The sequence below is a fragment of the Scyliorhinus torazame genome, chromosome 11 (genome assembly GCF_047496885.1).
Source record: "Scyliorhinus torazame isolate Kashiwa2021f chromosome 11, sScyTor2.1, whole genome shotgun sequence".
NCBI lineage: Eukaryota > Metazoa > Chordata > Chondrichthyes > Carcharhiniformes > Scyliorhinidae > Scyliorhinus > Scyliorhinus torazame.
Window position 1 is genome coordinate 176,620,738 of NC_092717.1, and position 72,089 is coordinate 176,692,826.

The window sequence follows — 72,089 nt, forward strand, 5'->3', positions numbered from 1 at the left end:
TCTTATCCTATTCTACCTATATTCACCAGTGCATGGCCATGGAAATAATGCAGAGATTCTTTGACTTGCTGCTCTTTAATTTCCTCTCTAGCTCCTAAATCCCTGCTTGCAAGATCTCAAACGATTTTCCTTCCTATGTCATTAATTCCCACTTCGACCACAATTTCTGGATGTTCCCCTTCCTGTATATATAAATGATTTGGAGGAAAATGTAACTGGTCTGATTAGTAAGTTTGCAGACAACACAAAGGTTGGTGGAATTGCGGATAGCGATGGGGACTGTCGGAGGAGACAGCAGGATTTAGATCGTTTGGAGACTTGGGTGGAGAGATGGCAGATGCAGTTTAATCCGGACAAATGTGAGGTAATACATTTTGGAAGGTCTAATGCAGATAGGGAATATACAGTGAATGGTATAACCCTCAAAGAGTATTGACAGTGAGAGAGAACTAGGTGTACAGGTCCACAGGTCACTGAAAGGAGCAACACAGGTGGAGAAGGTAGTCAAGAAGGCATACGGCTTGCTTGTCTTCATTGGCCGGGGCATTGAGTATAAGAATTGACAAGTCATGCTGCAGCTGTATAGAACCTTAGTTAGGCCACACTTGGAATATAGTGTTCAATTCTGGTCGCTACACTACCAGAAGGATGTGGAGACTTTAGAGAGGGTGCAGAAGAGATTTACTAGGATGTTGCCCGGTATGGAGGGCATTAGCTATGAGGAGCGGTTGAATAAACTTGGTTTGTTCTCACTGGAACGACGGAGGTTGAGGGACCTGATAGAGGTCTACAAACGTATGAGGGGCATAGACAGAGTGGATAGTCAGAGGCTTTTCCCAGGTAGAGGGGTCAATTACTAGGGGGCATAGGTTTAAGGTGCAAGGTTTAGAGATGTATGAGGCAAGTTTTTTTTTTTTTTTTTTTTACGCAGAGGGTAGTGGGTGCCTGGAACTCGCTGCCGGAGGAGGTAGTGGAAGCAGGGACGATAGTGACATTTAAAGGGCATCTTGACAAACACATGAATAGGATGGGAATAGAGGGATACAGACCCAGGAAGTGTAGAAGATTTTAGTTTAGACAGGCAGGATGGTCGGCACAGGCTTGGAGGGACGAAGGACCTGTTCGTTTCTTTGTTCTTTGTTCTACCTCAAAACATTCAGCATCCTCTCGGGCATCATACGGAAGACCGTAGTTTCATATGGATCTCATAGATTTAGTGTTTTATACAATAAGTTTCTTCTACCCTTTATTTCTATTAAAAATTACAATAATCAAACTCATATTACTACATTTATTGACAAATGAAACATTTCCACAGTTAATACAAGAAAGCAATAACCAGTTATTAGAACTTAAAACAAAAAGCACATTCTGGTTACGTGAATGTCAAGATAACTAGAAAATACCCATTATTTTTTTAAAAACAATTTCACAGTGCAAACTGCACAAGTTAACCTTTTGGATTCACTAATAAATAGCTAGATACTAAATTAGTAAATAAAATTAACTAATTCTACAAGTCTATAAAGTTGACACACTTATTTGGCAAAGTGCTGTATTTATTCTGCAAATTGGATTATGATGCCAGTCATCTGAATGGCCATAAAGTCCCAAATGAGTTAAAGTATCTCCAGGCTTTATCTCGTCAATTATCTGGTGCAATTGATATAAAACTGTACAAAGTAACTCCACAAACAAGCTCCTTCCTGTGCATAGTTGTGTTGGTTTGTTATATTTACATCATCTGGCGCTTTCATATCATCTTCATATGCAACATAAAACAATGTTTTCACATAATGAATTTACACTGGAAGGCACATATATAACAAAACCAAACATGAATCCCTGTATGAAATATTCAGCAATCTAAGCAACAGCTTAGTATTTTTATATGTAACATACACTTTCTTACAGCAACATGTACAAGCTTTGTTCAACATTTTTACGGTTTTCTCCATTGTTTTAATCTCATCACAACCAACACAATCAACTCTCAAAGCAACAATGTACAAAGAAGTTTTTACATAAACACATTAAATCAGTCAAATGTAATCAACCTGTACAACATCAAAAACAAGTCAACAATAGTTTAGTTAGGATACACGTTAACCGTAAATGTCCAACCACACTCGGCCGCTATTAGTTTTCTGTACAGCATAAAACTTCTGCAAGCACTTCAAAGATCCAATTAGATTCGACGACAATGCTATCAGTGATAAACATCTAACAAAACATCTTGAAAAGAAAGATCCATCATCATCAGGTTTTCTTCACCAATGTTAAAAGTTTATGCAGTTTTACAAATCACTTGCAGAGATGGACTTGGTTATCAACTCTGTTTCCTAGACAACCCAATGAGGCCTTCTACAGGATTTGCTGGACAATATTATCTTGAAAGTTTCCTCTACCGGTCATGAAAATGGTGATGGGTGATAGGATTTGCAAATTTTACAAGAAATCCTGAGGCATAGTTGTAGAATTTGCTGATACAATGAAGATTTCTTTACATATATTTCTGGGTTTACTTATTGGATGCAAAATCTGTAAGTTTATTTAACTGAACCACAGCTATTTATTCTATCTTTCCATTTTTATATCTTTTAAGGTGCATCTACAAAGTAAAATATTGTTCTACAAACGCTTTCCTAAGTACGGAACATTATACAGACCGTTTTCATTTTACATGCTCTGCAGTAGTTAAAAATCAATCCAAGTAAGAAGTCTGAATTGGGAAATTGATGCCTCAGAGTCCACACCTGCTCAATAGTCTCAACGATTCTCCAAATGAGAATATATTTCACAAGAATGCCTTTGGAAAATTAGACTGAAATATACATTAAATTGAAACACTTTATATCTAAAGCAGGTTCACTGTTCTGTGAAACATCACAGCCAACATAGAATAGTAAGGGGGGGGGGGGGAGGGGGGAGAAGAGGAGAAGAATAAACAAAATCCATTCATTTAAACACAGAGCACCGAGGTATTATCCATCATCAAAACATCTCACAATTACAGCACATTTAGAAAGGGGAGAAATGGATAACCTAGAAAAACACTTTTAGACATATTCAAATTGCAACTGAGGGAAGTCACGTACATAGCCCCAAAGTTTGACTACTTATCAATCTCCTGGAGCAATCATAATGCCACCACCAATCCAAAAAGACTCATTTTTTAAAAATGAAATATATATTTACATAGGGCTTCCTTGCTGTCACATACAGATATTTAGAAAAATCATACGCTATTGTCCCTGAGAATCTGTGTTGTGAAATAAGATGAGTTTCACTTCACACAACAAATCACAGCTGAAAGAGGCTTTCCATCTCCCAGGCAATATATTTGTTAATGATTATGTTGACAGCATACACTTTTCATAACATAGCTAAATTTAGCAAATGGACGCACATACACAAATACACATGCACAGACAAAATAGATCTTCATACTGAGATGGGAAACCTAACAAGCAAACCCTATATATTAGAAAGATTGCAAGGAAATTTCTAGATTTGAGAGTAAAATCCTATCATTCAGAACAAGGCATTTGGTGATACTGAGTTTAAGATTTTAAAGCACCCAGAAAATAGAATAGAAACCCCAAAATACTCAATGAGATTAATGATTCCTAATTTTGTTAAATATGAAGTCCCATAAAAAGTTACATACACACTATTTTTACAAGAACATTGTTTTTAAAAAGTTGAAATTACAATGACCATTAATAATTATACTGGCGCTGGCAAGGTTGGTGTAGAATGTGTCCATTGTGCTTAGTTTGTCGAGAGTTGTACTCCCTCATAAGGTTTTGGCGGCGAATGTTGTTGCGGTTTATGAGGCGCTTTGCACCATGCTCCTTTCCACGTTGAACATGACGAAGCTGATTGGCTTGTTCTACGAAACTGGTATGGGCGGCTAGAGCAGCTGCATAGCAGCGAATATGGTGGCCGACCCCGTTAGGGGTTTCAGTTCTAGAATGAGAAGCAACATTTCAATTATATAACCTGTATTCAGCAAAGTTAAGGTGTCTATTTAATGTCAAATCAAATTTAAAGTTTGTCAATATAGTGCAGGTTTTTCTGTCAAATTTAGGTTCCATTTTAAACCACCTATCTTCCTACTGTATTCAATAGCACAAAATTCACCATTTGTTGTGGCACTTAAGGTGCGAATGGGCAGCCCCAAGTTTATTGGAAATTACTAAAATGAATGACGATAAGCACCAAGGCACAAATTAATTGTCTTTGACACCTGCCCCCGAACCCAACCACAAGCCCTCTTGCCACTGAAGCAATATAAATATTTAGGGCACTGGTAACACTCGCCATCTATTTGATTGCAATCTCAGTGCAGCTGTACACACCAGCCATTCAGTGTCCCAATGTGTGGGTTACATCAATAAAAATGTTGCCCATTGTATGGGACAGGATAGAAGCTTTAGAATGGTGACAAGTTACTGCTAATGGATGACAGGAAATAGGAGATCAGTTAAGGAAAGCATCGGCATAGCGAAGTCTGCAGGTGACAAAGGCATATTTAAGAATTTTAGGGGTGAGGGGCTGAGGGACAGGAGGAAGTGGGTGATGTTGCATTAGGTGCATTCGGCACCACATTGGATGTAAAGTTTGACGCTCAGCTCAGGATATAACAGGACCTCACGACTGCAAACCTTCTGGTTCAGCTTGAAAGAGGAATGGTGTTAGTGGCAGGAGAGAGGGATTGGCGGCAGGAACCAAAAATGATGGTTTTGATCTTGATGTGGAGTGGTAGGACGTCGGGACTCATCCATGACCTGATGGATGATAACCAGTCAAACAACGCACTAGTATGTAAGAAATTGAGATACGTGGTCAAGTGCTACAGCTGGTACACAGGTGGATACATATGTGGCTCCAGATGATGCGAATGAGGGTTTATGCTGGAAAGTACATCTATGATAGATAGTCAGGACTTCCGGTTGCGGCGATGCGGAGCTAAGCCGCACATTTCGGCAGTTCCCGCTATAATGGACTTTTAGGCTCCCCGGAGGAGCCCCAATGAAATTTTCTTTGGACTAAATCCCGTGTGGGAAGGTGAAGTAAGGTCCCCCTTCCGTCGTATGGAGGGGATTAGAAGTGGAGCGGCAGAAAAAAAGGCTTTGGAGCAGCGGCAGAAACGAGGGGGAAAAATCAAGATGGCGGAGGTTGGAGATCGAGCAGCATGGGGGCCGGACCAGCAGGAGTTCCTCAGGCGCTGCGTGGAGGAGCTTAAAAAGGAGGTGCTGGCGCCAATGCTGTTGGCGATTGAGGGGCTGAAGGAGACCCAGAAGGCCCAGGCGGTAGAGCTCCGAGAGGTGAAGGACAAAACTAACGAGAACGAGGACAAGACCTTGGGCCTGGCGGTGAAGATGGAGGAGCACGAGGTGCTGCACAAGAGGTGGGCCGAGAGACTCGAGGTCCTGGAGAACAGGTCGAGGAGGAAAAATCTCTGGATTCTGGGTCTCCCCGAAGGAGTGGAGGGGGCTGATGCCGGGGCGTATGTGAGCACAATGCTCCACTCGCTGATGGGTGCGGAGGCCTCTCCGAGCCCCCCGGGGCTCACCGGGTCCTGGCGAGGAGATCCAAGGCTGGCGAGCCGCCATGGGCGATAGTGGTGAGAACCCATCGCTTCGCGGACAGAGCGAGTGTCCTGAGATGGGCCAAGAAGGAGCAGAGCAGCAGATGGGAGAATGCGGTGATCCGAGTCTACCAGGATTGGAGCGCGGAGGTGGCAAAGAGGAGAGCTGGCTTCAACCGGGCCAAGGCGGTGCTGCATAAAAAAAGGGTGAGATTCGGAATGCTGCAGCCAGCGCGACTGTGGGTCACTTATCAGGACCGACACCACTATTTCGAATCGCCAGAAGAGGCTTGGACCTTTTATCCAAACGGAAAAATTGGACTCGAACTGAAGGACTGTGGATGTGGGGGAGATGTTGACTGTATACAGGGTTGTAAATATGGGTAAAGAATGTTTCACGGGTGAGACGATGGATGGAGATGGGGTATGAGTTCTTGATGGGGGGGGGGGGGGGGGGGGGGAGACGGGGACAGTGAGGAATGTGGGCGTCGGTGCTGGAGGGAGGTGAGACTCTGGGATGGGGGTTTTGGGATAAGGCCGCAACAGGAGCTGCGCCACAGGGGGCGGGGCTGGCTCAGGAAAGCGCGGGCTTTTTCCCACGTTAGGGAGGGGGGGGGGGATGGAGGAGCGCAAGGAGGAGGAGGGATTTCCACACGGGGGGGGTCAACGGGAAGGCGGAGGAAGCCGGGGTCAGCAGGAGTCAGCTGACTTACGGAAGTATTATGGGGGGAGCAAAAGAGCTAGATTCGGATCAAGCGGGGAGGGGGGGGGGGACAATAGGGTTGCTGCTGCATTGGCCGAGGGGGAACGGAAAGAGGTGGTCGGGGCGGGGGTTCCCCGTCTGGGGGACTGGAGGGGGCGGGAGACGCGGGCACGGGACTGGCCTAAGATAGGAGATGGCTAGTCGGCAGGGGTTGGGTTGGGGGGGGGGGGGGGGGAGCTCCCCAGTCCGGCTGATCACGTGGAATGAGAGAGGCTTAAATGGGCCGGTTAAGAGGGCCCAAGTGTTCGCGCACTTAAAGGAACTGAAAGCAGACGTGGCCATGCTTCAGGAGACGCATCTGAAGGTGGCACATCAGGTCAGGTTAAGGAAGGGATGGGTAGGACAGGTGTTCCATTCGGGGCTGGATGCGAAGAATAGAGGGGTGGCAATACTGGTGGGGAAGTGGGTGTCGTTTGAGGTCAAGAACATAGTAGCGGACAATGGAGGCCGATATGTGATGGTGAGCGGTAGGTTGCAGGGGACGGGGGTGGTATTGGTAAATGTATACACCCCAAATTGGGACGATGCTGGATTCATGAAACGGATGTTGGGGCGTATTCCAGACTTGGAGGTAGGAAGCTTGATAATGGGTGGGGATTTCAACACGGTGTCGGACCCAGCACTGGATCGCTCCAGATCTAGGACCGGAAAGAGGCCGGCTGCGGCCAAGGTGCTCAGGGGGTTTATGGATCAGATGGGAGGAGTAGATCCGTGGAGATTTGCCAGGCCTTTGGCCAGAGAATTTTATTTTTTCTCCCATGTACACAAGGCCTACTCCCGGATAGATTTTTTTTGTTCTGGGCAGGGCATTGATCCCGAAAGTGGAGGGAACGGAGTAATCGGCCATAGCCATTTCAGACCACGCCCCGCACTGGGTGGAACTGGAGCTGTGGGAGGAGAGGGACCAACGCCCGCTGTGGCAGTTGGATGTGGGACTGCTGGCAGATGAGGAAGTGTGCGGAAGGGTGCGGGGGTGCATCGAAAGGTATCTGGGGGCCAACGACAACGGGGAGGTGCAGGTGGGAGTAGTATGGGAGGCGCTGAAGGCGGTGGTCAGGGGAGAGTTCATCTCCATCAGGGCTCATAGGGAGAAGAGAGAGGGCAGGGAAAGGGAGAGGTTAGTGGGGGAGATCTTAAGAGTGGACAGGAGATATGCAGAGGCCCCTGATGAGGGACTACTCAGGGAGAGACAAAGTCTCCAGACGGAGTTCGACCTGTTGACCACATGGAAGGCAGAGGCACAGTGGAGGAAGGCACAGGGGGCGATGTATGAGTATGGGGAGAAGGCGAGCCGGATGCTCGCACATCAGCTCCGTAAGAAGATGGCAGCGAGGGAAATAGATGGAGTCAAGGATGGAAAGGGAACTGCGGTGCGGAGTGCGGTGAAAGTGAATGAGGCATTCAAGGCCTTCTACGAGGAGCTGTATAGGTCCCAGCCCCCAAGGGGAAAAGAGGGGATGCGACGATTCTTGGACCAGCAGCTGAGGTTCCCGAGGGTGGGGGAGCAGGTGGTGGCTGGTTTAGGGGCGCCAATTGGGGTGGAGGAGCTGGTTAAAGGACTGGGGAGCATGCAGGCAGGGAAGGCCCCGGGACCGGATGTGTTCCCGGTGGAGTTCTATAGGAAGTATGTAGACCTGTTAGCCCAGTTGTTGGCAAGAACCTTCAATGAGGCAAGGGAGGGGGGGGACCCTGCCCCCGACAATGTCGGAGGCGACGATCTCTTTGATCCTTAAGCGGGATAAGGACCCACTGCAATGCGGGTCGATTAGGCCGATCTCGCTCCTCAACGTAGATGCTAAGTTGCTGGCAAAAATGTTGGCTACGAGGATTGAGGTCTGCGTCTCGGGGGTGATTCACGAGGACCAGACGGGATTTGTAAAGGGCAGGCAGTTAAATACCAATGTGCGGAGGCTCCTAAACATCATAATGATGCCATCGGTGGAGGGAAAGGCGGAGATAGTGGCAGCTATGGACGCGGAGAAGGCCTTTGACCGAGTAGAGTGGGTGTATCTCTGGGAAGTGTTGCGAAGGTTTGGGTTTGGGGAGGGGTTTATCAGTTGGGTTAAGAGCCCCGGTGGTGAGTGTGGTTATGAATCGGCGGAGGTCGGAGTATTTCCGGCTGTATCGAGGGACGAGGCAGGGGTGCCCCCTGTCCCTTTGTTGTTTGCATTAGCAATTGAACCTTTGGCCATGGCATTAAGGGAGTCCAGGAAATGGAGGGGGGGTGGTTCGAGGGGGAGAGGAGCACAGTGTCGCTGTACGCAAACGACCTGTTGCTGTATGTGGTGGACCCAGTGGAGGGGATGGTGGAGGTCATGCAGATCCTAAGGGAGTTTGGGGACTTCTCGGGCTACAAGCTCAATGTAGGGAAGAGTGAGCTCTTTGTGGTGCATTCGGGGGATCAGGGAAGAGGGATGGATGACCTACCGTTGAGGAGGGCGGAAAGGAGCTTTCGATACTTGGGGATCCAGGTAGCTAGGAGCTGGGGGACGCTGCACAAACTTAATTTGACGCGGCTGGTGGAGCAGGACTTTAAACGGTGGGACATGTTGTCACTCTCGCTAGCGGGCAGGGTATAGTCGATTAAAATGGTGGTCCTCCAGAGGTTTCTTTTTGTATTCCAATGCCTTCCAATTGTGATCACCAAGGCCTTTTATAAGAGGGTCGGCAGGAGCATTATGGGTTTTGTGTGGGCGAGTAAGACCCCGAGGGTAAGGAGGGGGTTCCTGGAGCGTAGTAGAGATAGAGGAGGGCTGGCGTTGCCGAATCTGGGTGGCTACTACTGGGCAGCCAACGTGGCGATGATCCGTAAGTGGGTGATGGAGGGAGAGGGGGCAGCATGGAAGAGGTTGAAGATGGCGTCCTGCAAAGGAACGAGCCTGGGGGCGCTGGTGACGGCACCGCTGCCGCTCTCGCCGACAAGGTACACCACGAGTCTGGTGGTGGCGGCAACGCTAAAGATCTGGGGGCAGTGGAGATGGCACAGGGAGCCTCGGTGTGATCCCCGGTCAGAGATAACCATCGGTTTGTCCCAGGAAGGATGGACGGGGGTTTCAGAGCTGACATCGGGCAGGGATTAGAAGAATGGGGGACCTGTTCATCGATGGGACGTTTGCAAGCTTAGGGGCGCTGGAGGAGAAGTTTGGACTACCCCCGGGAAATGCTTTCAGGTACATGCAAGTGAGGGCGTTTGTGAGGCGGCAGATGAGGGAATTCCCGCTGCTCCCGGCACAGGGGATTCAAGACAGGGTGATTTTGGGCATATGGGTCGGAGAGGGCAAGGTGTTGGCGATATACCAGGAGATGAAAGAAGAGGGGGAGGCTTTAGTAGAGGAGCTGAAGGGTAAATGGGAAGAGGAGCTGGGGGAGGAGATTGAGGAGGGTCTGTGGGCTGAAGCCCTAAGTAAGGTTAATTCCTCTTCCTCGTGTGCCAGGCTTAGCCTGATACAATTTGAGGTTGTTCATAGAGCGCATATGACGGGGACGAGGCTGAGCAGGTTCTTTGGGGTGGAGGACAGATGTGAGAGGTGCTCAGGAAGCCCGGCGAACCACGTCCATATGTTCTGTTCGTGCCCGGCACTGGATGGGTTCTGGAGGGGAGTTGCGAGAACTATATCCAAGGTGGTGAAAGTCCAGGTCAAGCCAAGTTTGGGGCTGGCATTATTTGGAGTAGCGGACAAGCCGGGAGTGCAGGAGGCGAAAGAGGCCGGCATTCTGGCCTTTGCGTCCCTGGTAGCCCAGCGGAGGATCTTGTTAGTGTGGAAAGATGCGAAGCCCCCCAGTGTGGAAGCCTGGATAAATGACATGGCAGGGTTTAGCAAGTTGGAGAGGATAAAGTTTGCCTTGAAGGGGTCTGCGCAGGGGTTCTACAGGCGGTTCCTAGACTATCTCGCGGAGCGTTAGATGGAGTTCGGTCAGCAGCAGCAACCCAGGGGGGATTGGGGGGGGGGGGGGGGGTGGAAAGAGGGAGGGACGGGGAAGGGTTTTGTTTCTGGGGGGTATCTGAGCAAGAAAATACATAAATGATCCGGAAAACTGATATGTACGGGAGGAATCCAATGTACAAAGTTCTGTATCATATTGAATTGCCATGTTTATGTCTTGCTATGCGAGCTTTCTTTTCTTTTTGTTGGGGGGAGGGGGGGGGGGGGGGTTTGTTTGTATGGTTGAAAATTGTGTTCAAAAATTCTTAATAAACATATTTAACAAAAAAAAAAAAAAAGATAGTCAGTGATGCTTCCAAAAGTCAAATAACCTGCAGAAACTCACTGCCTGAACTTATACAGTACCAATGGTGGAAGACTGGCCTATGAATGCATCTCTGCATAATTATGTTCCATAATTATGTATAAAGGGTCAATGTGGAAGGAAATCTCGGTACACATGAATTACAAACAATAATTACTCAATATTAGGATCACAGCATTATTATTCTAGGGTATCCTTTAACTACTAATATTTTTTAATCTATCATATCGAATTCTACTCAGCTTCCCTGAAGTATTGCAACCGATCTTGCGGACTCACCTGATGTGTATTTTGAGCATGTTCTATATTTGTCTCATTTATTCACCATTTTCAGTTTAACTATGGGAAAGTAATGAAATACAGAAGTGGCTATTGGGGCGAATTTACACAAATGTCAAAAAATCTTGTACCAAATTTGGAATAAACAGATTAATGTCTCCTTGAACATTGCGGAAACAGGAATCTGGTACAAAAATGTTAAGCTTTTATATAACAGTACAGCTCGGTAGTAAATGCTTAAACAAAGGCTCAGACTGGATATTGAAACCCAACATTACTGGCCAAGTTTATTTGGTCAACAAGTCTGCCACGTTCCCCAGTATTTGATTGCCTCTGCTAATTAAAATACTTTATAAGAAACATTACATTTATACCAGTAGATAGCACCAGTAAATTAAATCATGCTCAATACAGCCATTGGATCACACATCTGTATATTGTAATTAATTCTGTTCCATAATTATGGGAAGCGACTGCAAAGGGGAGACAGCTAATTACGATCAATTTGTTTAATATTTGTGGAAGGAAACATTTTGGAGCTTTGAAGATGAAATTAATAACATCTAGATGAAGAGAAAACAATTAGAAGCCACCACTGATTTCAGAAAGGATACATTAAATAGGTGGCTGAAAGAAAAGGAATAAAGAAATACGAAAGATCAATACCAAACTAGTTTGGTCAAATGGATTTTATCCATATTATTTTTATGTTTATCTATGTCATTAATATGTTGAAACAAGAAACATATGCCTGCAATTTCCATCTTCTCTTCTGCTCTGATTTACTCAACAGTAATTTAAACAGATATTTAAATACTGAATATAGTTTGATTTCAGAAGTGCAAAGCTATTAAAATAAGGCTCAAGTAGCTCATCGAAATATTCCAGAAAAAGTGTCATTAAACAGCTAATTAAGAATTTGCGTCCATTTCCCCTTCAACTGTGGCCATCTTCCTGTACTTCCCTCCAGTCCGGTTTCTCTTCCAGCCCCTATCGTAATGTGTCGCAGAGTCCCCTTCCTGAAGACTGTATGCCTCTATGCAAGCGCTCTTGCTTATTCCCCGCTGTTACCAGACTCCTAAACGACCCTCTTATGGACTGACTTCATGAACACTACACCCCTGTATGCTTCACCCAATGCCGGTGTTATGTAGTTACATTGTGTACCTTGTGTTGCTCTATTATGTATTTTGTTTTATTTTCATGTACTTAATGACCTGTTGAGCTGCTCGCAGAAAAATATTCTTCACTGTACCTTGGTACATGTGACAATAAACAAAATCCAAATCCAAATCCAGAACTGAGCAAATACTAGTGGAAGGTGAGTCAAATTGGGCTTCCCTTTGACAGGGAACCAGTCTCTTATCTTTTACACTGTAGGAGGGTCTTGCATATCTTGCTGTGAGGCAGATAGCAGAAAGGAAATGAAGATGATTAAGGCATAGGTGATTGAGCAGATAGAAGGGCAAAAATGATGTGATTACATGTATAGAATATGCATGAAGGATGACTAGATACATTCAATATGTATAAGACCATCAAAAGTGGTATGAGAAAGAAGCACACAGAGGTGGATAAGATGTACAGAGTGCAGAGAAAAAATGAGTCAACATTACTATCACTTTCCCTCAATAAATGAATGAATGATTGATGAATTACTACCCCGATTACTCCAAGAGATGGTAAACTGCCAATATGAAATAGGGCACCATCTGTGAACCCTGGACATCGATTTGAAAAGTTAAAAACAGACTTTAATGTTCTCATATTATTTGAACTTTTTGAGCTCAAAGCAAGATGCCAATGTTGAGGAATGAAATATTTTCTTATTTTGTGATTGATCAGGCATTGTTCTTTTTCATTCACCATGTCAACTGACCCCAAAGAATGATTGTAGTTTAAAGGGCTAAGGGATGGAATAGTCTTAATGTATGACGAAGATGATGATGTATCACCGACATTAATCAGAGTCACAGGTTAGACTCGAAAGAGGTTGGAATCAAGCCAAGGTGTTTTGATGTAGTACTAATAAACAAATGTTGAACTGCTATCGAAGTATATCTACAGTTTGTTTTAAGAGCCAAGTTCCACACCGAGTACGAAATAGAAGAACTCCTCTCACATCATTGTGGCAGCCATGGAGTCATTGGTGTGAAATGGCACAAAGTAACCAGAGAGTGAAGAAGCCTTTGAAAGCAGCCCAAGAGATTTTGTCGGAAGGAAGTGACACACTGCAGAGAGATAACGTTGACCGTACCTATCGAGCAGTCCCTGTCCTTGCTCGCGAGGGCCCACCAAGAGGCCAGAAGTGGGAGATATGGAAACACCATTTTCTCCGGCAATGAGCACGAACAAAAAAGAGGCACAAATCTTCAAGTTAGTTCCTTTCTTTACGCAGTAAGTCCAACAGCAGACGATATTCTCGTAGGGCAGACAGGAGTCCATTGAGGACGTTGATTCCACTATTAAAGCCTTTGTCACCTATTCTTGCCTGAAGCAAAATGTAATAATTGAACGAGCACATTTTAACCAGTGCTCATTGACCTGGGAAATTATATTTAATTATTCCTAACAGAATAAAAATTGCCTTTCTGCAGACCAAAAGGTGATCTTCCTCAGATCAAACAGTCCAGTATACGAGGCAGGCTGAACTTCAAGCATTTAAATTGGGCTATAATTTGTGACAACTTCAAGGCTTCACATGACTCCATAGATTGGATAAGCACAAGGTTAGCTGCCCAACCCATATGAAAGCCTGCCAAACAAACTGAAAGGGTGGGAAACTCTGTGCCGACGATCATTTTTAGATGCTTGCTTTGTGGCACAAAAACCACAATAAATGCCAGGACTGACTAGCAGAGGCACGGAATGCTTCTAGTGTAACAAGAAGTCCAGCAATTTTAATGAAAGTCAAAGGCCAGAAAGTATTTATGAAATACGTTCCTTCTAGTAAAAGGAATGGCAAGAACTCGATGAATCTAAAGTTTCTTGGGGGAAGTAGGTAGTCTTCATCCAGACTACTGTTCAGTTATAGTCTAAGTTTGGGGATACTACTTTTAAAATGGATACTGGAGTTGCTGTTAACGGTTTAACAGATGACCTTGACTGGCTTCAGCTGATGAGCCTTTATCCATCAGACATCAAGTTACAAGATCCAAGTGGCATTAATCGTCAAATCAAAAGGTAGAATTATTACTGCTCTTAACTATAAGGCACAACAGATTGTTGATTCCCGCTTATGCTTTTCATAACCTGCACCTTTACAGGAGCAGCCCTTTGGATTTCGGCGGCAGCGGTGCGCAGGGGCCTTCTGGGAGGTGAGTACTTACTTTAAGAAGCCTTGCCTTTACAGGAGCAGCCCTTTGGATTTCGGCGGCAGCGGTGCGCAGGGGCCTTCTTGGAGGTGAGTAGTGTATTTAAAAGCCTTGCCTGGTCCCGTGTCTGTTCTTCTTTTCTGTTTTATTTGTTTTTATATAAGGCGGGAACCGGAAGTTCGACCCGCGGACCTCTGGCAAGTCCCCCCCCCCCCCCCCCCCCCCCCACCAATAAATTCTGGTGGAGAGGAAACCCGAGACACTACACGTGTAGTGTCTCCCACCCGCCCTCCTCCTCTAACCTAATAATAAGACCCATTGGTGTAAGGTAAGTGCCATATTATATTATTATTATTATATTATTAGCATTGTGCAGGTCAAGGTTCGGAGGTGGAGGAGCAGTCTCTGTCAGCGAGAGAACCTGAGAACATCTAAGACACTCAGAAGGTAAGTAAGTTATTTTTACTTTTATACCTTTTTTCAAATTGTGTGTGTCGGGGGGAAACTAAAGTGACATCACAGAAAAGCTGTGGCCAGAGTGGCTGGTTGGGATTCTAACCTAAATTTTAAAAAAATTTGAGTATCTGGGAACTAATTAAACATAATAACTTAATTATAATTTAGAGGATATCTAAGCCAGAGATCGGAGAGTATTATAGTTAGCTATCGCATTTCTATTAGAAATCTAGTGCTAGGAAACAGATAGTTGACAGTAACTTTGAAATTTTAAAAAAAGTATTAAAAAAAAAAAGACTAATTTTAATTAATTGACGCAATGTCAGTTAGAGGGGTGCTGTGCTCTGACTGTGAGATGTGGCAGGTCCGGGAGGCTTCCAGCGTCCCGGATGGCTTCATCTGCAGAAAGTGCACCCAACTGGAGCTCCTCACAGACCGCATGGTTCGGTTGGAGCAGCAATTGGATGCACTTAGGAGCATGCAGGTGGCGGAAAGCGTCATAGATCGCAGTTATGTAAATGTGGTCACACCCAAGGTGCAGGCAGAGAAATGGGTGACCACCAGAAAGGGCAGGCAGTCAGTGCAGGAATCCCCTGTGGTTGTCCCCCTCTCGAACAGATATACCCCTTTGGATACTGTCGGGGGAGATAGCCTATCAGGGGAAAACAGCAGCAGCCAGAGCAGTGGCACCACGGCTGGCTCTGATGTTCAGAAGGGAGGGTCAAAGCGCAGAAGAGTAATAGTAATAGGGGACTCTATAGTCAGGGGCACAGATAGGCGCTTCTGTGGACGTGAAAGAGACTCCAGGATGGTATGTTGCCTCCCTGGTGCCAGGGTCCAGGATGTCTCCGAACGGGTAGAGGGAATCCTGAAGGGGGAGGGCAAACAGGCAGAGGTCGTTGTACATATTGGTACTAACGACATAGGCAGGAAGGGGCATGAGGTCCTGCAGCAGGAGTTCAGGGAGCTAGGCAGAAAGTTAAAAGACAGGACCTCGAGGGTTGTAATCTCGGGATTACTCCCTGTGCCACGTGCCAGTGAGGCTAGAAATAGGAAGATAGAGCAGATAAACACGTGGCTAAACAGCTGGTGTAGGAGGGAGAGTTTCCATTATCTGGACCACTGGGAGCTCTTCCGGGGCAGGTGTGACCTGTATAAGAAGGACGGGTTGCATCTAAACCGGAGAGGCATAAATATCCTGGCCGCGAGGTTTGCTAGTGTCACACGGGAGGGTTTAAACTAGTATGGCAGGGGGGTGGGCACGGGAGCAATAGGTCAGAAGGTGAGAGCATTGAGGGAGAACTAGGGAATAGGGACAGTGTGGCTCTGAGGCAGAGCAGACGGGGAGAAGTTGCTGAACACAGCGGGTCTGGTGGCCTGAAGTGCATATGTTTTAATGCAAGGAGCATTACAGGTAAGGCAGATGAACTTAGAGCTTGGATTACTACTTGGAACTATGATGTTGTTGCCATTACAGAGACCTGGTTGAGGGAAGGGCAGGATTGGCAGCTAAACGTTCCAGGATTTAGATGTTTCAGGCGGGATAGAGGGGGATGTAAAAGGGGAGGTGGAGTTGCGCTACTTGTTCGGGAGAATATCACAGCTATACTGCGAGAGGACACCTCAGAGGGCAGTGAGGCTACATGGGTAGAGATCAGGAATAAGAAGGGTGCAGTCACAATGTTGGGGGTATACTACAGGCCTCCCAACAGCCAGCGGGAGATAGAGGAGCAGATAGGTAGACAGATTTTGGAAAAGAGTAAAAACAACAGGGTTGTGGTGATGGGAGACTTCAACTTCCCCAATATTGACTGGGACTCACTTAGTGCCAGGGGCTTAGACGGGGCGGAGTTTGTAAGGAGCATCCAGGAGGGCTTCTTAAAACAATATGTAAACAGTCCAACTAGGGAAGGGGCGGTACTGGACCTGGTATTGGGGAATGAGCCCGGCCAGGTGGTAGATGTTTCAGTAGGGGAGCATTTCGGTAACAGTGACCACAATTCAGTAAGTTTTAAAGTACTGGTGGACAAGGATAAGAGTGGTCCGAGGATGAATGTGCTAAATTGGGGGAAGGCTAATTATAACAATATTAGGCAGGAACTGAAGAACATAGATTGGGGGCGGATGTTTGAGGGCAAATCAACATCTGACATGTGGGAGGCTTTCAAGTGTAAGTTGAAAGGAATACAGGACCGTCATGTTCCTGTGAGGAAGAAAGATAAATACGGCAATTTTCGGGAACCTTGGATGACGAGTGATATTGTAGGCCTCGTCAAAAAGAAAAAGGAGGCATTTGTCAGGGCTAAGAGGCTGGGAACAGATGAAGCCTGTGTGGCATATAAGGAAAGTAGGAAGGAACTTAAGCAAGGAGTCAGGAGGGCTAGAAGGGGTCACGAAAAGTCATTAGCAAATAGGGTTAAGGAAAATCCCAAGGCTTTTTACACGTACATAAAAAGCAAGAGGGTAGCCAGGGAAAGGGTTGGCCCACTGAAGGATAGGCAAGGGAATCTATGTGTGGAGCCAGAGGAAATGGGCGAGGTACTAAATGAATACTTTGCATCAGTATTCACCAAAGAGAAGGAATTGGTAGATGTTGAGTCTGGAGAAGGGGGTGTAGATAGCCTGGGTCACATTGTGATCCAAAAAGACGAGGTGTTGGGTGTCTTAAAAAATATTAAGGTAGATAAGTCCCCAGGGCCTGATGGGATCTACCCCAGAATACTGAAGGAGGCTGGAGAGGAAATTGCTGAGGCCTTGACAGAAATCTTTGGATCCTCGCTGTCTTCAGGGGATGTCCCGGAGGACTGGAGAATAGCCAATGTTGTTCCTCTGTTTAAGAAGGGTAGCAAGGATAATCCCGGGAACTACAGGCCGGTGAGCCTTACTTCAGTGGTAGGGAAATTACTGGAGAGAATTCTTAGAGACAGGATCTACTCCCATTTGGAAGCAAATGGACGTATTAGTGAGAGGCAGCACGGTTTTGTGAAGGGGAGGTCGTGTCTCACTAACTTGATAGAGTTTTTCGAGGAGGTCACTAAGATGATTGATGCAGGTAGGGCAGTAGATGTTGTCTATATGGACTTCAGTAAGGCCTTTGACAAGGTCCCTCATGGTAGACTAGTACAAAAGGTGAAGTCACACGGGATCAGGGGTGAACTGGCAAGGTGGATACAGAACTGGCTAGGCCATAGAAGGCAGAGGGTAGCAATGGAGGGATGCTTTTCTAATTGGAGGGCTGTGACCAGTGGTGTTCCACAGGGATCAGTGCTGGGACCTTTGCTCTTTGTAGTATATATAAATGATTTGGAGGAAAATGTAACTGGTCTGATTAGTAAGTTTGCAGATGACACAAAGGTTGGTGGAATTGCGGATAGCGATGAGGACTGTCTGAGGATACAGCAGGATTTAGATTGTCTGGAGACTTGGGCGGAGAGATAGCAGATGGAGTTTAATCCGGACAAATGTGAGGTAATGCATTTTGGAAGGTCTAATGCAGGTAGGGAATATACAGTGAATGGTAGAACCCTCAAGAGTATTGAAAGTCAAAGAGATCTAGGAGTACAGGTCCACAGGTCATTGAAAGGGGCAACACAGGTGGAGAAGGTAGTCAAGAAGGCATACGGCATGCTTGCCTTCATTGGCCGGGGCATTGAGTATAAGAATTGGCAAGTCATGTTGCAGCTGTATAGAACTTTAGTTAGGCCACACTTGGAGTATAGTGTTCAATTCTGGTCGCCACACTACCAGAAGGACGTGGAGGCTTTAGAGAGGGTGCAGAAGAGATTTACCAGAATGTTGCCTGGTATGGAGGGCATAAGCTATGAGGAGCGATTGAATAAACTCGGTTTGTTTTCACTGGAACGAAGGAGGTTGAGGGGCGACCTGATAGAGGTATACAAAATTATGAGGGGCATAGACAGAGTGGATAGTCAGAGGCTTTTCCCCAGGGTAGAGGGGTCAATTACTAGGGGGCATAGGTTTAAGGTGAGAGGGGCAAGGTTTAGAGTAGATGTACGAGGCAAGTTTTTTACGCAGAGGGTAGTGGGTACCTGGAACTCGCTACCGGAGGAGGTAGTGGAAGCAGGGACGATAGGGACATTTAAGGGGCATCTTGACAAATATATGAATAGGATGGGAATAGAAGGATACGGACCCAGGAAGTGTAGAAGATTGTAGTTTAGTTGGGTAGTATGGTCGGCACGGGCTTGGAGGGCCGAAGGGCCTGTTCCTGTGCTGTACATTTCTTTGTTCTTTGTTCATACATCACGGTCGAGTGGTGAGGTTGCCATACTTCCAGGCAAAGCAGCTTCGGAGAATTCACCGTCTTTAATGCAACAATCTTCATCCTTTTATTTAGAAGCAATGGAAATTCAGCCTTCAGAAGCAGAGGGAGTTTCTACAATCAATAGTAAGTTCCACTTTTTTCCCTACAGCCACACCATCCACTAGACCCATGGATGTTATGAATCTCTGTTACTCACAAAGTGAGGTTTGGAGTGGAAGCTACAGAAGACACTGCAGCAGATGGAGACCATCCGCATGAAGACCTACTGAACTGGGATTAACTCTTCCTAGAGAGTAATGAGGAAAAATCCCTTTCAGTACGGGGTAATCTCTTGGTGAGGTTCTAGAGGCTGATCCAGCGACAGGATGTATGCACCAGGTGAAGTCTCTGTGGTCTTTTTAGAAGAAGCAGTTACACTTTTAGGGGCTCAACAGCATTCAGATGTGAAATGAAATGAAATGAAAATCACTTGTCACAAGTAGGCTTCAATGAAGTTACTGTGAAAAGCCACATTCCGGCGCCTGTTCGGGGAGGCTGTTACGGGAATTGAACTGAGCTGCTGGCCTGCCTTCAAAGCCAGCGATTTAGCCCTGTGTCCACTGAATCTACTGATGCATTGCCTACTTTATCTCCTATTGTTCATAAAGTCTTTCACAAAGGATGCTTTGCCAGTGTCCAGGTCAGAGTCCATGGAGGATCACAGTGTGAAAGAGCTGGTACCTTCCAAGGGTGAATGTCAATCGGTACCCAAATATTTTTTCCTTCACAGCTGGAGATCAGCACAGCAGCTGTGACAGAACCTTTGGCACTTCAGGAGCTGCAGAATGCTGTGCAGCAATCTAGTCCCAGAGTTATAATAATAATAATACTCTTTATTGTCACAGTTAGGCTTACATTAATACTGCAATGAAGTTACTGTGAAAAGCCCCTCATCGCCACACTCCGGCGCCTGTTTGGGTACACAGGGGAAGAATTCAGAATGTCCAAATTATCTAACAGCCCATCTTTTGGTACTTGTGGGAAGAAACTGGAGCACACGGAGGAACCCCACGCAGACACAGGGAGAACGTGCAGGCTCCACACAGACAGTGACCCAAGCCGGGAATCAAACCTGGGACCCTAGCGCTGTGAAGCAATGCTAACCACTGTGCTACCATGCTGAGTTGATTGTCTACAGGAAATTCTTCTCATTATAGATGGTGCTGTCTCGTCTTCATATTCTTAGCAGTTCTTCGCATTGCACATAGTAGAGAAACTTCATAGAATTAGAAGTGTGGCTCTCTTGCTACAAGTAGACAGTCCTCCCAAATTATTGGGAAATCATCTTTTTCTCTTCCTGACAGTATTACGCTGGTAGTTTTTTTCCTTCATCATCCAGGTTCATGGATATCTCAGATTCTCCATGCCTTTTCATGTGATACAGCTGTGATAGCCTTCCCTGAAGGTATAGATCATTCCTCTGCATAAGCTTCTTCCCAGAGTTCTTTGAAGGAGCAACACGTTCCTCAGTGCCTCGAGTTCTTCTCTTCTAGTCTTTCGAGCATCCAATGGTCAATTCTCTTCAGCCTCTTTACAGATACTGAACCTTCTCCTTTGCATCAGTCTTCATTGAACAGTCTTTGTTGTCCTTGCAGCTCTATCGTTCTGAAACCTACACTCAGGTTCTCAGCAATTCTAATAAAGTGTTGTCCTATTCTGCCGATGACTATGTCCCACCAGATGCAGAAGAAAACCCTTGGGTCTTCAAGACATCTTTCCCACGGGTTAAGAATGCTCAGGGGAATTTGATTTCCCCAACACCATGACTTATGGAGGGGAAGAGTAGGACTTGGAGTAGCTAGAAGGACATTACAGAAATGCAGTGCAATCAGTTAAAGATCTTGGGCGCGACTTAACTAAATGGGAACAATGTACCATAGGGAGCGCATTTATCTGCGTGTTTCCCGGAACTCGTAGCACCGAGAAACACAAGGCTATAAAACTCAATTCGCGTTGGATAAGGGGCCTCAATGGGGAACATGCGGTCGAGGTTGCACATAGTTCCGTTTTGTACAGTGGGGAGCTCAGCTCGCCGGAACTCCTCAGTGTAGCGAGAGATCGGGAAAACATTTTTAAATGGCGTCCCGATCTCAGAGGCCCTGAACCGAGCCCCTGAACCCAAGCCCCAGTGCATTATGGGAGGTTCCCCCAGCCCCCCCAAACACCCACGCAGGGCATCCCACCCCGATCGCGCCCATACAAATAAAATGCCAGAGTGGCACCTTGGCAGTGCCAACCTGACATCCTGGCAGTGTCCCTGCCAGCTGGCAGTGCCACCTGGGCACCTTGGCAGTGACAGCCTGGCAACCCAGGTGTCACTGCAAGGGTGCCCAGGTGGCATTAGCAGTGCCAGAGTAACACCATGGCCAAAGGGCATGCACCTGAGGGCCTCCAATCCCATGGGTGACCCACACGAGTGCTGTTCATCTGGTCCCCATTTGTGGAGACACTTGTTGAGGTCTCCGAGGCAAAATAAATTGATCCCACGCCCTGGGTAACTCGGAAATCTGCACATCAAAGAAAGACTAGCTGTCTTGCTTTACTATGCAGATTTGTTAAAAAGTGTTCCCGCCCACAAGTGAGGCGTTGTGAGCCGGGTAGATCCTGGGAGCAGGGTCTCCCGGCTTCTCTCGGCCGCGTTGCGCGCGAGCTGTTTTTCTGGCACAGTGTGGCAGTTTGATCCTGCCCATAGTTTCATGTTGTTGGAAGTGTAGATAGATGATGACATAACACAGGCACCAGTCAGTCATGGGTTAGACTCAAGAAAAGAGTGATTGGAATCAAGCCAAGGAGCTATGTGCTTACTGTTCGGATGTAGTTCCAATAAACAAGTGTTAAGCAGACACCAGAGTATATCTACAGCCTGAGAATTAAATCCTACGCCTAGAGTTCTCCCTCTGAGATAGAAGAATACATCGCACAACGGCCAATGCGGAGGAATGAAATATTTCTGTGGTTTTTGCGATTGATCAAGCATCGTTCTCTTTCATTTAGCATCTCAACTGACCCCAAAGAGTAGTTAGAATGTGAAAGTTTCCACCCCAAACTATTGTTGAAGCAAAGTCTGCAGATTCTTTGAAAAGAGTTTTACATGGATCCAGAGATGTTAATTTACATGGGAATGAGCAAGACAGAAAAATCAAACTAGGTGGTTCATGCAGAAAAACACCAAAGCTGATTTGTTTGCTCAAATGTCATGCTGCAACATGCTATGATTCTACTTTACAGGCTTAAACATATTCCCAACCAGGATATATGTTCCCATTAGTTACAAAGGGACATGAGTAGACCATTCAGCGCAGAGAGCCTGCTTTGCCATTCAATATTATGGCTGAGCATCCACGTCAATCCTTTGTTCACTGTACCCCCATACCCCTTTGTCTCATTGGTATTTAGAAATCTGTCAATATCTGCTTCAGACATTCTCAATGACGAATGACTGCGCTTCAACAGCACCTGGGATCGAGAATTCCAAAGATTTACAACCCTCCCAAGCTAAAAGAAATTCTCCTCAACTTGGTCTAAAGTGCCCCCCCCCCTATTTTGAAGCTGCATTCTGGTTCCAGACTCACGGTTCTAGACTCGCCAATCAGTGGAAACATCTTACCTGCATTTATCCTGTCTATCCTTTTAAGTATTTTGGCGGTTTCAATGAAATCACCTCTCATTCGTCAAAATTCTGGAGAATACAGGCCCAGTTTCCCCAATCTCTCTTTGTAGGACAGACCCACCATTCCAGGAACAAGTCTAGTGAAACTTTGTTGCACTCTCTCCAAGGCAAGAATATCCTTCCTCAGGTAAGGGGACCAAAACTGCGCACTGTACTCCAGGTGCGGTCTAGCCAAGGTTCTATACAACTGAAGCAGGACTTTGTTACTCTTGTATTTAAATCCTCTTGCGATGAAGTCCAACATACCATTAGCTTTCCTAATTATTTGCTGCATCAGCAGGTTAGCTTTTAATGACTTATTCACAAGGACACCCATGGTTATATTTTAAATAATGACTTATCTAAAATATATATATTACTCTTGAATCCACCAGGATGATAAAATGACCAATAGTCTTGTTGTTGAAAGATGAACTATTTAATGAGTAATAAAATAAACTGCGAGTTCTTTGACTCAATACTAAACTAACTATAAAGAAATAAAGTACAATACAAATAACTATATACTATTATAACAAACTAGTTCTAACTTCTCTCACTCTAGCTATTCTATGTCTTGCTTGTTCACTGTTCTGGATCACACTCTCTAGCTAACTAAAAAGACCGGGAATCCGGCTCTTATAGTATCTGACTGTGAGACATCTAGTGTTGAAATGACTGTACTACATTTACATACATTGATCATGTATATTGATATTCGAATATCACTACACCCACTTTCCTTTCTACATCTATACTTTCTCATTTCTCACCATTTAAGAAATATCTTGCACCTCTATTCCTCCTACCAAAGCGAATAAATTCACATCTTTCCATGTTATGTTTCATATGTCATGTCCTTGCCCACTCATTTCATTTGTCCAAATTCCCTTGAAGCCATTTTGCATCTTCCTCACAACATACATTCCCATCTAGCTGTGTGTCATCCGCAAACGAGAAATTATTACATTTGGTCCCCACACCCAAATCTGCCACCATTTTCTGCCCATTAACCAATCCTTAATACACGCCAGTATAATACCTCTTATCCTATGTGCTTTAATTTTGCTAACCAATCTCCTGTCGGGGACTTTATCAAAAGTCTTCTGAAAATCTGAGTGCACAACGTCTACTGACTCCCCTTTATCAATTCTGCTAGTAATATCCTCAAAAAACAGATTCAAACATGATTTCCCATTCATAAATCCATATCAACTAAGCACAATCAGAACATTATTAACTAAGTGTCTATTTATCACATCCTTTATAACAGATTCCAACATTTTCCCTACTACTGACGTGAAGCCAACAGGTCTGCAGTTCCCCATTTTCTCTCCCTCTGCCTTTTTCAATGGCGGGGTGACATTTGCATCCTTCAATCGACAGACTCTATAAAATTTCGGAAGGTGATCACCAATGTATCCACTTTCTCTATAGCAACCTCTTTCAACACTCTGGGATTCTGGGGTGTAGAATATCAGACCCCGGGGACTTATCACCTTTCAGTCCCATTAATACATCCTTCTTACTAACACTAATTTTATTTAATTCCTCATTTGCACAGAGTTTGAATCTTTCATTATGTTTGCAATTTTGTCAGCCACATTTTGTTGCGTGCTTCCAGGTCACATAGGTGGAATGTTTAATAATGTTGCTAGGCTAGGTTTTATTAATGGAACATGTAGCTAACAGCAATTTACCTGGACTTGAAAAGCAGAACTCAAAAGAACATCAAAGTCTATCATAGAAAATATTAGGATTGTGTGTCCCGGGTATTCTGAAGAGTTCAAATTATACAATAAATAATTTTGCGATATTCACAGCATCACAGGTGTCTGACTCAGACCGTGCCAACGGCTGTGATTTCCTACATACTGATTCATTGCTATCTGCTGACTATAGGTTAATTTTATTTCGCTGCACAATAATAACACATGGGTTTGGTGAGTTAACATTTTCTCACTGTAAGATTGTCAAATAAATATAATGCTCTTGTGATCATGTTGTATTTGCATTTTCTCCAAGTTAGGAATGTGCAGACACTGAAACAGCAGTGCTACTTGCAGCCAGCTGAATCAAAGAACTTCCTTTCTGGAAATAACTTGATTTTACAGCTCAGTTTGAGCAGATTATATAAGTGCTGATGACACAACATAGTGCTCTGACCAGAGGAATAAAAAACAGCTGCAAAAATATCTTAGGAGCATTTCAGACAGAAGAAAAGTAACAAAAGGATGGCTCAACCATGTGGATCCGATTCTACCTTTAAAAAAAATCTCCCCAGTGGTTTCTTAAATTTTAAAGACAATATGAGAAGAAACACTTTTTTTTAGGCTGATCGGATGCATCGTAAAATTCAAATTAGAAAAAGGCTCACACCATCTTATTTTATCTGACATGTTGTCTACCCAGGAACACTTCATTCTGATGTTATGCACTAATCATTCTGAGCTTCTGCACACGGATGGGAAAAAGATAAACGCAGCTATGTTTCTTTTGTATGTGGTGAGAACTGAAAAAAATTTAAAAGCTTTGGAAGCTATAATTTTCGTGCAATTGTCAACTAGCCAGTTATGATCTACTCCACAAACATCTTTAAATCGATCAGGACCTTATCTTAACTCTATCATTTCTGCAGTCCTACACAAATTTCTTGGATATTAGCATAAATAAAAAACTAAAAAGCTGATTGATTCAACGCCATGTTCTTAGCAGGAATGGTGGATTATCACAAAAAAGTGCCATTAATTTGCAATTCTTCCCACAAGATTGCATGAAGTGGGCAATTGAAAACAAAGTGCCACATTGGGTGCAGTAGGGACTTCTTTGGAGGACCCGATGCTCAATGTTAAGTCAGCGCATAAAGAGAGCCTCATTTTACGCCATGCTGCATTAAATCAGAACTGAGTGCGATTAATGCTGGCATTAATGTCTGAAGTGAGAAGAGTTCCAATCCCGAGCATTAACTTTCCCCAACCTTTGGTGAACACAAAAATAATTAAATGATACCAGGGATAATTGGTATGTCAGTTTTCTACAGACACGAATAAGAGAATTTGAATCTGATGCCGAGATATTCCAGAGTCTGGTACTCATTTTAGATTTGAGAGAAGATGGAAATTGGAGGTAGATACTTAGCACTTCCCCATAGACGGCAAAACAATAACTTCAATCTGCTAGTTTGAAAATGTAAAAATCACATACAGAGTTTATACCTTAGGCTATGTGCTAGTAAAATCTTACTTTCAACCTCAACATTAGACCAAATGATGAACATTACTGCAAATGTTTTCCAAGTACCAACGTGAGTAAATTCTTTTTAAATTCATTTGCAGGCTTAACTGACAAGGTAGCCATTTGTTGTCTATCCTTAATTACCCTCGAGAAGGTTGCCCAGTGGCTTGCTGGGCCACTTTAGAGGTCAGTTAAGAATCAGTCACATGGCTAGGAGTCTGGAGTCAGATAGCGGGAGGTTTTTCCCCCAGTGAAGGGCATTAATAAATCAGGTGGGGTTTTAATAACAATCCAGTGATTTCATGGTCACCATTATTTATATTGGCTCTTTATTCCATATTTATTTAAAATTCCGCAGGTGCCATAGTGAAGTTTCTTGTGCCTCCAAAGTATTAGTCTAGGCCTCTGAACTACTGGTTTAATAAAATAACCATGATGCTACCTAACCCAAGCAAATTTAATCAAATGAATGTTGGTCAGAAAAGGAACTCATGATTCTTCTCCCACCTGCATTTGAGTTCATGTGAATATTTGGTTAAACATCATTAGATAATTTTATGAAATATGCAAAATTTTCTCCAAATGCGATTAAAGGTACGGCTGCACAATCATGATCCAGCTTTTTAAAAATAAATTTAGAGCACCCAATTCTCTTTTCTTCCCAATTAAAGGGGCAATTTAGCGTGGCCAATCCACATAGCCTGCACATCTTTGGGTTGTGGGGGTGAGACCCATGCAGATGCGTGGAGAATGTGCAAACTCCACAGGGACAATGACCCGTGCCAAGGTCATACCCGGGTCCTCGGCGACGTGAGGCAGTAGTGCTAACCACTGTGCCACCGTGCCGCCCAATCGTGATCCAGCTTTAATGCAACATTTGATCGGCATTCCTTAACTGTTGATGGGAGAAGGGGAATAATTTGGGGGATAGTTGGGGGTGGGGGGGGGGGGGGGGGGGGGGGGAAAGAGAAGAGGGATGGAGAATGGGGGGGGGGGGGGAATCATACTTGAAAATCTAAATATTGATCCACAGTGTCATTTTGAGTTTGCGACATACTATTTTTGGAAGAAATACTGGGATCACAATAACATTTCCATTACTTAGACACTATTAGAACTGAAATAGAGTTGTATGTTCATCACTCACTGTGCCAAGAGTTTTTGTTACCCATACTTCTAGAATTCCTGCTGGATCAAAATCAAGTTTTCAATCTTTTAAAACTATTCTTCCTACAAAAATTTATTTTATTAGAATAGACCCAGAGATTCTCTTCTTTCTAAAGTAATTTCAAACTTGTACTTTAAAAGTATCATAGCCATCGTTTCTAAAAACCTACCTGATATTTTGATTCTCATAGTCAACAGACCTGCTGTTCTCTCTCAAATTGCTTCGGACATTGTGCACTGTATATACAGACATGCTTGGGTGTTCAATAAGAAGATTTTCCATTGGGCTGGTCTCCACCTGCACTGGGGCATGACCACCTGCAGTGAAACAGGGGGGAGGGGTAATGAACCAGCTCTCCTCCAAAGCACAGGAGTCAAGCTGAAGAAAGGAGGTTTCACTGCAATTGCCAAGCAACTCAAGAGAAGAGGTTGAAGAGGAGAAAATAGCTGAATTTGGAGAGGTTTCTCTGTCTATGTCATCTGATTCTTCTCTAGAGCATTCAGTGCAAGCATCTAACAAACAGCAGTTAAGTTGATTTAGAAATAGGAAACAGAAAATAAAAGGTACATATAGCAAAGCGTTAAAGTTTAAAAAATGAAGTGGGTATCGGGGAAAGGGTGAGAAAAGGAAATACAGTTATTAGTTTGATTTTATGTTCAATGAACATAAATACAGTACATTAAACTATGCACCTACAGGTTTTTCCAATCTCCACATATTTTAAAGGAAAATATTGCAAATTTATGCTGATGAATACGTATTAACTTACTATGTATGGTTTCAAAACACCAGATTAAATATATCCATACAATTAAAGTATATCATGCCTTCAAAATATCTACAGAATTAAATTTAACCCGTGAACCCATTTTGAAGTATAGCACATTTTATAGATTAAAAGATGTAAAGTTAAAACCTTTTATTCAGCATGTGACTTTTAAATATCATTTTTTTTTTTAATCCTCCAGTAATTTCCATTTCATTACACTATTTTAGTATTAACTTTTAAAATGAAGGAAGAGATTTGGAATTTTATTTCTATTTAATTGTTATAAATACCATGCTGCAATGAGACCATGTGAAAGTGGGTAAAGCGATAGTCCAGGTGTAAAACTAAATTGGACAGATTAATGATGGCCTTGAATTTGGGGCTTTAATATCATCAATCCGGTTAGTATTCACTATCGTTAGTCTGAGAAACTGACAGCAACTCCGGGCACCTGCACAAGTTAAATGCAGAGATCCAGAAGTTGATGTCACAAATCCCCATTCCTCCACATGGCTGCGTTGAATTTCTTTCCAATAGAAATAGATTAGAAATCACTGATTTCACATAAAAACTTTTTACACCATTAATCCTGCTGTTAAAAGCTCATGAAAAAAGTTGCACCTTGTTGAATGACGTGTAACTGGGTTTATTTTAAAACAGTGTACGGAGTAATAATTATTGTTGAGCAACCTCTCTGGTCATGGAAAGCTAATTTTATAGTTATGGATTGACAATTTTGTCTACTCCAAATAAACATTCCACAATTTTTATAAAATAATAAAGTTTCTACTCTAATCCCATTTGTATGTCTGAATCTTTATTTCATTTTAATAATATATTAATAACTTGTCACAAATTGGCTTCAATGAAGTTACTGTGAAAAGCCCCTCATTGCCACATTCCGGCGCCTGTTCGGGGAGACCGATACGGGAATTGAACCCGCGCTGCTGGCATTGTTCTGCATTACAAGCCAGCTGTTTAGTCCACTGTGCTAAACCAGCCTCCAAAATTATAAGTTGATGATAAAATGATCTCGTTACTTCTTGTTTTGCTATCGGTGAGAACTCTTCAGAGCAAGGTTTCAAGTTCAATCTTTGGTTTCTGCAGGCAGATATTTTAATAATGTGGTAGTACAATGGAAATGCTCCATTTAAGATCAGTTTCCCTAAGCTAGGCAGTGTAATCCTGAATTTCATTTGATACCCACTGCTAGAAAGTACATGTGTAGAACTGGAAAATGACTGTATTGGCCCTGGCTACATATATATTGAATAGTGTGCCATGAAAATATATTTGTGATTTCTTTCCACAAGTGGTGCAGTCTAAAAGCTGTATTTAGGGGCTGGTTTAGCATAGTGGGCTAAACAGCTGGCTTGTAATGCAGAACAAGGCAGCAGCACATGTTCAATTCCTGTACCGGCCTCCCCGAACAGGCGTGGAATGTGGCGACTAGGGGCTTTTCACAGTAATTTCATTGAAGCCTACTTGTGACAATAAGCGATTATTATATAATTATTAATTATTATTATTTCATATCTTGGATGTGTATTATTTGTTTAATACTCCGGTACTTCAATTGAGGAGATCACACCTGAGTGAAACAGACTGTGTCTGAAGTTAGTCATTTGTTTCAAGTAGGAATATGTGTGATTCTTCTTCTACCTCTACTCAGTCTCCAATAGATGCAGAAGATTCAAGTTGCAGACTAATAATGAGGGTACCTCGAGAGAGCGGCAGGAATTTGAAGAGCTAGGGGGGGCGAGTCTGTGAATTCAGAACACTCCAAAGAAAATTGAAGTGTAACACAACAGGAAAGAAGGCAAGTAATTGATTGGTGATCATTTTCTCTTTTCTCTTAACTAAAACTAGGAAATTTTAATTGGGGTAAGCATAACATCAATTTAAATAAGAAGAATACAAGCACAAGGAGAACTGGAGGCATTATTTTTAAAGTAATTAATCAATTAAAACACAATAAAATGGCAGGCAAATGATGTGCTGCAGCTGTTGTATGTGGGAGCTGGTGGACAACAGTATGGTCTGTGGCAACCACATCTGCAATTTCGATGGCTTGAGGTACTTTAGGTGAGAGTTAATGAGTTGGTGACTGAGCTTTGAACACTACAATGCATCAGGGAGGGGGAAGTTATCTGGACACTTTGTTCCAGAAGGTAGTCACAGCCCTCAGCTAGGATTCCGATTTGGCCCTTGGTCAGGAACAGGAGAATGAGATTACAAGTGAGGCAGGTATGGAAATCAAGAAGATAAAAAGTAGAGGAGCCTCAGCCTTTGCAATTGTTCAACAGGTTCAATGTTCTTACAGCTTTTATGGACAAGAACAGGGGCTGAGAGAGACTGGGATCAGTGTCCTGGCAAATTCAAAAAGACATTTATTTGAAAGGTGCCACATCAAAGGTCACTACACACAAAAGAAGTCATGCATAGGGGATAATGTTATTTGCATGAATTGGAAAGGAAGCAGAGAGTCTGGATAAACGGGTCATTTTTGGGTTGGTAAACTGCAACCAGTGGAGTACCACAGGAATCCAAATTGGGGGCTCAATGAAGTAGGAAAGTACATTATCGAGAGGATGGTGTACAAAACGATTTAGATAAGTTAAATGAGTTGGCAAAAATTAAGCAAATGGCGGAAAACGTGGGGAAAGTGAACTTGTCCACTTTGCCAGGAAGAATATAAAAGCGGTACACTGTTTGAATGGAGAGAGACTACAGAATGCCAAGTTACAGAGGGAGCTTGGTGCCTTGGTACACATCACAAAAAGTAGGTGTAGGTGCAGCAAGTGATTAGAAAGGCAAAATGAATGTTGGAATTTATTGCAAGGGAAGTATAAAAATAGGGAATTTTTGCTCCATTGTACCGCTGCAGTACATTTATTAGACTGCATCTGGAATACGGTGTACAATTTTGTCTCCTTACTAAAGCAAGGATATCGTTGCATTAGAAGCAGTTCAGAGAAAGCTCATTTGACTAATTCGCATCAACCATGATCTTACCGAATGATGAAGCTGGTTTCCAGGACCCTATGCCCTGCCCCTAACCTCCTAATTCTTTTGTTTGGGTGTATATAATGTGTTAATTTTTGCTCTTTTCCAAAGACATATTACCTAGAATGAATTAGACCTAGGAATGGGGGGCCATAAATTCAGCTACACAATAAAGGTGCAGATGGATACAATCGTGCAGACATATCATTCAAATCTGCAGCTAGTAGCTCCTGGGAGACAATTGTACTGAAATGAGTGTAATATCTTGTAGGCTGCCACTGAAAACAAAGATGCAGAAATTCTGTGAATGAGTTATAGAAGCCTTAAAAATAAAGTGGCTGTTTTTCCAATTCCACATACCTATTTCAGTGGTAAATGCAAGATGATTAAAATTTATATTTTTCTTTAACGAATGTTACTTTAATAAAACTGTTGCAAAGTGACTTATTTTAGGCAGGAGGTCCTCTTTACTCAAGATGGAAGAAGGAAGTCCTCCCATCTGACCACTAGTCTGGGAGGAAGTTGCCAGGGAGGTCAGTGTCTGTATCACTCAAAACAAAGAACCGGTCTGCTGTGCAAGGCCACACACCCATAAGAGCATCAGACAGTCTAAGGGGTTAGAATCCACCAGAATGTCACACAGTGCCAGCAAATGGGCCATCAGCACTGATCAGTAGCCACTTTAGGATCACCATCTCATGTAAAATGCTGCGCAAATGGTGTCTTAATCCCTTATTGGGTAGGGCTCAGCACAAACATCAGGCATGCATTCTTCGGAAATGCTCATTAGTCTGTAGTGCTCAGTCAATCCATCTGCCCTTACACAGGACAAGGTCGCCCACGACCAAAGGGAGAGAAAGCAAAAATTGGAGGGGGGGAGATCCGAGAGCTTGGGCCACTCTCCTCCCATGAAGAGCAGGCGATAAGAGCTCACTGGAGAGGATAGGGATTGCTCCTGCGCAGAATGAAAGATTTGCCTTACCCAACAAGCCAGTGAGGTCCATTGAGTATATATCAGCCACATGCGGCAAAGACAATGACTGTGAATGGCCTTTTTAGTGTAGGAGCCTACCTAGTCAATCAATCGCTAATGAACTCTTCTCTCTATTCCAGCCACCAGCAAGAAAAGGCGCAGGAAGATGCCAAGCAAGCTCATCAGGCCCAGACCTCGGAGCAGCTCAGATGAGGCACAGCAAGCATCAGTAGAAGGCTGTGTTAACTGCACTCTCCACCAGGTGAAGATACACGCACCTCAGTGTGTCACAGTTCTACAGTAAGCTCAGCATCACAATCCGGTGATCACCTCACGAACATGCTCACAGCAAGTGGAGGCAGAGGCAGTCAGGGTCTCTGACACTCCAGCACAGCTGGAGACTAGGCCCCTACAGAGTCAGTATTCAATTACAAGCTTCTGCAATTGGTTCTGAAATATTGGAGATGCAGAGACTGGCAGGGTACATCAGCAGAGTTGTCAGAGACCATCACCAGATTGGAATGAAGGATGGAAGAGTCCGTACATGTTCTGGCTGATGTTGTGGCTCCAGCATGTGAACTTATTGAAGTGTCCATGGGAAGGGAGGCTGCCTTGGAGACTCGGGTCCAGCAACTTCTTCAGGATCTGCACTCAGAGTGGCATACCATTGCTCGAGCCATGGACGTATTCCAGCAGTGGCTAGGTGAGAGGGAGGTAGGGAACATTAGCTTCTCTTTAGGTGCTCCTTCTCCTCAGGAGTCAGGGATGGACCCTCAAACAGCCAAGCAAAGGAGCAGAACCAGCCAGACGCGCAGGGGCACCCACCAAGAACACTCCAAAGGTGTCCTGCCACTCCAAATCCCCTCGGCCTGACCTTGTAGTGTTTACCTGTCCCAGAGCAGCAGACCTTTTGCAGGCTTGGGGCCAGCCAGGCCTTGTGCCTCCAGAGGATGCCCAAAGTCATCTCATACAACAGGATATGAAAGTCAGCAGGCTACCTCTATCGCTGCTGTGGATCTCGGGATGCCAGGGTTGCACCTAGATGTAGTGGTAGAGTTAGGAAAATGAAGAAGTTTTGAATGCACAATGGTAGCACGGGTTTCCATTCACTGAACATAATCTGCACTATTGTAAACATATTTTGCATTTATCCGGCTCCAAGTCTCAGGTGTAGAATGGCCAATTGATGTGTTGCAATGTCCCATGTTCATTCTAGGGTACAAAATGACCCCTCCCATCTTGTTCCTCAGCTGCATTAAGTCGCACACCATCTCATCAATGAATCAATATCTGCAACATAAACAAAGGCACTTTCTATATGAAAACGATGGCTGCACAAGACACATGGAACCCTTACATCTCAGGCAGACATTATGCACTCTCATGAGAGATTTTCAACAAAGTTGATGATTATCCTGATGCTGTCACACTGAAGTTGGTAGATGTTATATGCATTTGTAGCAATCATTGTCAGTCTTTTCACCCAAGTGCACTTTGCAATGGTGTTTATTTTAGAGCGGTGAGGTTTTGATTATAGTATCCATTATCGAGCACCATAAGTCTTTCATGCCTCCTTGTAGTGTAATTTTGTCTCCATGGCTGAATATTATTCTTTTATTAGTCCCCATTCTCTCCCTGCTTGACGCTGAGCAATGGAAGTTGGTTACACTCAGTGACATATGAAATGTCTGCTAGAGGGGAATGAGTGTGTGCTATTAGGAATGTATGTCCATCCTGATAAGCCTATGAGGATCATAATTTTCTTTTGGAATAGCTGCCAAGCGGTGCTGCACGGAATCCTCTGTGAAGTCACAGAATGCAAATAGATATTTAATTCATGCATTCACTGAATTAGGTTTCATGAAAAAAAAATGAATTAGGTTTGATGGACTGTAATGGTATGAAAGAGATACTCCAGCACATCTCCGTGTTCATCGGTTTTTATGAAGAGAATAAGGTAGCACTGACTGCTGTGTCAAAATGGACTGGGCCACATCTCTTCCAAATGTCTAGACAATACAGGATGAAAAGTTGGCAGGCTTCTGACGAATGTAGGATATGAGGAGTATTTGTCATTATTCACATAATGGACTTGCTGAACTACTCGGAGTACAATGCTAACTTAAATCCCAGCTTTGGGTGTGTGCTGTTCTGTTATAGATAACTGCATCATAATAGGGAGCTTTATTGAAAAGAGCATTGGTCTTTATGCTTGTGCGTCACAGATTGAGAGATTCTGTAAAGGCCCCTAGAAGGATCCACAGCCAGAAAGTCCAGTGTGGCAGTAACCTTCAAATCAACTGACATTGGATGCCCTCAAAGGATGCACTTGCAGCGTTAAGTTCCTCAGGGAGAATGTGGCAAATATGAGCTACCACATCGCTGGCATGCGAAAGGTATCTGTGACACTGTCTTTCGTTCATCGCTATGTAGGAGCTGTGTCTTCTGTAGACCCTTGGTCACACCAGATGTCTTTGTAGATTTTGCCCTTCCTCAAAGAACAGTACAGGAACAGGCTCTTCGGCCCTCCAAGCCTGCGCTGATCATGATGCCCGTCCAAACTAAAACCTTCAGCACTTCCTGAGTCCATATCCCTCTATTCCCATCCTATTCATGTACTCGTCAAGGTCTCTTAAACCCCAGCTATCGGATCTGCTGTCATCTCCTCTGGCAGCGAGTTCCAAGCACTCACCACTCTGTAAGAAACCTGCCTCGCACATCTCTTCTAAACTTTCCGCCTTGCACCTTAAACCTATGTTGCCTAGTAATTGACTTTTCTACCCTGGAAAAAAGCGTCTGACAAACACTCTGTCCATGCCATTCATAATTTTGATAACCTCTATCAGGTCACCCTTCAACCTCTATTGTTTCAGTGAAAACAATCAGAGTTTATCCAACCTCTCTTCATAGCTAATACCCTCCAGACCAGGCAACACTCTGGTAAACCTCTTCTGTACTCTCTCAAAAGCATCCACATCCTTCTTGTAGTGGCATCCAAGTCTTTCAGTACATCACAAGCTATTTTTCCCTCAAGGCGATGGTCTTCCCTGAGATGTGCCAATCAGCTTCTCTTCTTCCTCTCATTCTAATCAAAGCTATCATGAAGGCAGCATTGCTTGCAGCCTGCATTCTACACTCCCCCTTGTTTCTGTGAATGGATACAATTGAACAATCAGCGATAGCTCCTGTTGAATGGGGTATTCCTTCATATACAAGGCTGGAATGCAGACTTTATCTCTTGACTCAGTCCGCTCATCGCATATTAAGGTCACACTTTGCAGGCTGCTATCATCCTGGAAGAACACATGTGGCTGAGCTCTCCCCGCAAATGTGACTCCTCATTCTCAAGGAGGGTCTTAATTAGACCCAAGTCCTAGGAACCACAGTCAGCATCATGTTGATTGTTATTCCAAAAGGCCTTGGCAATAACTAGTGATATTCAATCCTTGCACTTATTTTCGGAGTACCAGCATGATGCCTTGAATGTCACTGGGAACAGGGAGGTTTGTAGGGCACATGCTGCCTCTGCAGTGTAGATGTGGCCATTGATCATTTTACCCTACAGAGTTTTCCAAGATCTACAAGTCCATCAAGTCCAAATAGACCTAGATTCAAGGTAATGGGCAGGAGGTTTATAAGAGATGTGAGGAAAATCCTTTTCACCCAGAGGATGGTGGGAATCTGGAACTCACTACCTGAAAGGATGGTGGACGTGGGAACCTTCACAACATTTAAGAAATACTTAGATGAGCACTTGAAATGCCATAGCATACAAGGCTATGGACCAAGTTATTTGGAGTTTTGGAGGACCCGGAGTGCTGGTGGGGAGAGAGGCCGACATGTTGGCCTTTGCCTCACATTATTAGGGTGGCGGGATGTGGAGCAGTCTAAAGTGACAATGTGCCTGAGTGGCTTGCCAGAGTTTCTGCACCTGGTAAAGATAAAGTTTGTGATTAGAGGCACAAATGAGGGGCTCTTCGAGGTGGATATCGTTCATCGACTTCTTTAAAAAGAGTGGTGAAAGTCAGCGGGTGTGGCGAGGGTAGGTTTCTTTCGTTATATATTTTTTTAAACTAATTTTTATTAAAGGTTGTCATAAAATATCAATAACAAAATGAAAAAGGAACCCAACAGGGTTAAGTACAAAACAGTCCAGAAAAACAATCCTCCATACCCCCCTCCCCACCCTGTACATGAATAATAAATTAACATTAACACCCCGACTTAATACAACAAGTATATACGCCCCCTCAGACCCTCCAGTGTAAATACCAAAAACGAAAAATAATAAAGTGACCCCCCCCAACCCAAAGTTGCTGCTGCCATTGACCAATGTCTACCGCTCTGCCATGAAGTCTAAGAACGGTTGCCACCGCCTAAAGAACCCTTGTACCGACCCTCAAGGCGAATTTCACCCTCTCCAACTTAATAAACCCCGCCATATTGTTGATCCAGGATTCCACGCTTGGGGGCCTCGCATCCTTCCACTGAAGAAGAATCCTTTGCCGGGCTACCAGGGACGCAAAGGCCAGAATTCTGGCCTCTTTCGCCTCCTGCACTCCCGGCTCCTCTGCCACCCCAAATATTGCGAGCCCCCAGCCCGCCTTGACCCTGGATCCCACCACCCTCGACACCGTCCTCGCTATGCCCTTCCAAAATTCCTCCAGCGCTGGGCACGCCTAGAACATATGGGTGTGATTTGCTGGGCTCCCTGAGCACCTAACACACCTGTCCATACCCCCAAAAAACCGACTCATCCTTGTCATGTGTGCCCTGTGCAGCACCTTAAACCGTATGAGGCTGAGCCTCGCACACGATGAGGAAGAGTTCACCCTCCCCAGGGCATCTGCCCACATCCCTTCCTCAATTTCCTCTCCCAACTCCTCCTCCCACTTACCTTTTACCTCCACCACCGAGGCCTCCTCCTCCTCCTGGTAAGTTTCCGAGATCCCGATCCCCCCCCCCCCGAGAGCACCCTGTCCAGTACTGCGAGTGGCCGTAGCAGTGGGAATTCCGGCACCTGCCGTCTGGCAAATGCCCTTACCTTTAAATATCTGAAGGTGTTCCCCGGGGGGAGCCCGTACTTCTCCTTCAGCTCACCCAGACTCGCAAACTTCCCATCCACAAACAGGTCCCACAACTTTCGTATCCCTGCCTTGAGCCACCCCGCAAACCCTCCACCTGTTCTTCCTGGGGCGAACCGGTGGTTCCCTCGTAATGGGGTCCCTGCCGAGGCCCCCACTTCCCCCCTCCTGTGCTGCCTCCACTGCCCCCAAATTTTGAGGGCAGCCACCACCACCGGGCTCGTGGTATGCCTCCTTGGAGGGAGCGGCAGCGGCGCCGTTGCCAGCGCCCCCAGACTCGTATCCACACAAGACGCCGTCTCCAGCCTCTTCCATGCAGCCCCCTCCCCCTCCATCACCCACTTGCGCACCATCGTCACATTGGCGGCCCAGTAGTATCCACAGAGGTAGGGCAGCGCCAGTCCCCCCTATCTCTACTCCGCTCCAGGAACACCCTTCTCACCCTCGGGAGTCCCTCGCGCCCACACAAACCCCATTATACTCCTGTTAACCCGCCTGAAAAAAGCCTTCGGGATAAACACGGGGAGGCACTGGAACAGGAACAAAAACCTTGGGAGCACCGTCATTTTGATTGACTGTACCCTGCCTGCCAGGGACAGCGGCAACGCGTCCCACCTCTTGAACTCCTCCTCCATTTGCTCCACCAGCCATGTAAAATTAAGCCTATGCAGGGTCCCCCAGCTCCTGGCCACCTGGACTCCCAGATACCTGAAGCTCCTCTCCGCCTTTTTTAGTGGGAGCTCGCCAATCCCCCTCTCTTGGTCCCCTGGATGAACTACGAACAGCTCGCTCTTCCCCATGTTGAGCTTGTACCCCGAAAAGTCCCCGAATTCCCCAAGAATCCTCATTACCTCTGGCATTCCTCCCACCAGGTCCGCCACATACAGCAGCAGGTCGTCCGCATAAAGTGACACCCTGTGCTCCTCCCCACCACGCACCAACCCCCTCCAGTTCCTTGACTCCCTCAGTGCCATAGCCAGGGGTTCAATCGCCAGTGCGAAGAGCAGGGGGGATAAGGGACACCCCTGTCTCATCCCTCGGTGCAACCGAAAGTACTCGGACCTCCTCCTGTTTGTGGCCACACTCGCCATCGGGACCTCATACAACAGCCTAACCCACCTGACAAACCCCTCCCCAAACCCGAACCTCTTCAGCACCTCCCATAGGTACCCCCACTCTACCCTATCGAAGGCTTTCTCAGCGTCCATCGCCACCACTATCTCCGCCTCCCCCTCCCTCGCCGGCATCATGATAACGTTCAAAAGCCTCTGCACATTCGCGTTCAACTGCCTCCCTTTCACAAACCCCGTCTGGTCTTCGTGGATGATCTGGGGCACACAATCCTCAATCCTCGTGGCTAAGACCTTCGCCAGCACCTTGGCATCTATGTTTAGCAACAAAATCGACCTGTAAGACCCACACTGCAGGGGATCCTTGTCCCGCTTTAGGATCAAGGAGATCAGTGCCCGGGACATCGTCGGGGGCAAAGCACCCCCCCTCCCTTGCCTCATTGAGGGTCATAACTAACAACGGGCCCAACAGGTGCATATATTTTTTTATAGAATTCGACCGGGAAACCGTCTGGCCCCGGTGCCTTCCCCACCTGCATGCTTCCTATCCCTTTGATCAGCTCCTCCAGCCCAATCGGGGCCCCCAATCCCTCTTCCACCTTTGGAAACCTCAACTGGTCCAGGAAGCGGCCCATCCCTCCCTCCTCCCGTGGGGGCTCGGATCGGTACAATTCCTTGTAGAAGTCCCTGAAGACCCCATTGATGCCAGCTCCACTCCGCACCACACTCCCTCCCCTGTCCTTAACTCCCCCGATCTCCCTAGCTGCGTCCCGCTTCCGAAGCTGATGCGCCAGCATCCGGCTTGCCTTTTCCCCGTACTCTTAAATCGCCCCCGGCCTTCCTCCACTGCACCTCCGCCTTCCTGGTGGTCACCAGGTCGAATTCGGCCTGGAGGCTACGCCTCTTCCTCAACAATCCTTCCTCGGGCTCCTCCGCATACCTCCCGTCTACCCTCACCATCTCCCCCACCAGCCTCTCCCTCTCTCCCCGCTCCCTCCGCTCCTTGTGGGCCCTAATGGAGATCAGCTCTCCCCTCACCACCGCCTTCAGTGCCTCCCATACCATCCTCACTCGGACCTCCCCATTGTCGTTGGTCTCCAGGTATCTCTCTATACTTCCTCGGACCCGCTCGCTCACCTCCTCGTCCGCCAACAGCCCCACCTCCAAGCGCCACAGTGGGCGCTGGTCCCTCTCCTCCCCCATCTCCAAGTCCACCCAATGCGGGGCGTGGTCCAAAATGGCTATTGCCGAATACTCAGTATCCTCTACTCTCGCTATCAGCGCCCTACTCAAGATGAAAAAGTCAATTTGGGAATAAGCTTCATGGACATGTTAAAATAATGAAAATTCCCTCGCCCCCAGCCTTGCAAATCTCCAAGGGTCCACCCCTCCCATCTGGTCCATAAACCCCCTCAGCACTCTAGCCGCCGCCGGCTTCCTACCCGTCCTAGACCTGGAGCGATCCAGTGCCGGATCCAGCACAGTGTTAAAGTCTCCCCCCATTATCAGGCCCCCCACTTCCAAGTCTGGGATCCGACCCAACATACGCCGCATAGAACCCGCATCGTCCCAGTTCGGGGCATACACATTGACCAGTACCGCCCTCTCTCCCTGCAACTTACAACTTACCATTACGTACCTGCCGCCATTATCTGCCACAATGCTCGACGCCTCAAACGACACCTTCTTTCCCACCATGATCACCACCCCTCGATTTTTGGCATCCAGCCCCGAGTGAAACACCTGACCTACCCACACTTTCCTCAATTTGACCTGGTCTGCCACCTTCAGGTGTGTCTCCTGAAGCATAGCAACATCCGCCTTGAGCCCCTTCAGGTGCGGGAACACACGGGCCCGCTTAACCGGCCCATTCGGTCCCTTTACATTCCAGGTTATCAGCCGGATCAGGGGACTACCTGCCCCCTCCCCCGCCGACTAGCCATGACCCCTCCTCGGCCAGCCACGCGCCCACACCCCACACCCGGCCCGTTCCCCGCAGCAGCATAACCCCGTCTCGACCCCCCCCACTCGCTCCAGCTCCTCCTCGACCATAGCAGCAGCAGCTCGATTCCCCCCCACCCCCCCCACGGCTAGGACCCATCTGAGCTGATTTACTCCCCCCATTGCACTTCCGCAAGTCAGCTGACTCCTGCTGACCCCGGCCACTCCCGCCTCTCCTTCAACTCCTCCCATTGTGTGGCACACCCTCCTCTCCCGTCCCCATCCATCGGCTCTACCCCTCCCCCTTCCGTTCTAAGCGCGGGAAATAACCCTCGCTTCCCAGCCCCGCCCCCTCCAGCACGGGAAAATGCCCGCGCTTTCCACCTAACAGGCCCCGCCACCTCTGACACAGCTCCTTTTACAGACCTGGTCCCCTCACCCCCGGCTCAGGTCTCCCCCTCCCCCACAGGGCCTCATCTCACCTCCAAGAGCCCCCCCCCCCCCCCCCCCCCCGACCAACCCAACCAAAACAGTGCCCAACCCGCCCCAGCCACCCTCACCAACCCAAAAGAGAAAAAACACAAAGAAAAAGAAACCCGGAGCAATACAAAGACCCCACCCTTGAAACAAAAATAAACATAGCATATCAACCGCAGTCCCCAATTGCCCGTCCTGACCTTCAATCTGTGTCCAACTTCTCGGCCTGAACAAAGGCCCACACCTCCTCCGGAGATTCAAAGTAACGGTGCCGGTCCTTGTAGGAAACTCAGTCGCGCCGGCTACAACATGCCAAACTTCATCCCCTTCCTGTGCAGCACCGCCTTCGCTCGATTGTACCTGGCCCTCCTCTTCGCCACCTCCGCACTCCAGTCCTGATATATCCGAACCTCCGCGTTCTTCCACCTGCTGCTCCTCTCCTTCTTGGCCCACCGGAGCACACACTCCCGATCGACGAACCGATGGAACCTCACCAGCACCGCCCGCGGAGGCTCGTTAGCCTTGGGCCTCCTCGCCAGCACTCTATGGGCCCCTTCCAGCTCCAGGGGCCCCATGGAAGGACCCCGTTCCCATCAGCGAGTTCAACATGGTGACCACATAGGCCCCCACGTCCGGCCCCTCCAGGCCCTCCGGGAGGCCCAGAATCTACAGATTCTTCCACATCAACCGATTCTCCATCTCCTCGAACCGCTCCTGCCATTTCTTGTGGAGCGCATCGTGCGCCTCCACCTTTACCGCCAGGCCTAAGATCTCGTCCTCATTGTCAGAGATCTTCACCCCCTGGGCCGTCTGTGTCTCCAGCAGCTTATCAATAGACGCCTTCATCGGCTCTAGCAGGTCCATTTTAATCTCTCTGAAGCAGCGCTGGATACCCTCCTGCTGCTCTTCCGCCCACTGCATCCACGCTGCCTGGTCTCCGCCCGCCGCCATTTTGTCCTTCTTCCCTCGCACCTTCTTCGGGTCCACCACCACCTTTTTTGTCGCCCCACTCCTAGTTGAAGCCATATACTGACGGGGAGCTATTATTAACTCCTTCCCACACCGGAAACGTCGAAAAAGTGCCCTTGGGCGCCCTGAAAAGAGCCCAAAAGTCCGTTTTTGCGGGAGCCACCGAATGTGCAACTTAGCTCCGCATAGTTGCAACCGGAAGTCCGGTTTCTTTCGTTATTGTAGTTAGAAAACGGGGCGGGGGATTTGTGAAGGTTGATTTTTGATGTTGTGTCTGTATAAAATTGAAAATGCCTTGAATAAACATATTTTTTTTTAAAAGCTATGGGCCAAGCGTTGGAAAATGGGATTAGAGTAGATAGGTGCAGGTGCTTGTTGGCCGGCACAGGACACGGTGGACTGAAGGGCGTCTTTCCATGTTGTAAAATCATTAAGATATCTATGACATCCATTCTTATATGCCTCTGTAAGGATCAGATAGCCATTAACACCATATGCACGAAAGCGGCCAAACCTAATGGATTATTGCCTGAATGTGCACCATTAGTAAAGGAGCCAAGCAGTCAGGTCCAGCACTCGGCTGAGCAGTGCTTTCCATGATTCGAGCAGGACAGTTATAGATTCTTCAAATTGGTTCAGAACTGCTGTGCTGACTTCCTCCCGCATGCCCCGAGACCACCCCCCCTCCCCACCCTTTCTATAGCTTGTCTTTTGAGCTGTGCCAATGGTGATGCTTACCAGTGTCAGGGACGAGCTTCCAATCTCAAACTCTCACCCAACAAGTTTCCTCCCATCCGCTTTCATACTCACCACCCTTTAAATCACCATTTCCCCTATCACCATCCAGCTTCCCTTGTTTTCCTTGATCCCATCATTATCCAGGGGGCTATTCCTGTTCCCGCTCCTTGTACCCTTTAATGTTGATGTCCCCATGCCCTTTGTGGACCTGATCCCTCCTTTTCTCAAGGCCGCATGCACCTTGAAATTTCCACAACCACCCCCATGAGACAATTCAATATCACCCCATCCATGACTTTTCAGCAACCGACTTACAGGATATGAATGCTTCCCTAACCATGACAATGCCAAAGACATACGTGACATGCAGAACCCTCTAACATAGCTTGCACAGACGCAGGCCAGTATCTTCAATATGCCCCCGACAGCATGGCCTCAGCCCCAGGACAGTCTCAGTCTTCTCCCTCCCTTTGTGTTCCACTCCCCACCTTCCTGGTCCTGTGCTGGTCTTTCCCCTCCATGAGATGGAAAAAATGCAAATGTGGTTCCTGACACAGATCAGGCAGAAACCCGACCCACCTTTAACCCATCATCAAAGTCGGGAGAACAAAGTTTCCATCACATCAAATTTAGTGCCTGGCACAATTTCCACTGTCGGCAGAAATGGAAAATTCTGCTCAACCATTTCTGAGAGATTATTTGACTGGCGTAATAGCAGTTAGTCATGTCATCTTTGTTTAAGGCACTTCAAGAAATGTTATTTTGTGTTACGTATTTTTATATAGCTTCCCCGACATGAGAAATGAGTTTGTGGCTCCCTCCTCAAGCCAATTATCTTATTTTCTCTCTAGCAACTAAGGATTCATGTTGGCATACAATTTGCTAGGTACCTTCCAGTGTCTGCGTGGGTCTCACCTCCCACAACCCAAAAAGATGTGCAGGGTAGGTGAATTGACCACGCTAAATTAATAATAATCACTTATTGTCACAAGTAGGCTTCAATTAAATTACTGTTAAAAGCCCCTAGTCACCACATTCCGGCGCCTGTTTGGGGCGGCACCCTAATTGGAAAAAAAAAAAATTTGGATACTCTATCGCTAGGTACAAGAACTTTTTTAGTCTCTTGACCATGAAACTATCCTTCAAGCATAGGCCTAGCGATTACTGCTGATCCTGACTTGCTTTTTGTCCACATCTACACTTTCCAACAGGGATTACCTGTCAGAAGGTTTTTCTTTGACCTTCAGAGCCCGGAGACAAATTATTAAAGCCCTTCCCACATTTGACGAAATAGCTAACTCAGCACAGATTGAAAATCAAATTTCACTTTTTCTAGTTTTTAATGACTCAAACATGTTACATGGTATATTCAGCTATTGTGGCATTTAGTGCAATTGAAAATTTAAGGAATACCTAAGCTGTGAGTCCAGAGTAATAATAATTACGTAAAATATTGTAATGCAAAATACAGCCTTGATGTGGTTAAATTCACAAAATTGTCATGTGAAAAGATGCTTCAAAATGGCTCAAAATGCTTCAATCATTGTATGTTGATTTATTAAAATGACAATGCAATCATATCGATCATGGTACCTTAAGAGGACAAAGAAGGCAGGCTAATGTTAAAGTAATCACAAATATAAAATATTATAGATCAATAACGAACATTAATTTGTGTTCCGTTCTAAATTGTCTTACCTATATAATCAACCAGAATCCATTCGTCATCTTCGTGTTCACTAATCTCAGGCTCCTGACTTTCATTTTCAGCATGATCAATCACTCCAAACAACATACTGGAGAAACGTTTGTACATAGCTCAGTAAAGGTCAGGTACTTCTGCTGCTGTGCAGTGGTGATTGACTGAGTGGAGCAACTAATCACTTTAGTGGCACAAGGAAGTAGACCAGCGAGTGCTCAAAATGCATAGAATTCCAAAATTCCACACAGTGAAGAAATACAAACTTTTATTTATCTCTGTGAAAAAAATGTTACAAAAATATTAAAGACTGGAAAAATGAGACCGGATAACATTGCAAAAGAAATTAACAGTAATACTCCGCAAACTAAAAAAGTCTATGTAATCCAAGTACACCACATTAAAGCAACAAAACCTTTGATGAAAGTCAAAGTCTTTAGCTCAAAAAACTTGTGAATTTCTCCAGTGCAAATCATTTTGTTTAATTCTTTCATGGGGTGTGGGCATCATTGGCAAGAACTCATCTGTTGCCATTTAATTGCGTGGCCATTTCAAAGACATTACTCAAGGTCTGGTGTCACATGTAGGCCAGACCAGAGAAGGATGGCAGCTTTTCTTCCCTAAAGTACATTGCTGAACTAGATGGGCTTTTAACCATTGATGGTCACCATTACTGAGGCTAGCTTTATATTCCAGATTTTACTGACTGAATGTAAATCCCATTTGCTGCCATGGTGGGATTTGAACCAGTGTTCAAACTATTAGTCTAGGCCTCTAGATTACTAGTCCAGTGACATTACCATTATGCCACCATCTCCCCCTTTCCTAGGATTGCTCAGATGATGAATAAACAGAACAGTTCCAGGTTCTATCCCCCAATCAAGGTGGATTTGGTTCTTGTTGGGAGTTGCAGGGCAGACACCACAACTGGCCCCAGCATTTCCTCAACAGGGGAGTGGAGGGAAATGATCAGTCAGGTTTCCTTCTCATTGAAGAACAGTGACCCCTACTGGAAAGTGCACATATGACTATCAAGCAAGATCAGGATTGGGCACATATGTGAGCCTACTGATACTCACTGCTTAGGTTCACATGCCTACTGCGGTTACTTGTGCAATGTATCAAAAAAATGGCCAACACCCCATGGAACCATACCCCAGCATGACGACCCATCTTCAGGAACAAAATGGGAGTAAAATCACAAGACAGAGTGGAAAAGAGCCTCAGAGGCCTTTTGTTCAGGCTCACTTCCTGGAACAGCCAGCTCAACAAACTCTTGCTCAAAATGCAAGTATTTTGGTTGCTGGATTGTATCTGTGCCACAGCTGAAACTTTGTGCTTCATTTTTAGGACTTTTTGCTTAACCTACAGTTTGAGTGTAGAAAACAATATAACCATATAATTTTGCATTTCTTAGTGGACAAAACACAGTCATGCCCCTTGCAGGATATTTTGCTATGGTAGCATGTTCACTTTACAGTAGAATTACAGTAAAAGAAAACAGCTTCCAGTTATAGAAAAGGCTAAGAAAGAACGTTTCCCACCAAAAAAAGTTGAATACATGAGAAAGTACAAGAATGTAGAGATGTGGATCAGAAATTGGCTAGCTGAAAGAAGACAGAGGGTGGTGGTTGATGGGAAATGTTCAGAATGGAGTACAGTCACAAGTGGAGTACCACAAGGATCTGTTCTGGGGCCGTTGCTGTTTGCCATTTTTATCAATGACCTAGAGGAAGGCGCAGAAGGGTGGGTGAGTAAATTTGCAGACGATACTAAAGTCGGTGGTGTTGTCGATAGTGTGGAAGGATGTAGCAGGTTACAGAGGGATATAGATAAGCTGCAGAGCTGGGCTGAGAGGTGGCAAATGGAGTTTAATGTAGAGAAGTGTGAGGTGATTCACTTTGGAAGGAATAACAGGAATGCGGAATATTTGGCTAATGGTAAAGTTCTTGGAAGTGTGGATGAGCAGAGGGATCTAGGTGTCCATGTACATAGATCCCTGAAAGTTGCCACCCAGGTTGATAGGGTTGTGAAGAAGGCCTATGGAGTGTTGGCCTTTATTGGTAGAGGGATTGAGTTCCGGAGTCGGGAGGTCATGTTGCAGCTGTACAGAACTCTGGTACGGCCGCATTTGGAGTATTGCGTACAGTTCTGGTCACCGCATTATAGGAAGGACGTGGAGGCTTTGGAGCGGGTGCAGAGGAGATTTACCAGGATGTTGCCTGGTATGGAGGGAAAATCTTATGAGGAAAGGCTGATGGACTTGGTTGTTTTCGTTGGAGAGAAGAAGGTTAAGAGGAGACTTAATAGAGGCATACAAAATGATCAGGGGTTTGGATAGGGTGGACAGTGAGAGCCTTCTCCCGCGGATGGATATGGCTGGCATGAGGGGACATAGCTTTAAACTGAGGGGTAATAGATATAGGACAGAGGTAGGTTCTTTACGCAAAGAGTAGTGAGGCCGTGAAATGCCCTACCTGCTACAGTAGTGAACTCGCCAACATTGAGGGCATTTAAAAGTTTATTGGATAAACATATGGATGATAATGGCATAGTGTAGGTTAGATGGCTTTTGTTTCGGTGCAACATCGTGAGCCGAAGGGCCTGTACTGCGCTGTATTGTTCAATGTTCTATGATAAAGTGTTGGAAAAAGGATGAAGGTTAAAATGAAAGAAGCAGCAAAATGTTGTCTTAAATGTTGTTTTGTACAAACATCCAGGTCAAATTAACATTTCAAAACAAAGATACAGGTAAGAAACAATTTTCTGATTTCATACACCATGTGAAAATATTTCAACAGGTGGTCCCAATAAAGGATGAACTAGATCGACAGGAAAGGCTAGATCAGTCTTTCAGACTGGGCTCTAACATCCAAGTTCTTCTCAGGAATGTAAGCTGCATCTTCCATCGCCCACAAAAAGAGGAAAGATTTTAGACTCCAGATTTCATAATTTTGGTCCATTTGAAATAAATAAGTCCAATTGTTTTGCCATTGGACTCCACAAAGTTTGTGACGGTGAAAAGGAAACTGTTCCAGTCTCCGTTATACCAATGTTCTTTCTGCAATACCTTTAGTTAGGTTCGCCAGATGGGTCTACAAATCCTGTTACAGTAGATAAGGATGTCATCACATTCAGCTGCTCGCCTGTGCCACTTAGTGGATATTTGCAAGTTGGTAACAACTTGGAAAGAGAGCAGGAATATTTTGGGCCGAGGAGCAGGTCTGCGAGATACATGCAACACAGCAATGGATGAGAAATAGCCAAACAAAATAGACTGCTGAGTTGCCTAAATATGTGTTTCACCAAGTGATACCCATCTTTATAATATGCTAGTTTTCTCCTGAATATCCAGGGTGGCACAGTGGTCAGCACTGTTGCCTCACAGCTCCAGGGAGCCGGGTTCTGGCATCAGGTGACTGTATGTGGCGTTTGCACTTTCTCCCCGTGTCTGTGTAGTTACTGGGTTTCGGTGCCGACTCGATGAGCCGAATGATCTCCTTCTGCATTGTAAATTCTATGATTCTAAGGCCAATGGTGTGATTGCATTTAAAAATCCTCTCCTGGAACGGTTTCTGGTCTCCTTTGTACCACTTGTAGATCTCTAATCTGGACAACAATATTAGCAACTTCATATCAGCAATTTTCCCCACTTCTCTCAACTGGTTCTTGCATTCACCTTATTTTTATCCTTTTATGTATTTCGTTGATGCCTTGCTGAGCATAGATGCCTATCATCCAGCATTTTTTCCTCTCACCTTTTTAGCTTAATTAAACTCACACAAAGGCTGCACTGACTCATAAGAGTTGCAGACCTTCCTTTTAAAAAAAAAACTGTTGTTCTCCCTTTCTATATTGTTCAGTCCTCCAATAGGCTCACACATGCTCTGATTTCCAATTGTGACAAAGGGCGACACCTGAAAGATTAAGGGGAGGTGGTGACATAGTGATATTGGACTGTCCTGCGGACCCAGGTTCAAATCCTACCATTAGTGTAATTTGAATTCGGTAAAAATCTGGAAATAAAAATCCATGAAATCATTGGTAATTGTCGTAAAAACCCATCTGGTTCAGTAATGTCCCTTAGAGAAGGAAATCTGCCATCCTTCTCTGGTCTGGCCTGTGTGAGACTCCAGATCCACAATGTGGTTGGCTCTTAACTGCCCCCTCAAGGACAATTAGGGATGAGCAATAAAAACTGGCACAGCCAGCGATGCCACATCCCATGAACGAATAAAAAATAAATGGATCTTTTCTCTATTTCAAAACCATGTAATCATATTGGATATTTTTATTTCATATCTGAGCTGCCACATAATCTTTTTAAACATCTAGCAACAGATCCGGTGTCAGCATTGACGGAGTGGTATCACCTATGTGTTCAAGCTACATGCCAAAGACGTGAACATTTAAAATCGGGACGGCATCTTAAAAAGAAAGACTTGCATTTCCTTTCACAGACATCCAAAGTAGTCTACAGCCAATGATATACAACAAAGTATCCTTGTGCTGTACTTAGAGAATGCTGTCTTTTGGATGAAATGTTCAACTTGAGACCCCAGTCCTCCTGGGTAGACATCCCCTAGCATTATTCAGAGAAGAGCATGAGTGTCTCCCAGTGTACTGCCAATATTTATCCTCAGCCAACATCTCTAAACAGATTTCTGATCATTTATCTTATTGCTGTTTGTCAGAGCTTGCTATGTAAATTGGCGTTCACATTTTCTTACAACAGTGGCTGCAACTTTTCATTGGGAGATGTTATGGGACATTTTGAAGTAATGAAAGGCATTGCAGAAATACAAGTCCTTACTTTTGAGACCAGTCTCAAATTTATTAACACAAATACTGAATGGATATAATCAAGAACGAGTTCCACTTTTCTGATCTCCCAATGTGGAATACGCCATGATTAAGGGACTAACAGATGTTGTAGTATCTCACAATGGGGAGGCAAAACTAGCAGCATCACATCCAGCAATCCCTGGAGACTTAGCATCCCATTTAAAGAAAAAATTAAAATGTGCCATTAAGCAACACATCTACACTGGTAACATCACAAATATTAGCCCACAGTAATGTCTCAAGAAATTAGATAATGGCTGGAACTCTCTCAGAAAAATGACACAGGGCAGGAAAACCAGTGCAAATTGCACTAGCTGTTCCGGTGTGATTCCCATCACAATCCACACTTAAATCATGACCGAAGGCACCGGCAAGCCCAGCATCAGAGATTATAAAGGGCCCCGACCTCAAAGTGAAAGTGCAGGCGGCAGCAGCCCCCCCCCCCCCCCCCCCCAACACCGCAGGCATCTGGGCTCCAGTGCCCTTCCATTCTCGCCAGCATCAACCCCCTCTCCCCTCCAAGGATCACTGGCATCAGAGCCCTCCTGTATGCCTCACCCAATGCCTGTGCCTATGTATTTACATTGTGTATTTTGTGTTAATCTCCCTTCTGGCCTCGCCACCTTCTTGCCAGCAAAGATCCCCCCCAAATTGCCAGTACCAGCAGTGCCTCTGGAACCCTGGCAGTGCCCTACCTATTTCTTTTTTAAAAACATTTACAAAAAATTAAATTTAGAGTGCCCAATTCATTTTTTTTCAATTAAATTTAGCGTGGCTAATCCACCTACTCTGCACATCTTTGGGTTGTGGGGGTGAAACCCATGCAAACATGGGGGTAATGCGCAAACACCACATGGACAGTGACCCAGAGCCGGGATTGAACCTGGGACCTCGGCGGCGCGAGGCAGCAGTGCTGACCACTGTGCCCTGGCTATTTAAATGACAACCCAGGGGCTTCAGTGGCCTCCGAGCACCACCACTCCCCCATGGTCATCACCTCTAGTCTCTAGTGGTGGAAACCAATAGCGATTCCCGCCAGCCTCATTTGGCGCCAGCTGGGGGAGGGGAATACGGGGAGCTGGTAGAATCTGGCTTTAAATGGACGCAGCATATTTAAATGTTCATGTTGGGCGTGAACCATATTTCATCATCTGTCGCGGGCGGGATGCATCGTGCCCTGTTCGGCACCTGGCAAAGAGTGCGTTTTGGGGCTCTCCTGTTATTCTCCCAGCGTAGCGGGATGTGCGCCAGGTACAACGCGGACAGAGAATCGCCCCCCAATAAGCATCAACATTTTGTATTCATGGGGTTTGGATGTTGCAGGCTAGGCCAGCATTTATTACCCATCCCCAAATGCCTTTGAGAAGGTGATGGTGAGCTGCCTTCTTGAACCACTGCAGTCCATGTGGTGTAGGTACATCCACAGAGCTCTTAGACAGGCAGTTCCACGATTTTGACCAGTGAGAGTGAAGGAATAGTGATGTATTTCCAAGAAAGGATAGCGTATGGCTTGAAGGAAAACTTGCAGGTGATTCTGTTCCGAACTGAATTATAGCAGGCATCCATTTTTTAAATTTAGAGTGTCCAAATCATTTTTTCCCAATTAAGGAGCAATTTAGCGTGGCCAATCCACCTACCCTGCATATCGTTTTGGGGGCGAAACTCACACAAACACTGGGAGAATGTGCAAACTCCACATGGACAGTGACCCAGAGCCAGGATCGAACCTGAGACCTCGGCGCAGTGAGGCAGCAGTGCCAACCACTGTGCCACCATGTTGCCCTTATAGCAAGCAACACACTTGTGCATTATTCTGTAAAAGTTTATTTATTATTTATTTATTTTATTTTTTTTAAAAACTTATTTCAGGGGGTTTACATTGAATACCATCAGATTGCAAGGTCCTTTCCCGAAGTGGAAGATGATAAATGCGGATTGACTTCTGGTTAGAGTGATGGGAAGCAAAAACTCTGGGTTCATTTAAGTATCAGTTGGATGTTGCAGGATCAATTTGACTCTAATGGACCGAATGGGTTTGCTCATCTGGTTCCATCTAATGCTTTGGCCAACAGTATTAGACCATGTAATTTGGCAGTCAGTGAATGTGTACATGGGAATATCATGATTTCTATACATTAGAAGATATTTTGCAAATGTTCTTCGTTAGGTTTGTTCACAATATTATACGGAGAATCTATAGCAGTAATTATTTTGTAATGTAGTGTGGATGGCAATTTTGTGTCACATGAGCATTCTATAATCACAGTAGAATCATAGATGTTTACAGCAGGAAACAGACCAATCGGCCCAGCTGGTTCATGCCGCCCAGTTTCTATCACTAAACTAGTCCCACTTGCCGTATTTGTAACGAGCATAAATTTTAATTTCCAATATTTAAAAAAAGGCCATATGTCCACCAGAGGATTACTGGCATGAATTCAAAATTGGGTTCAGCCGACGGAACAAACTTTTCGAACAATAACGGCAACGCCTGGCTAGATGGCTGGGCAAAGTAAATCCGCTGTCAGTCACCCAGCAGCATCTGTGCAAGAAGCACTTTTCTGAGAGGGGGGCAGGTACCCAAGTCGCACGTTTGGGCTGGAGGATGAAAGCAGACCCAGGGTTGCCATGGCACCGGCTGGCCACAATCCAATATCCCAGGTACTGAATGCCATTGTGACACCCCGGAATTCTGCAGAATCAGGAGAAGATGGAACTGGAGCAGGAACCACCTGCATTCGGAATCCCTTCAGTCAGGTCCCCACAATGTGGGGCTTCTGGTGTGTGCGCGCGCAAAATAAATTCATCACTCCAGTCTAGATTAACAGATTAATCGTGTTAATGGTCCAATTCTTTGTTCGTCGAGAAGAGTTCCATTACAGCACCATAAATAATCCACGCAAGTGACTCGAATTTATTTCGATAACATATTGCTGTGAATCCGAACGCAATGGAACTATTATTGACTCAGCGACGATTTGAAAATTGCTTTTGAAAAAAAAAACACCACCAACGCTGACTAACCGATCATTAAACATTCCAGGCAGGAAAACAAACATCCGCACAGACTCGGGCGAGCAACAAGCAAAATGTCTCTAACCTCGTCTTCTCCAGAAACCGCAGAGCCCCGTTGGAGACTGTTTAGTTACGCCTTAAAAAGCTAACGCAAGCATTTTGAAGCGCCCAGCTGGACGCCTGGCTGGGGGGAGGGGGGAGGGGGGGGGGGGGGGAGAAGTGGGTGCGAGATCGAGTAAACCGACACCCGAGCGGTGGACGATACCACACATAAAGGGCTCGGTGGTCGGGGTTTTAAACGCCAACATTGCCACATTAGCACGACTCGGTGCTGAACAAAAAAAAAGAAACGGAATCGATCTAACAAAGTACACTTTATTCCGATAGCACCAGTTCGTGTTGTTCGATTGTAGTTCCCTTCGCTTTGTCTTTTCTGGCACCTTCTCTCGACTAACGCAAGAGAATCGAGTCCGCAAGAAAAATACAACCAGACGAAGGAAAGTTCATGCTACTTGCCTGACTTTAGATATTGCACTTTCTTCTTCTTCTCCTGCTGCTCTTTTGCATGTAAACAATATTTCCGGCTCGTATTTGTTTGCAAATTTTTTTTGTTTGCGTGTGAGGTAGAAAACAAAAGAGAGGGTTAATTCGGAGTTACAGCAGGATCTCTTTTTTTCCGGCCCCCCTTTTTTCTTTGTTGTTGGATGGTTTTTTTTTTTGAGAGCGTCTCCGGCTGAATGTCCTGTTTGCTCCTCTCCGCTCTCACCTCCCTGGATTGTTATTGTTGTGGAACTCCAACAGCTGATCGCTGCTCTGCGTCACAATGCCCCGCCTCGCGCCCGGCGGCCTCCGCTCCAATCACAGGGGCGCTCCCATCTGGGTACGTTCTGTCACTAACGCACGTGATCTGGTGCGGGGAGCCAGGAGGAAGCCGAGTGAGTTCTAGCGGCCGTTGAGGCGCACAGCAAGCAAACCTGCTGGGCAGGTTGACATCCAATGGGAGGGAAGTGCCACTTAATATTAGTTGCCCAAATCTTTTGAATTTTTACAGACACTTAAGATATTACGCATATCATTCCCGACAAAGCTTTTTGCATTGTTGTGGACCATAGTTTACATTTGAATATTATTTAAATACAGGTAGAAGGAAGTCTCAAATATATCAACCCATTGGAAACAAAATAAACCCGTAAATTCGGTTTTATACATTAAACCCATGACGAGCATTGTTTTATACGCCCAACATAACATCTTACTGGATAATTAAATATTTTTGAGGCCTTGGGCTACCTGGCCATACTTCTGATGTCCTCACTTCAAAAGTAAAATGATGAAATATTTTGCAAACCATATCCGGTGTCTTGGCAATATGCCAAAATAATAGTTTTCATTGCATAGTGTAATAGAATATTATTCTTTGTCTTTTTCTTCCCTCCATCAAAGAGAATCGAATTAACGAAAGCCCCCACAATTCTGAAACTCATTAAATCCATTGCAGCTGATCAACAATGAGGTTGCTTCATGCACTAATTCAAATAATTTCATTTCATTTTTTTCAAAAATATTGCATTCTGCCCAACCATCCTGTGCTGGTGTTTATATTCCACAGTCTCATCACAGCTTTTTAGCACATCTTTCTATTTCTTATACACTCATGTATAAGAAATAGAAAGCATTTAACCTATTTGCTGCAAGGTCTTCCTGTGATACTGAGTTTCATATCTGACCACTCTCCAGAGTAAAATACATTTATCTTTTGTTGTTTTGCTGAATTTATTAGCAACTATTTGCATTTCTGGCAGTTGAATTCTTGTATATATGGCCTCTCGCTCTTACGTTTATATTTCTAGCAACAGAGTGCCATTAATCAGCTAAATAAAAGTCCTGTTAGCAAACACCATTTGAAATTCAAGACTAAATAATTGTATTACATATTTGCTCCTTATTATTGATTTTATAAGGATAACTTTATTAAAATTTATAATGCAAATTAGGAGCTGGAGAAGGCCACTCTGGCCCCTTGAGCATGCTCCAATGTTCAATAAAGTCATGGCTGATCTGATTGTAACCTCAACTCCACATTCTTGCCTACCCCAATAACCTTTCACACCTTGCTTATCAATAATCTATCTAGATCTACCTTAAAAATATTAAAAACGCTGCTTCCACCACCTTTTGGGGAAGTGGGTTTGAAAGATTCACAACCTCGAGAGAAAATTAATTATCCTAATCTCCACCTTAATGGGTGACCTCAAATTTTGACACAGCGACACCTAGTTCTCAATTCTCGCACAAGAGGAAACAACCTCTCCACATCAACCCTGTCAAGACCCCTCAGGATCTTGTCTGTTTCAATCAAGTCACCTTTACTCTTCTTTTTTTAAATAAATTTAGAGTACCCAATTTTTTTCCCCCCCAATTAAGCGGCAATTTAGCGTGCCCAATCTACCTAACCTCCGCATCTTTGGGTTGTGGGGGTGAAACCCACACAGACACAGGGAGAATGTGCAAACTCTACACGGACAGTGACCCAGGGCCGGGATTCGAACCCGGGTCCTCAGCACCCTAGTCCCAGTGCTAATCACTGCGCCACGTGCCACCCTTCACCTTTTCTCTTCTAACCTCCAGCAGATACAAGCCAAACCTGTCTAAAATTTCCTCCTAAGACAACCAGCCCATCCCAGGTATTAGTCTGATAAACCTTTCCTGAACTGCTTCCAACGCATTTGCATCCTCCCTTCAATAAGGAGACCAATACTGTACACAGTACTCCAGATGTGGTCTCAACAATGCTGTGCAAGTATAACCTCCCTATTTTTATATTAAATTCTCCTTGTAATAAACAATAGCATTCTATTAGCTTTCCTAATTACTTGCTGTACCTTAACCTTTTGCGATTCATACACTAGGACATCCAGATTACTCTGCATCTTATTTCTGCAATCTTACACCATTTAGATCGTATGCTTTGTTATTCTTATAATGTTTGTTCTTTATCACTAGCACTATAAGAAAATAGTTTATCCTCCTACATTTGGTTTCCAAGGCTTCCTGAACTAAAGAATACAATCTGATATCCTCTTAAGAGTTATATAAATCTCAGTGTTTAATCTTCAAGCACGCAGCTTAGTAACTGTGTAAATATACTAATAAATAAGTTCATGTTCAGACAGTTTTTCAGATTGTACATGTTCCCATCTATCAATTACCTGTCTTTGTAATTCACATGCATTCGCATGACACTTTTAAAAATAATAAAAATTATTTTCAGTCATTATTTCATTCTGTTTTGGACATCATGTAGGCTAATCATAGATAAAAACAATTACACAAACATCATGATTCTATTATCAATTTGGTTGTAAATCCTATTAGCAGGGATCATATTTCACCTCAAAAGGGATTCCATAGAATCCCTATAGTGCAGAAGGAGGCCATTCTGCCCATCAAGTCCGCACTGACCTTCTGAAAGAGCACCCTACCTATGCCCACTTCCCCGCCCTATCCCTAACCTGAACATCTTGGGACACTCGGGGACAATTTAGCATGGCCAATCTACCTAACCTGCACATCTTTGGTTTTCCTTATGAGGTGTTTTTACTACAAAACATTATATATCTTCTTTTAATGTTTAAATTGTTCAAATCTAAAATATATTTAATTTAACATAGTAATCATTTATTTAAAAAAGCAGACTAACCTATGGGCTCATTTGTGGAATGTGAGGAACTGAGAATTTTAAATATCATTATAGCCTTGTTACTTATTCTTAATTTACCTGCAAGTACAAAATAATTACCACAATAGATTAATTGTATCAAGAAAAGTTAATATTGATTGAGGTTGGTAACTGAAGATCTGTTCTTTATCATAAAGGGCTTTGACAAATGGTCATCTGGACTAGAAGCGTTAGCTCTTTTCTTTCCCTACAGATGCTGCCAGACCTTCTGAGATTTTCCAGCATTTTCTCTTTGGTCTGTTCCTTATCCCCCTTTTGGATCTTAGACTGAGCTACATTACTCTTTCCATGATCACACTTTGGTTCTGAAGTTCATTGTTCCTTCTTGCTCCCGTGCCTTACCTGTGATCTGCTTTCAGTGCTCTCACTTTGCTTCCTGATGAGGAAACATTAGTCCTGCTCACATATTGGAACAGCTGCCCAAAAGGAAAAGAAGTGAATGTTATTCACATGTATACCTTGCTATACCAATGGTAGAGAATTCTAAACAAATATGGGTTATGCCTAATCCTCTACACAGTAGATTATCATATCAAAACTAAAACCAAGCTCATGGCCTACCAAGCAGTCATGATCCCTTCCTTACTCCACAAAGTTACAACATGGACAACATATAGGAGGCACCTAAACGCACTGGAATCATACCATCAACTCTGCTTGTGGAAGGTTATACATGTTAAGAGGGAGGATAGATGCACCAACATCAGTGAACTCTCACAAGCAGACACTCCAAGCATTGAGGCTATGATTATCCACCATCAGCTTTATTGGGTTGGTCATATAGTTCAGATGTCAGATACCAATGTCCCAAAGCAGATCTTCTTCTCCCAGCTCAGTCAGGGCAGATACACCATAGAAGAACAGGTTATGTGTTCAATGATGTGCTGAAAGCCAACAACTCGTGGGACCAAACCAGATGGTGACAGAGTCTGTGGTAAGGATCCAGCATTTGAGACCCAAAGGCAACAAAACACAGAGGAAAAGCGAGGATGACCAAACCAGACATCCCACATGACACACAATTTGCAGATCCAGAATTGGACTTGTGGAAGACAATCACCCTCAGTAGCGAGTGATAGTCAATAATAGAATTTCAAAACCAATATCCTCTAATAGTGTTTGACACAGCATCAAATTAATTTGTACAAGATACATACATTGTTACAATCATATGGATACAATCAATGATTTCAGAGGAAATTGAATGTACACTTGAAGGATGTAAACTTGCATGGCTACGAGGGCCGAGTGGAGGAATGGGGATGACTGGGTTGCTCTGCGAGGAGCTGGCATGGACTCGATGGCCAAATGGCCTCCTTCTGAGCTGTAAGTGACTTCTGACTGTGTAAAGGTTTTTAAAAAAAAAAATTAAATAATAACCATATTATTGCTTGTTTACAAGGCACAATTTGTGGACAGAGACAAATTAGGTGTAAAATACCCATATATTTATTTTGTTGAACTTCCTGCAGATCTAGAGTCAATATTTTAAAAAGCAAATGTTTATATATAAAATGAAAATTAAATTTTAATATATATCATCCAGATTTAAGTTTAAAAAAATCCCGTTTTCAGTAACATGCAAGAAGCATCAATACATAAGTTTTAAATTGTGTATGATATCTAAATGTAGAATGAAATCAGAGAAACCCGACAGTGCAGCAGGAGGCCATTCATCCTGTGGATTCTCACGGACCCTCCAAAGGGCACTCTGCCTAGGCCCTATCCCCGTAATCCCAACTAATCTTTGGACACTAAGGGGCAATTTAGCATGACCAACCCACCTAACCTGCACATCTTTGGACTCTGGGAAGAAACCGGAGGATGTCCACACAGACACAGAGAGAAAATGCAAACAGTCACCCGAGGTCAGAATCAAACCCGGCGCTGTGAGGCAGCAGTGCTAACCCTAACCAGTGTGCCACCGTGCCATCTAAGTTATAAATAACAAGATTTTGATCAAACGATTTTGTGCAATGCATGCCCATCCTCACAAGTATTTTCTGTTTCTGTAAAATTGTTCTTTGATTTCAAGCAAGTAGACTCACCTGGTTGTGTTTGTGATTATACCTAGCCCAAGACAAAAACATAGATTTAACAAATAAATGCAGACAAACGTCAACACTGATCAACAATTCTCAAAAGACTTAGTTTTTTATTGTTTGCTCAACATCTGAGCTGTATGGAAAACTAGCACTATATTTAAGAGTTTCCAGATCAAACGATTGAAGAACACATAATTAGAATGTACAATTATCTAGTATTTATTTCATCTGTTCCATGAAGGGAAGGAGAACAACCAATTAAGATGTGGGATCAATTGATGGAGATAAAGTTAGGCCCAAAGACAGAAGATTAGTTCAAGAGATTAGGAAATACATTTATGAGGAGGATTTCACAGGTGCAACAAAAAGAATGAAAGACCTGCAAAGTACTTTTTAAACTGCAGTCACTGCTGCAATACAGGAAATCCGGCAGCTTATTAACACTCGGCAGACTCGCACACACAACATAATCATGACCAGATATTCAGATTTTTTTTTTCAGTTGTGTTGATTGAGGGATAAATATTTACCTAGGACCAGGGATGACCCCCCCTCCCCCCATAAATATGGGGGGGGGGGCAGCCCGAGATGAAGTTATGTTTACCTCAGATATATAATAAAAATTATTTTTTTAATTATAAATTTAGAGTACCCAATTCTTTATTTCCAATTAAGCATGGCAAATTCACCTACCCTGCACATCTTTTTGGGTTGTGGGGATGAGACCCAGGCATATACGTGGAGAATGTGCAAAATCCACACGGACAGTGACCCGGGGCCGGGATTGAACCTAGGTCCTCGGCGCCGTGAGGCAGCAGTGCTACCCACTGCACCACCGTGCTGCCCTGTAACAAAAAATTCTTAATAAGGGTGTCACTTTGATTACTCTGTGCAGTACTGCATTCCACAGTATGGGAAAAATCTGGAGATTTTGAAGAAATTAACTACAACATGGATTAACTAAGATGCTGTCTGGTATGAGGTATTACAAATTTGAAGACCAACTTGTAAGATTGCTCTTTTTTTCGTTTGGTACACGACAGATTATGGATTGACATGATGGACGTTTTTAATATTATAAAGCAATGGGACAAGGATTGTTTCCAGTAGTTGGAGGGTTTCAGAACAAATGGCCAAGGTACGGTATTAAATGCAAGAGGATTAGAGAAGGACATGAAAAACTTCTTTTTTTTTAATAAACATTTTATTGAGGTATTTTTGGTATAGTGACAACAGCAAAATAAACAATATACATGAAACCATAAACATAGTGCAAAAGCCATTTACCTCTTGTACAGGTCCCACCCTTATTGACCCCCTACTCTAATATAAACTACTCCCCCCCCCCCCCCATCCCCATCTGCTGACGATTAATTTCCCGCAAAGTCGACGACGAACGGTTGCCACCTCCGGGTGAACTCTAACAGTGACCCTCTCAAGCGAACTCGATTTTCTCCAAACAGAGAAATCTAGTGTAGCCATGTAAAATGGCTGCGTTCCGATTAATCTGGCCAAAACCCAGTTTAAAACGGCCAACCCGAAAGACTGCTGGGAAAAGCAGCCAAAAAGACACAAGCAGGCAGCTGCAGACAGGTTTGCAGCTTCAGCTCGGGGAACGTAGCCCAGATCGATACTCAGGGCTATCAACAGCCCATCAACCCAGGTATCTGCAGTTTCATTCAGGATTGTTTACACCTAATCTACTCAGACATCCACAGCTAAATCGGCTATCCCCGGGAACAATTGCAACATATTAGCAATTGAATACCGGGCCAGACCTGTCGGCGCCTGCAGTGGCCGAAACAAAGACAGGTGAGCGACCACCTCCCGATCGAGGAATCGCCTCACCATTGGACACATCGACCCCAGAGATTGGGGACAGAATCCAATCACTTGGGACTCAGGGTCAAGGGCCGCCCCGGCAGGCGGGAAGCCCCTGGGCCCTATAAAAGTGAAGGTCCAAGTTCAGATCTCTCTCTCTCTCCTCTTCGCCTGCTCGAGACCTTCGCAAGACCAGCCACCGGCAAGTGTAAGTTTGAATCCAACGATCGCTATCCGGTAGAGACACCTAGCCACCGACCTGTAGCAGCCTTTTGAATCCCGCGGGCCAGATTTGATTGGACAAGCCATTTGTTTCCCTGACCTGATGGGCTCTTCCTAAGTTAAGTATTGGCCAGTAGTGATAGGTTTATTATATAAATAGTAGTATTAGGGTATTAATATTGCTTGTTGTATATAATAAATGACCGTTGTTTTTATCCTTACTATGCGGTGTGCTGTGTTATTAATCATAACCCGAACTTGAACCACGAGGCGGTATCATAAAGATACCTGGCGACTCATGAGCAAAGGTGACCTAAACAGAGCAAATAGGCTAAAGCTAGAAAGAGCAACACTAGCCATGTCCGATAGCCAGGTCTCCAACTTCGGGGGCTTTGAGTCCCTCCATGCTAATAGTATCCGTCTCCGGGCTACCAGGGAAGCAAAGGCCAGAACATCTGCCTCGTTCTCCTCCTGGATTCCCAGGTCTTCTGACACCCCAAAAATCTCCACCTCGGGACTCAGCACCACCCTTGTTTTTATCACCGTGGACATGATGTCCGCAAACCCCAGCCAAAATCCCCTAAGCTTTGGACATGTCCAAAACATGTGGACATGGTTCGCCAGTCCTCCCGCACATTTTGCGCACCTGTCCTCCACCCCAAAGAATCTACTCATCCGGGCCACTGTCATGTGAGCCCAGTGAACAACCTTAAATTGTATCAGGCTGAGCCTGGCACATGTTGCGGACGTGTTGATTCTACTCAATGAGTCTGCCCATAGACCCTCCTCTATCTCACCTCTCAGCTCCTCCTCCCACTTGCACTTCAGCTCCTCGGTCTGCGTCTCCTCCGACCCCATAAGCTCCTTACAAATGTCCGAGACGCCCCCTTCTCCTACCCACCCTCTAGAAACTACCCTGTCCTGAATCCCCCTTAGCGGTAGGAGCGGGAAGGTTGACATCTGTTTCCGAAGGAAGTCCTGCACCTGCAGATACCTGAATTTGTTTCCCCTCGCCAACCCAAACTTTTCCTTCATACTCATACTCGGAAAGCTCCCCTCTATGAACATATCCCCCATCCTCTCAATCCCCGCTCTCCGCCATAACCGGAACCCCCCGTCCATACTCCTCGGGGCAAACCAGTGATTATCACAGATTGGGGCCCAGACCGATGCTCCCACTGCTCCCACATGCCGCCTCCACTGGCCCCAAACTCTCAGGGACACCACCAACACTGGACTGGTGGAGTACTGTGCCGGCAGGAACGGCAGAGGCGCAGTTACCAACGCCCCCAGACTGGTGCCCTTACATGAAGCCGCCTCCATACGCACCCATGCCGACCCCTCCCCCACCACCCATTTCCTGATCATGACTATATTAGCCGCCCAGTAATAGTTGCTAAAATTTGGCAGCGCCAGCCTACCCTCTCCCCGACTCCGATCAAGTATTACCTTCCTTACTCGCGGGGTCAGCCCACCCAGACGAAGTCCGTGATCACTCTGTTGACCCACTTTAAAAAGGACCGCGGAATAAAGATGGGGAGACACTGAAATACAAATAGGAATCTTGGGAGGACCGTCATCTTCACCGTTTGCACCCTCCCAGCCAGAGACAACGGAAGCGCGTCCCATCTCCGAAAATCGTCCTTCATTTGGTCTACCAGCCGGGCCAGATTCAATTTATGCAACCGGTCCCATTCCTGTGCCACTTGGATGCCTAGGTACCTAAAGCTTCCCTCTGCTAACCTAAACGGCAGCTCTCCCAGTCGCCTTTCCTGTTCCCCTCACCTGGACCACAAACATCTCACTCTTTCTCATATTAAGCTTATACCCCGAAAACCGGCCAAATTCTCCTATAGTCCTCATGATTTCTTCCATCCCCTCTATTGGGACCGAAACGTACAGAAGCAGGTCATCCGCATAGAGCGAAACCCTGTGCTCCACCGCCCCCCCCCCCAACTCCCCCCCCCCCCCCTTTCCTGCAATCATTGCGATCACCAGCTCCACCTCCCTACCTTCCGGGGGCATCATTATCACATTTAACAGCCTTCTTACATTGGCCACCAACTGCCTGCCCTTCACAAACCCCATCTGGTCCTCCCCAATAACGTCCGGAACCCAATCCTCGATCCTGGAGGACAAGATTTTGGACAGCAACTTGGCATCTACATTCAACAGGGAGATCGGCCACACAACTCTGGGTTCTTGTCCCGCTTAAGAATCAGCCAAATTGTTGCCTGTGACATCGTCGGGGGCAACATGCCTCTTTCCCGTGCCTCATTGAACATCCTCAACAACACCGGCCCCAATAACCCCAAGAACGTTTTATAAAACTCCACTGGGTACCCAATCGGACCCGGGGCCTTACCCGCCTGCATGGCCTTCCAGCCCTCCACTATCTCCTCCAGCCCGATTGGGGCCCCCAGCCCTTCTACCTGCTCCCCATCCACCTTTGGGAAATTCAGCCCCTCCAAGAAGTGCCTCATCACCTCCAGCCCCGTAGGGGGTTGCGACCTGTATAGCCTGCTGTAGAAATCCCTAAACGCCTTATTCACCCCTGCTGAATCACCAACTAGGTTCCCACCTCCGTCCTTTACTTTCCCTATCTCCCTAGCTGCCTCCCTCTTCCTAAGCTGCTGTGCAAACATTCTGCTGGACTTCTCTCCATGTTCATAGATTGCCCCCCTCACCTTTCTCAGCTGCTCCACCACCCTCCCGGTGGTCAGCAAGCTAAACTCCACCTGTAACCTCCACCGTTCCCTTAAAAGCCCTGTCTCTGTGGGTTCCGCATACCTCCAATCAATCTGTAGCATCTCCTTTACCAGTCGGTCCGTCTCTGCCCTGTCCACCTTCTCCCTATGGGCCCGTATCAAGATCATCTCCCCCCTGACCACCACCTTCAGTGCTTCCCACACCACCGCTGCTGAAATTTCCCCCGTGTCATTGACCTGCAGGTAGCTCTGAATACATTTCCTCAGCCGCTCGCACACCCCTTCATCAGCCAAAAGTCCCACATCCAACCTCCAGTTTGGGCGCTGATTACTGTCTTTACTAACCTGCAGGTCAACCCAGTGCGGAGCATGGACTGAGATTGTAATCGCCGAGTACCCCGTGTCCATCACCCCAGCCAGCAAGACCCTGCTCAAAATAAAGAAATCAATCCGGGAATACACTTTATGCACGTGTGAGTAGAAGAACTCCTTCACCCTCGGCTGCCCAAATCTCCATGGATCCACCCCCCCCCCCCCCCCCCCCCACCCCATCAGCTCCATGAACCCTCTTAGTTCCTTTGCCATTGCTGGCACCCTGCCCATTTTCGAGCTTGACCGGTCCAAGCCAGGGTCCATAACTGTGTTGAAGTCCCCTCCCATGACCAACCTGTGCGAGTCCAGATCCGGTGTCTTCCCTAGCGTCCTCTTTATAAACTCCACATCAACTCAATTTGGTCTATACACATTTACTAATACCACCTGCACCCCCTCTAGCTTCCCACTGACCATAATGTACCGATCTCCCACGTCCGAGACTATTGTACCCGCTCAAACACCACCCGCTTATTGATCAGGATCGTGATTCCTCTCGTCTTTGAATCTAGTCCTTAGTGAAAGACCTGACTGACCCAGCCTTTCCTCAGTCTAACCTGGTTCGTTACTCTAAGGTGCGTCTCCTGCAACATTACCACGTCCGCCTTCAATCCCCTAAGATGCGTGAACACACGTGCCCTTTTGATCGGCCCATTTAACCCTCGAACATTCCAGGTGATCAGCCTAGTTAGGGGGCTCATTCCCCCGCCCCCTCCGCCAATCAGCCATCCCCTTTTTTAGGCCCGCCTCCAGCCCATGCTCCACACCTCCACTGGTTCATCCTCAGGCAGCCCCCGCCCCCAACCTCCTCACTGTCCCTCAGCCCAAGTCCCTTTTCTAGTCAGCAGAACATTCACCCCCCCTGCCCCCCTTAGTAACAACACCCTGTAGCCCAACCCTTTTACTAAACCAAACATATGCACAACCCCCACTGCGCTTCCGAGAGCTAGCTCACCCAGCTAGCTTGGTGGCCCCCATCCCCGGTGCCAGATAGTCTCCCACCTATTGTTCCCTCCCCACCGCTCATACAAACAAACTCCAACATCAAACAATCCCCACCAATTGCCCAACAGAAAAAACACCAAGATCAAAACAAGCACCCCTCCATCCCCCAAACGTGCAAATGAAAACCTTAACTCACTCAGCTTTACCGCTGGTTCCAAATCAATGCAAACGGCATCACAAACAACTTCCATGAAACGCAAAACGGGAAACTTTTTACAAAAACAGAGAAACAAAAAGAAAAAACAAAACCATGAACGTTGATGCCAAGTTCAAAAGTTCTCAATCCATCACCAGCCCTTTCTTTTTCACAAAGTCCAACATGTCCTCAGGTGACTCGAAGTAGAAGTGCTGATCCTCATGCGTGACCCATAGATGGGCTGGGTATAACAGTCCAAACTTCACCTTTTTCTTAAAAAGGATCGACCTGATCTGGTTGAAGCCTGCTCTCCTCCTGGCCACCTCTACACTCAGGTCCTGGTAAACCCGCAGGATGCTATTGTCCCATTTACAGCTCCGTGTCTGCTTGGTCCACTGTAGAATACGCTCCTTATCCGAGAACCTGTGAATCTCACCACCATTGCCCTCGGGGTGGGTCTCCCATTCGCGGCTTCCTCGCGGGTGCTCTGTGAGCTCTATCCACCTCCAAGGGCAGGGAAAATGCCCCATCCCCCAGCAGCTTCTCAAACATGCCTGCGATGTATACCACAGCGTCCGTTCCTTCGGACCCCTCCGGGAATCCGACGATTCTTAGGTTCTGCCGGCGTGACCTATTTTCTAGGTCCTCCACCTTCTCCAGGAGCTTTTTCTCTGGTCCCTCAGCATCCCCACCTCCAGCTCCACCGCAGTCTGATGTTCCTCCTGCTCAGCCAGCGCCTTCTCCACCTTCTGGATCGCCCGATCCTGGGCGTCCAATCTATGCTCCAACCGCTCAATCAACTCTTTTATCGGGTCCAAGCAGTCCCGTTTCTGCGTAGCAAAGCCTTCCTGAAAGACTTGCATCAGCTGCTCCATAGACTGCTGAGTCGACAAGCCAGAGGTCTGAAACTCCGCCATGCTGTCTTCTGTTGCAGCTACAGCCCAAGCCTTCTCTATCTTTTTGCTTCTGCCCTTACGAACACTTCTAGTCCTTCTCTCCATGCACCGAAGTGGGAATTCAGTAAACAATTGCCACTAACATCCATTTTACAATTCAAGTCCGGTAGAAAAATGGGGAAAAGGTCCAAACGTCCGACCAGAGTGGGAGCCACCAACTGTGCGACTTACTCCTTCATAGCCGCCACCGGAAGTCAGGAAAAACTTCTTAACACAAAGAGTTGTGAAGCTATGGAATTCACTTCCCTGCTGCTTGAGGGGAAGCTATGTCAACCGTCAAGATTAGATTTGATATGGGGATGAAGAAAAATGGTTGAAGACATATAAAAACAGGATAGATAATTAGAACAATTTTATTGCATAGGGTATATCAGCACAGACTGTTTAGACAGAATGGCCTCCTTGCTGTTGTTACTGCTATGTATATCAATGTACTCATAATGACACACCATTTAGCCCAGAGATCCCAATTGTAGATTAGAATGATTCAGATTTATGGATCCCTGTGTGCATATTGATGTTAAAACCAAGCGGTTTACTAGCACCAGGGCACTGATTAATTTGTCTAGCTAGGATCAGCTTAAATGTGAGGATCATGCCTTGCAGAGCTATCTGAAGCCAGCTCATAAGAATGTGACAAGTCTACGTCTCCAGGCTCAGCAGTCAATCGTTAAGTGTCCTGGAATACAGCAGACCTTGGATTACATAGCCTGCCTCAGAGGATTGACTGAGTTCCAATTTTCCATTGCCAGGCATGTATTCTTGTCTATTTGTCCCTAAGGAGACCTTTCTTAGCCATGTCTCTCTCAAAAGAGGTTAGTTGCTGGTTGATCAGAAACCATTTTTTCTGTCATATGTACTGCAGGCTTGTGACAATGATAAAAATTATTATTATTATAGAACACAAAGCACTATAAAGGTTAACACATACTCCAAAATCCTTCAAATATAGGGCTGCTAAACATTCATCAAACCTCACCTCAGTTAACAACTTTTGTTTAAGCTTCCACAATAACACTACAAAGTACTTAATTATTAGTTATACAACAGTGGTTCTCAAAGTGTGGTCCATGGAGTACTGGTGGTCTGATGGCCCTCGTTCCGGTCCAACATGTAAGTCACTAATGCATAACGCCACAGTCGAGGCCATATGCAAGAACAAGCAGAACCCTCACACCCACCACTTTGTGTGATACCACACAATCTGACTGGCTCCTGTGAGCATAGCATGAGTCATCGTAAGTACAAGCAATGTAGTTTTAAGTAAGATTTGTATTACTGTTACAACGTACAACTGCAAGATCAGATTTCCAGCTTAGAACCAGACATTAGAATCTCAACCAAAACACTGCCATTCTAACTATTAACTCTGGTAGGAATGGTAGGTGGTCTGCGGGACCTTTTGGCCAGTCTTAGTGGTCTACGGAAAAAAAACTGTTGTAAAATTACAATATAAAGACCGTACCCAATCAAACCATAACTAAACCTTCAGTTGAACTTGTGTTATGTACTCTGGGATAACACAGGCTGCAACTGAATGCAGCTTTAACCAAAAGATACTCCAGACCTTGAAGTTAGTTCAATCTGATTTATTGAACCAGTAGCACAGTTAGCACAGTTCTCTATGAGTTTGACTCTCTGCTAACCTAAGTGTAGCTATTTTGTCTGTCTGAACCAGACTAGCTCTTAGCCACATGCTGGAGGTGTGATACTGTACATACACCCTGACTCACTCTGTAAATGGTCATCAGTGGAAAGAGGCGTAGTGTGAGTGCCTCATGTCTTTTATAGTGAGATACCACCCCGGAGTGTCCTGCCTGCTCACTGGTCATGTCCTGTTCTCTGTGTTCATTAGCTGCCTGTCTGTGCCTGTCTAGATATCATTATCTGCATGTCTGCATATCATGACATCTCCCCTTTTTTAAATGTTTTGTTGGCACATGGGAACATACTTACATGTGGTGGCATATATTAACATATTTACAAGCGGTGGCATATGTGAATGTATTTACATGTGAAGACAGCTATCTAATGTGAGAAAACAGAACATAGCAAACAAAACAAATGTTCATAAGTCCAGTCTCTGGGGCTTGCGCCATATCCTTGTCGACCACCGGAGAGGTGGTGGTGGGGACGACGGCGCCTTGACAGGCTGGATGGATGCCTGACTGGTGGCCTCGTAGTTCGAGATATCAGGAGGTGGCAAAACAACGGACGGAAACGGAGAAGAAGGTGGTTGCGGGCAGGCAACTTTGTGCAGTGCCCGTCTGTTTCGTCACACAACAGAACCATCAGCTATACGTACAACATACGAGTGGTTAGCAGCCTGTTGAACAACGATAGCTGGAGCAGACCAGCCATCATCCGGTATCTTGATCCTGACAGTGTCTGCCGGGGATAACACGGGCAAATCGGTGGCATGAGCATCATAGCCCTGCTTTTGCTGGTTTCGGAGCTGCTGCAACTTCTGCAGCACCGGGAGGTGATCCAGGTTGGGCAAGTGTATGGCTGGAAGTGTCGTCCACAGGCCTCTGTTCATCAGGAGTTGAGCAGGTGACATGCCAGTGGACAGCGGGGTCGCCCTGTACGCAAGCAGCGCGAGGTAGATGTCAGAAACAGAATCCGCGGCCTTGCAGATGACCTGTTTCACAATGTGCACCCGTTTTTCAACCTTCCCATTGGACTGCGGATAGTGTGGGCTGGAAGTGACATGTTTGAAATGGTATGACTTGGCAAACATAGATCACTTGTGGCTGTTGAAGCACGGGCCATTGTCACTCATGACAGTGAGTGGGATACCATGCCTGGAGAATGTCTCCTTACAGGCCTTGATGACGGTCCGAGATGTGAGGTCTGAGAGCTTCATGACTTCAGGGTAATTGGAGAAATAGTTAATAATCAACACGTAGTCACGACCATCCGCACAAAAGAGGTCGAATTCAACCTTGGACCACGGGGAGGTCTCGATTTCATGCTGCTGGAGCATCTCCTTGCTCTGCGCTGGCTGGAAGCGTTGACAGGTCGCACAGTTGAGGACCATGTTCGAGATGTCTTAGAACATGGAACATAGAACATTACAGCGCAGTACAGGCCCTTCGGCCCTCTATTATGCGCCAACCTGTGAAACCACTCTAAAGCCCATCTACACTATTCCCTTATTGTCCATATGTCTATCCAATGACCATTTGAATGTCCTTAGTGTTGGCGAGTCCACTACTGTTGCAGGCAGGGCATTCCACGCCCCTATCACTCTCTGAGTAAAGAACCTACCTCTAACATCTGTCTTATATCTATCTCCCCTCAATTTAAAGCTATGTCCCCTCGTGCTAGACATCACCATCCGAGGAAAAAGGCTCTCACTGTCCACCCAATCCAATCCTCTGATCATCTTTTATGCCTCAATTAAGTCACCTCTTAACCTTCTTCTCTCTAACGAAAACAGCCTCAAGTCGCTCAGCCTTTCCTCATAAGATCGTCCCTCCATACCAGGCAACATTCTGGTAAATCTCCTCTGCACCCTTTCCAATGCTTCCATATCCTTCCTATAATGCGGCGACCAGAATTGCACGCAATACTCCAAATGCGGCCGCACCAGAGTTTTGTACAGCTGCAACATGACCTCATGGCTCCGAAAGTCAATCCCTCTGCCAATCAATACCGGGCCAGTAGACAGCCTCCCTGGCTCTGCGTCTGCACTTCTCGACGCCCAGGTGTCCCTCATGGATTTGGCGGAGCATCAAGCTGTTGAAGCACGGAGATTGAGTGGAATGACAATCCGGTCCAGCTTGAGGAGGATACCAGCAATCACCGTCAGGTCGTCCTTTACACTGTAAAATTGAGGGCACTGCCCTTTCTGTCAGCCATTGGCGAGGTGGTGCATGACACGCTGCAAGAGGGGGTCTTTGGCTGTCTCCTCGCGGATACGAATCACCTTCTCATCAGACGTCGGGAGGGTGCTAGCACACAGCTGCACCTGTGATTCAATCTGCCGGATGATTTCCAGCGGTTCACTAGGCAAGGTGATGGAGCGGGACAATGCATCAGCGATGATGAGCTCCTTGCCAGTTGTGTACACTAAGCCAAAGTCGTACCTTCTGAGTTTGAGGAGGATGCGCTGCAACCGAGGCGTCATGTCGTTCAGGTCCTTGTGGATAATGTGGACCAGAGGCCTATGATCCGTCTCGATAGTGAATGTCGGCAGTCTGTAGACATAGTCGTGAAACTTGAGAATGCCAGTGAGAAGACCCAGGCATTCCTTCTCTATTTGCGCATACCTTGTTTCGGTGGGCGCATTGCCCTTGATGCGTAGGCTACCGGTGCCCAGGATGAAGTGTCATCGCGTTGAAGCAGCACCGCACCGATGCCATCCTGGCTTGCATCTGTCAAGATCTTCGTCTCCCTGTCTGGGTCGAAAAATGCCAAGACGGGTGCAGTGGTGAGCTTGGCTTTCAGCTCCAACCACTCTGCCTGATGTGCTGCCTTCCAATCAAAGGCAGTGTACTTTTTTACCAGGTTTCTTGGGCCGTGGTGTGTGAGGTCAGGTTTGGGATGAACTTGCCCAGAAAATTGACCATGCCCAGGAAGCGCAGCATCGCCTTCTTGTCCTCAGGGACCTTTCATGGCTTCGATGGCCTCGATGGACACTTGTCTGTGTCCGGGCGCACACCCTGCTGAGAGATCTGGTCACGTAGGAACTTGAGTGTCGACATGCCAAAGCAACATTTGGACCTGTTCAGCTTCAGGCCATTGGCATGGACACGGCAGAATATCTGCAGAAGACAGGAAACATGCTCTTCAGGGGTCGTGTACCACATGATGATGTCGTCCACGTACACACGGACCCCTTCAATGCCCTCCATCATCTGCTCCATAATACGATCGAAGATCTCCGATGCTGAGACAATGCCAAACGGCATGCGATTATAGCAGTATCTGCCAAACGGTGTTTTAAAAAAAATATTTCTTTATTCTCCTCCTTTTTCACATTTTCTCCCAAATTTACACCCACCAACAATAAATAATAATCAGTAACAAATATGTCAATCCCCATATCAATAACAACAATCCCATCCTCCACCAAACCCCAAACATTAGCCCGCATGTTCACATAAACAAATGACAAAAAGGAATCAGGAATCACCCATAGTCACCATCAACACACACCGCCCCCCCTCCCCCCAACCCTCCCACCCAATCCCCCCCAACTAACGTTCGATGTTATCCAGTTCTTGAAAGTGCACAATGAATAATGCCCATGAATTGTAGAACCCCTCCATCCTTACCCTCAGTTCAAACTTAACCTTCTCAAGAGTCAAGAATTCCAACAAGTCCCCACGCTACGCCAGGGCACAGGGTGGAGAGGCTGCTCTCCATCCCAACAGGATCCGCCTTCGGGCGATCAACGAGGCGAAGGCTACAACATCTGCCTCCGCACCCGTTTCCAACCCCGGCTGGTCCAGCACCCCGAATATGGCCTCCCGAGGGCCCAGATCCAGTTTCACGTGCACCACTTTAGAAATTACTCTAAAACATCCTTCCAGTAATCCTCTAGCTTTGGACAGGACCAAAATGTATGAATGTGATTAGCGCCCCCCCCCCCCCCCCCCCCCCCCCCCCCCCGCAACGTTCACACACATCTTCTACTCCTTCAAAGAATCGGCTCATCCTCGCCCTTGTAAGGTGTGCTCTATACCCCACCTTCAGCTGTATCAGCCCCAACCTCGCACACGAGGTGGAAGCATTCACTCTCCGGAGCACCTCACACCAGAACCCCTCCTCCATATCCTCTCCCAACTCTTCCTCCCACTTTGCTTTGATCCCTTCCAGTGGTGCCTTCTCCTCTTCCAAAATAGCTCCGTAAACCACTCACACTACCCCCTTCTCCAGTCCCCCTGTCGCCAGCACCTCCTCCAGCAATGTGGAGGCCGGCTCCTCGGGAAGTTCTGTATCTCCTTTCTGGCAAAATCTCGAACATGCATGTATCTAAACATTTCCCCCTGCTCCAGCCCATACATCGCTTCCAGTCCCTTCAATCCTGCAAACCGACCCCTAAGGAACAAATCTTTCAGTGTTGCCAAACAGTGCGTTGAAGGTGCAGAGCCTTCTGCTGGACTCATCCAGCTGGATTTGCCAAAATCCATGTGACGCATCTAAAAAACATGCGTGTGCGATCTCACTGGTGAGTTCCTCCCGCTTCGAGATGGGGTAGTGTTCACGCATTATATTCTTATTGAGATCCTTGGGATCAATACAGATGCGCAGGTCTTCCGAAGGTTTTCTAACACATACCATCGAGCTGACTCAGTCAGTCGGTTCGGTTACCTTGGAAATGATGCCCTGTTGCTGAAGATCCTTGAGCTGCGCCTTCAGGGGCTCCCTCAGCGGAGCCGGAACCCGGCGTGGTGCGTGGACCACTGGCTTGGCATCAGGTCATCGCAGAATGTTGTATTGATATGGTAGCGTGCCCATCCCGTCGAACACATAGAACATAGAATGATACAGCGCAGTACAGGCCCTTCGGCCCACGATGTTGCACCGAAACAAAAGCCATCTAACCTACACTATGCCATTATCATCCATATGCTTATCCAATAAACCTTTAAATGCCCTCAATGTTGGCGAGTTCACTACTGTTGCAGGTAGGGCATTCCACGGCCTCACCACTCTTTGCGTAAAGAACCTACCTCTGACCTCTGTCCTATATCTATTACCCCTCAGTTTAAAGCTATGTCCCCTCGTGCCAGCCATTTCCATCCGCGGGAGAAGGCTCTCACGGTCCACCCTATCTAACCCCCTGATCATTTTGTATGCCTCTATTAAGTCTCCTCTTAACCTTCTTCTCTCCAACGAAAACAACCTCAAGTCCATCAGCCTTTCCTCATAAGATTTTCCCTCCATACCAGGCAACATCCTGGTAAATCTCCTCTGCATCCGCTCCAAAGCCTCCACGTCCTTCCTATAATGCGGTGACCAGAATTGTACGCCAATACTCCAAATGCGGCCGTACCAGAGTTTTGTACAGCTGCAACATGACCTCCTGACTCCGGAACTCAATCCCTCTACCAATAAAAGCAAACACTCCATAGGCCTTCTTCACAACCCTATCAACCCGGGTGGCAACTTTCAGGGATTTATGTACATGGACACCTAGATCCCTCTGCTCATCCACACTTTCAAGAACTTTACCATTAGCCAAATATTCCGCATTCCTGTTATTCCTTCCAAAGTGAATCACCTCACACTTCTCTACATTAAACTCCATTTGCCACCTCTCAGCCCAGCTCTGCAGCTTATCTATATCCCTCTGTAACCTGCTACATCCTTCCACACTGTCGACAACACCACCGACTTTAGTGTCGTCTGCAAATTTACTCACCCACCCTTCTGCGCCTTCCCCTAGGTCATTGATAAAAATGACAAACAGCAACGGCCCCAGAACAGATCCTGGTGGTACACCACTTGTAACTGA

General features: G+C 45.8%; 1 protein-coding gene across 1 annotated transcript; it reads right to left on the reverse strand.

Annotated features, from left to right (window-relative positions):
* Positions 1 to 1,277: 1,277 nt before the first annotated feature.
* On the reverse strand, positions 1,278 to 52,525 carry tp53inp1 (tumor protein p53 inducible nuclear protein 1). The gene is made up of 4 exons (XM_072468068.1): positions 52,134 to 52,525; positions 43,757 to 44,035; positions 27,201 to 27,543; positions 1,278 to 3,972 (listed from the first exon to the last, which is right to left on the reverse strand). Exons 2-4 carry the CDS (start codon positions 43,872 to 43,874, stop codon positions 3,723 to 3,725), a joined length of 711 nt encoding a protein of 236 aa, XP_072324169.1. The 5' UTR covers positions 43,875 to 44,035; positions 52,134 to 52,525; the 3' UTR covers positions 1,278 to 3,722.
* Positions 52,526 to 72,089: the final 19,564 nt, after the last annotated feature.

What these genes read in the sequence shown, in the direction of transcription:
- tp53inp1 (XM_072468068.1), bottom strand. Translation starts at nt 43,874, where the DNA reads ATGTACAAACGTTTCTCCAGTATGTTGTTTGGAGTGATTGATCATGCT. An exon ending in GATTCTGGTTGATTATATAG is followed by an intron (nt 27,544 to 43,756) that starts GTAAGACAATTT and finishes GCTGTTTGTTAG; the next exon opens with ATGCTTGCACTGAATGCTCT. An exon ending in TATGAGAATCAAAATATCAG is followed by an intron (nt 3,973 to 27,200) that starts GTAGGTTTTTAG and finishes TTCTCATTCTAG; the next exon opens with AACTGAAACCCCTAACGGGG.